The sequence below is a fragment of the Cibotium barometz genome, chromosome 33, assembly GCF_041138505.1.
Source record: "Cibotium barometz isolate CiBa-2024 chromosome 33, ASM4113850v1, whole genome shotgun sequence".
In the NCBI taxonomy this organism is placed as follows: Eukaryota; Viridiplantae; Streptophyta; class Polypodiopsida; order Cyatheales; family Cibotiaceae; genus Cibotium; species Cibotium barometz.
The window spans coordinates 5,989,210-6,061,298 of NC_141078.1; the positions used below are offsets into that span (position 1 = coordinate 5,989,210).

The 72,089-nt window shown below is 44.4% G+C and overlaps 1 protein-coding gene across 1 annotated transcript; it reads right to left on the bottom strand.

Annotated features, from left to right (window-relative positions):
• Window positions 1-5,478: 5,478 nt before the first annotated feature.
• Window positions 5,479-34,430, bottom strand: LOC147619225 (ATP-dependent RNA helicase HAS1-like). The gene is made up of 13 exons (XM_086772866.1): window positions 33,535-34,430; window positions 31,253-31,438; window positions 22,824-23,009; window positions 22,361-22,444; window positions 21,919-21,960; window positions 21,761-21,832; window positions 21,571-21,669; window positions 20,769-20,969; window positions 20,604-20,642; window positions 19,352-19,456; window positions 19,195-19,263; window positions 18,909-19,034; window positions 5,479-6,107 (listed from the first exon to the last, which is right to left on the bottom strand). Exons 1-13 carry the CDS (start codon window positions 34,339-34,341, stop codon window positions 5,898-5,900), a joined length of 2,226 nt encoding a protein of 741 aa, XP_086628992.1. The 5' UTR covers window positions 34,342-34,430; the 3' UTR covers window positions 5,479-5,897.
• Window positions 34,431-72,089: the final 37,659 nt, after the last annotated feature.

A 72,089-nucleotide genomic window follows, 5' to 3' on the forward strand; every position in this document is an offset into this window, starting at 1 on the left:
CGTATATCTAGGCAGGGAGTGGCTGTAGGGCTTGGGCCCTAGTCTACTAGCTCGGAACTACCTACATAATACGCTACGTTTTGAGCATGGAGGTAGAGTCATTACCCTGCAAGGCGACCTTATTGTCCTCGCCACACCACTTATTTCCTCCATGGAGCTGTGCACAGCAATCCGCAGAGGCCAGATAGCAGAGGTATATGCTTGTTAACCTCTTTTAAATTCTGTTTCTGTAGATGAAACTGTAGATGATGTTTGCGTAGACAAACAAGGAAAACAAAATAGCCTTGGACGAGACCCACTGTTTGAAAACCCTGTTTGGCATGCATACAATTCAAACAAGAAAAATCCAAGGCGAAAGAGACATTAAAGAAAAAGTACGTAGATACTTTAATGAATTTATTAGAGGAATTTCATGATGTTTTTCCTGATGATTTACCAGATGGCTTACCACCATCTAGAGAAGTAGACCATGGCATCGAAGTTATGCCAGGATCAAAACCTATAAGCAAACCTGCTTATAGATTAAGCCACTCCAAGGTGGAAAAACAATTGACGAAATATTTGAACAAAGGCTTCATTCGGCCTAGTCCAAGTCCGTGGGCATCGCCTATTCTTCTGGTAAAGAAGAAAGACGGATCTATGCGGATGTGCATAGACTATAGGGCTCTTAATCAGATAACGATTAAGAACAAGTATCCGATGCCACGCATGGATGAGTTGTTTGATCAACTCTATGGATCGAGATACTTTACAAAAGTAGATCTAAGATCATGTTAGAATTAAAGCAGAAGATGTTGCGAAGACAGCATTTAGGACCCGTTTCGGGAATTTTGAGTTTTTGGTTATGCCATTTGGGCTAACGGCAATGCTCCAGCGACGTTTATGATGCTGATGGATAGCATTTTACGTCCATATCTGGGAAAATTCGTAGTAGTTTTCCTAAATGATATTCTTGTGTACAGTAAGACAGAAAGAACACATAAAGCATTTGCATCTAGTGTTCGAGTTGTTACGAGAGCACAAACTATTTGCAAAGAAGAGCAAATGTGAATTTTTTGAAACAGAAATTCACTACCTTGGCCATATATATCCGCCGATGGTACGCCGATGGAGCCAGAAAAAGTAGAGGCTATTCTTAAATGGCCAGCGCCGAAGAATCTCAAGGAACTGCAGATTTTTCTTGGCATTATGTGAAGGACTATGCGAAGATCGCAGTCCCGTTGCTACGGTCAAAACTAAAAACATTAGTTGGGGGGAAGCCCAATAGAAGAGCTTTGATAAGCTCAAGGTGACCGTAGGCAGCTGCACCTGTTTTGACTATTGTCGATCCAAATGAGCCATTTGTCTTGGAAATAGACGCTAGTGATGAGGCCATTGGGGCCGTACTTATGCAAAGGGGACGCCTAATTGCATTTGAGAGTAAAAAGTTAGATCGTGCGTAGCGTAACTACTCGGCTTACGAGCAAGAGTTACTAGCGATAGTTCATGCATTGAAAAAGTGGAGACACTATTTATATGGTGCTTCTTTTGAGATCCGGACAGACCATGAAAGTTTGAAATGGCTTTCAAGTCAAAATGAACTGAAGGGTAGAAAAGCTCGGTGGGCGGAGATTCTACAAGAGTTTGGCCTTCAGATACGTTACCAGAAAGGTAAGTATAACGTGGTGGCAGATGCACTTAGTCGTATGCCATAGATTAATGAACTTAGTTTCACAGTCTTCAAGAATGATTTCTTGGAGTCACTACGTGGTTTATGTGAGCAGCACGATCTATCTTTTACAGAGGTCTGGCGTGCTGTACGCGTACAGCGCGTACGCACTTCTTCACAGACGCGACCACCTCCCTCGTTGGCACAGATTGCTAGTCCGGAGAGACTGGTCGAAGGTGCAACGGGAAGGGAAGCGAGAGTTAGTCCGAAGAGACTAGCCGTGTCTTCCGGGTATAGTTTGGAGCCGGAGAGCTCTGACGTAGGCCCTTCATCACCTTTGACTGCCACGGCTTCAAAGGGGGGTGATAAACTTTGTCGGGGGGAGAAATATGCTAATTACTCCATTGACGAGATGGGTACTTACTCTACAAGGGTAGAGTATGTGTACCAACTATTGGTGACTTTCGGGCCCAAATTCTTAAAGAAAGTCATGATAGTCCAAGTGCAGGTCATCCCGGGATTCAGAAGACCTATGTACTAGTAAAAAGATAGTTTTATTGGCCTAGTTTGTTTAAGGACGTCCAGGCTTATGTGCTGAAATGCAATAAGTGCCAGGTCAATAAACACGAACGACTTAAGGTTGGAGGACTACTCCATCCGTCGCTGGAGATTTCTCAAGGGAAATGGGAAAGCATTTCCATGGATTTCATTACCGGTTTACCCAAGACGAGTCGAGGGAATGACTCGGTGTGGGTGGTAGTGGACAGGTTAACTAAAATGGCAAAGTTTATCGCCACGAAGAAAACTATTAAAACACCAGAGTTGGCAAAACTCTTTATTGAACATCTCTACAAGCTATATGGCCTGTCCGCAGATATAGTGTCGGATAGAGACAGAAAGTTCAACATTCATTTTTGGAGAGAAGTCTTCAAAAAGTTGGATCCTACTCTGAGTATGGAGTACGGCAGATCATCCGGAGTCTGATGGTCAAACTGAAAGAGTTAACCAAATTCTAGAGGATATGTTGCGTTCTTATGTTAGCAAGAAGCAATCTAATTGAAGAGTACTTGCCCTTATTAGAGTTTGCCTATAACAGCTCCAAACACTCAACGACTGGATTTACGCCATTCATGTTAATGTATGGATTCCAGCCGAGATCTCCGATGGCTGTAGGCCTAGAGAAAAGGAGAAGATTCAATCTGTCAAGGATTTCCTTGAAGACATGAATGATATGCTCAGAGCCGCACGTGAGAGCATTCGTAGCGCTCAAGATCGCGCTAAAACTTATGTAGATAAAGGACGTAGAAAGGTGACCTTTGCAAAAGGTGACTTTGTATTCCTTAAGGTTCCTGCGCAGGCAGAAACCATGAAAACGAAAAAAGTGTGATAAACTTTCTCCGAGATATTGTGGTCCTTTTAAAATCCTTAAGAAGATTGGGAACGTAGCATATAAACTTGAGTTACCGGAGAGTTCTCAAGTCCATTTTGTCTTCCATGTCAGTAAACTGAAGAAATCAATTCACGGGTTTGAGAACGCAGTTTCTTCAAAGATTTTGGTGGACTTGATAGAGCCACCAAAGATACCACATGAACCTGAAAAGATTCTAGAGTATCGTGACAGACAAACCCGACATAAAGTGTACCAGGAGGTACTTGTTAAATGGACAGACAGGGATGAGGAGGCAGCTACTTGGGAACGCCGTAGTGCAATTTCCAAGAGGTTTCCCCAGTTTGTTTTCGAGGACGAAAACTCTTCTTAAGGGGGGCGTAATGTCACGTAGGCTGTAACGCCTATGACCGACGGCGGCAGACCGGATGGCCAGACAGGGCTTTAACGTCAACGCCTTGGCGAGAGCGTCGAGGACGTGGCCATCCGGGGTTCAGTGGTGGGGAGAGGACGCCCATGCGAAGTCATGGACGGCCAGGCTAGTGTGGACGACAGGCCACACACTATATAGCTTGGGGGATGAGGGGCAATCCTCATTCTTCCTCTATGGCTGGGTGGTGAACCAAAGGCGGTCCCCTCCTGTGGTAACGCCCGTAGTGGTGTTACGGTAATCTAACATGAGCCAACTCACCTAAATCAAGATCAAACGCTACAATTATTACTAACTTTTAAGCGCTTTTATACGACATAAACACTAAAAGAATTCAACCTTAAAGTGTTTGTATGTGCAATACTTAAACATCAATATTTATCTTTAGATAACCTTATAAACTCAATGAAAAATCAATGATCAAAGGAATATCCCCTTAACTTCTTCGAAAAGGTAAAACCTCATTTGAATATGTTCGTACTAAACACATGACACATAACTTTCGATATTGAAGTCTATTACTAACTTACAACAAACACAAATTGTGTTTGGTCAATATGTTAACCACATAATATCGTAAAAGACCCTCGACCATAAATTTCCGAAGGAATATGATCGACAATATAGAATCTTATAATACGAATTCACAAACCAACTTATTTGATGTGAACTCAACATAATACAAACATACATGTGACATGCATAAAAATATTTAAACTTTAGGACCAACTTTATGTCCCTTTGCAAACCCAATTTCATTGGTTTCTAAACCATGCAAAAGCTCGTCAAGTCCTCAATTGAACTCTCAAATAGTTCGAAATTTCTTGACACAATACATAAAGTGTGTGTGTGTGTACGCATGCGCGCACGTGTGCGTGTGTCATTTCTTATCATATGCCTATGATGAGAAATCTAAATTGCCAAATGGACCGTTGGAGTTAGATACTACTCTTTTCGAAAGGCTCCTAGATAGTCTTATTAATTAAATGATTACCTCACAAAAGAGTTGTATATAGTACATGCACCCTTAGTGAATCACAATGCATATGCTACAAAATTGATACATGAGCTTCATATACTATGCTAATAGGGGAGAAGTAAAAATCTGAATATGTCGTATGTCGTCCCGCAAGTAACGCACTCATCCACACAGAGGAGTGCATCTACAAGACTTGAGAGTTTCATGGCCATAGGAGCACAATAATTTAACATCAATCTACCATGTAGGGCAACCATAAGACAGTAAAAATACACTCATCATGGGAGCCCTGACACAAACAGCTCCTTCTAGTCCATGCCTCTTAACTAGTACCCAGTTCTCAGTTTTCGAGTGACCTTGATGTACACTACGTGCAATGTGCTCCCTTTTCAGCTCATCAAACAGCTCAAAGAGAATTTATCACAATGGCGAGGTAAAATTTGTTGCCAAATTTTTTTTGTCTTAGCAAAAGCTAATGGTACTTGTAATGACTCTTCCTCACGTACATATGCCTAGAGATAAGCACAAGATCTGTCCAACATGACATAATACCGCACATTTTTTTTAAATGAAGGGTTAACTTCTTTCTGAACAATGCATGTGTCACGGACAAAAACCCTCTTTTACTGGTAGTCTTTCGCCAATGCATCCACTACCTCACCATTTTTTGATATCCCTTCTACACAATTTTTTCTAACCTCTCACAGAAACTCATCTCCACTAAAAACGCCCTTTTTTTTCATTTTTGCAAATAAATTCATGACATGTACTCACAACCTACTTCACTATTAAGGTCTTAAGACCTACAATTATTCAATTTCTAAAGAAAGTCTTAAAATTATCCACTGCTTTTGGCCCATTCTTGCATTCTTGTGGGTGATGCCATATTCATTGTGCCAATCAACTCTACAAAGCTGGGATTGTTTTTACTCCCCATGTAAAAGTCCTTACAACTCTTCCCAAACGAATGACTCAAAGATGAACGGAGGCCACAATGCCAGCCATGCTCAACATACGCTAGAGGAAAACATGTCAATAGAACCAAGGCACCTGGAGAACTTAATTTCCCTTTTCTTATCCTACAGGGCAGAACACACGATGCAATACACATCTGTGCCTTGATCCCACCTCATTGATATATGGAGAACATGAAAAACCATGTTCCTTGTTGTCCATGAACATGATTATACAAAAAATGTGCTCTACATGCTAGGTTAAACTTTACCACACACATATTGGTTCAATTACAGTAAATCTTGGAGAAACAGGCATTGACCTCATTATGATTTATGACCTTATCCAGGACCATATGAAGAGATCCCTGTGGAATAAACAGGTTCATGTTTGGCCATCCCACCCTATGCTCAAGTGCATTCACCCCTCTCATGGGAAAGCAGTCAAGCTACATCAAAAAAAAAAAAATCGAAACATTACAAATAAGCTAGGATACATGTCATATGTGAACAAGCTGCCTTCTGTCTCCTTCTTGTCGTTTACCATACGGATTGTTCGAGCTGAAACCATGACCACTGCTCCTACCCTCCAAGCGGCCTTTTCCTGCTTTCGCCCCTTTCATACCCTTTTTCCTGAACTTGGAAGCATTACTGTCAATCTGGAGATTAACCTTGGGAGGACAGCTGAATCCAAATGAGAGTGCTAAAGCCTGTAGATAACAACATATCATAATTCCCTCTCTCTCTCTCTCTCTCTCTCTCTCTCTCATGCTGGCATAGTAGTTTGCGTATTATGCTCCTACTCAAGAGATACTGAGTTCAAGCCCCATACCCTGCACGTCAGTTCTGTCATATGGATCATATGTGATCCATTACTTGGCTACGACGCTAAAAGACTCTCTCTCTCTCATACCAACCAGGGAGCAGACACTGGTGATACCAGAGCCATCCTGCCTCCCAGGTGTCACATTGAAGAGCACTCCAGTTCAACAGGCCAAACATCTGGATTCTGAGGCCTACCACACAAAGGCGATGACTTTTCACACGGTAGCTCTAGATGCAAGAGATTCTCCACAGTACAGACACACAGGGATATTAACCCATGGACACTGGATGTAGAGAGCATGTATGAGGTCACAGATGCAGCACCTACCCATTGACTCTCCTCTCCCAGATAGGATACTGTTACTACTTCACATGCCTCAGCCTTCATATGGCTACTCCAACTTTGTCATTCATATGGTCGTTTATCGGACTATTGTAGACGTTAACCTCTCTCTCTCTCTCTCTCTCTCTCTCTCTCTCTCTCTCTCAAAGCATGGCAGGCAGGGAAGGACCTTTCACGCCCACGGGCGCTTATCCTCCAGTTTGACAACGAAGTGAAGAGGATTGATTTCTTCAAGAAGAGGGTCATTCTCGGAGGTTTGGAGGGCAGCCCCATCTACCTAGATGAGGACCTCACACAGGCCCACGTGTAGCACCGGAAACAGCTCATGCCAGAAGTACGGGCAGCCCAAGCAGAAGGGAAGAAAGCACTCTACAGAGATGGCCATGTCATCATTGATGGCAAGGTGATCGCATAAGGATACGCGGCCTGTGAGACACGAATACAGCATGCAGTCTGGAACTGCAATGGAGCACTATGGTCGGACCCAGGCAGGATGGATGATGTGATCAGGAACAGGGACATTATTTTCTTTACAGAGACACCAGAGCCCTCAGAGAGGTCTGCCACGTGTAACAGGATTTCAGTGGGAATCAGCTTTCAGAGGGAGCACACGGGGAGCAGGTAAAGCTAGAGGATCGGGAGGAATGGCCATCCTATTCAGAACAGAGCTTCAGTCGAGGATCAGCATTATCAGCAGAGACCCGCTGATTTATGTGGGTGAGATTTCAGCTGACAAGAGGCCAGGACTATGTACATTGCTGTGTGTTACTTTCCACCAGACACCTCACATTATGCCACGAATACAGAGGAGATAGAGGAGGAGGAGAGGGAGGAGACCGGAGGAGCTACATCACCATACAGTACGCTCTCAGATAAGATTACGCAGTACCTCAGACTGGGAGAGGTCTTATTAGTAGGAGACTTCAATGCTAGGACGAGGAGCAGACAGTGCACTGCATATGATTTTGAGGGAGATCAAATACAGCTACCTACTCTAGACGACGAGGACTCTGGATCACAGAGGGTATCTGCAGATACTAAGCCAGTCAAATACTATGGACGGGAGCTTCTGGAGCTAGGATCACGCCACCATCTCCTCATCTATAACAGGATGGAGAGATGGCCACAGTCAGGAGGACTTAATGCTTTCCACATGGAGGTGAAAGGAGCACAGTGGATTACATCCTAGGCTCCCGGGAGACAGCTCAGCTCATACATGATTTCGCAGTACCCCCCATACCCATCGGAGCTGACCACACATACTTATCTTTCACCATGATAGCCACCCCCCCTCCCCCTCCCGGAGCACCCACATCCACCCATCACACCACTGTCCACTTCACTGATGACTGTGATCACATATATCAGGATACCCTTTACCATGGTCTACTCGACATGGATCCCGAGATACTCACATCACAGTTGACTGATCTACTCCACTCCTCTGCCATTGCCAGCTTCCCTCATACCACCCATACCCCCTGTAAAGCTAAACTAGGGATGATGCCCCAGAATGGTTGGTACGACAACGAGTGTCGTGAGATTCGCCTCAAACGACAGAAAGAACTAGGGGAGATCTCTGAGTGTGAAGCTCAGAAATTAAACCGAGCTCTGACTCGTCGAAAGAAGAGGAAACACGAAATCGAACAATACTGGGAGTTGTACCAACTATTCACTCGAAAGAGGCTTGGAGGCGGTTTCGTGAGCCACGACCACCCACACCCATTACTGATCCAACCACCTGGCATGATTATACAAAGTCCCTCTACCATGTACTAGATCAGCCCCCGTTACCCTCTCCACCCGATCCTCGACCCACCACCTCTACTTTTTTCATTTTCAAGTATGGTAGAGAAAGCTCTTAAGAGGCTACATCATGGGAGATCCACAAATCATACAAGGATATGAGGTGAGCACTTCTCTTATGCCTCTACCACCATAGCTCCTTTCCTTGCGCATCTCTTCAACAGGGCACTTGTAGAGGGCTTCCCACACACATGGAGCATGAATATATCATTACCCCCATTCACAAATCAGGTGACCCGATGGACCCCGGGAACTACAGGACTCTCATGGTTGGCCATATTATGGCCAAGATATATGGATCAGTACTTGAGACAGAGCTCAGCTCTCTAGCCGAGAGGGAGGGTCTTCGTGCTCCAGGACATGCTGGGTTCCGCAATAACTTCTGCACACTGGATCATATCTTCACCTTGAGGAGCCTGATTGAGCATGCCTAGTCACAAGAGCAAAGACTCTATTGTTGCTTTGTGGATTTCCCCAAAGCATTCGACACAGTGCCATGGGACCGGCTCCTACAAAGAATGCAAACTCCTGGGGTGCCTTCAGATATGATCTGGGGGATCATTGCTTTATATGAGAGGGTGACGGGACGAAGTAGATGCCCAGGTGGTCTGTCAGAGGACATACATAGTACTATGGGGGTGAAGCAGGGCTGCCCCCTCTCCCCGACACTCTTTGGCCTATACATAGATGAGGTCACGGACTTCATAGACAGAGGAGGGAGTGGTGCATCACTCTCAAGGGTTTTGGTCACTTTACTACTCTGTGGATGACATCATTCTGATATCTGACTCGCAGGAGGGACTGCAACGCCACATGGATGCCTTAGATGATTTTTGTACACAGACAGGCTTTTCAGTGAACCTTGGGAAAACCAAGGTCGTGATCTTTCACACTTCCAGACGAGTTATGAAAGATACAATGATCACATATAGAGGCAGTCGGGTGGAGGTGATAGAATTATATGTTTACTTGGGTATTACCTTCACTAGTAATGGGAGCCATTTCTCCATGAGACAAACATCACAGGACAGGCTCACCCAAGGTTATGTTGCCCTTGCATTGATGGAGCGACAGTGTCATCAGGCTCACTTCCAAGAGCCTTTCCCCCCCCCCCCCCCCCGAGAAAAGATCCTTTCATTAGTTATATAAAAACGCCCGTAGGGCTACAAAAGATCCTCTCCTGCTCACAAGAAAAACAGAGCAGTGAACAAAGCAAGGCAGCCCGGGAGACTCTCCCTAGGTGCTGCAAAATACAAGCATCAGTACAAAGAACTGAGGGGCTAAATCATACAATAGGAGGGGGGAAAAGCCAAACAGGTGGCCTGTAATGCCAACGGGGGGATCCCGCGTGTAGGGTATAGAAGGGGCCGCTGCGCCAGGTGGTGTGAAAGGCCTGGCGCCGCAAGATCGCCTCATCCGAGTCGCCCCGGATGCGGTCATACTGTCCTCGCAGGGTGTGGATCAACTCTTGCCAAATCCCCCGTACAGTCTCTGCTGGTGGCTCCAGTCTCCCCTCAAAGGCCCTGAAACACCGGGCCCTCCAGGTGAACCAGATGGTGAGGCTGCTGAGGAGCTCCCATCGTAAACAGCTGGCGGACAAGAAATCCGGTGACGGAACAAGGCGAGGCTGGCCCCTAATGAATCTGATGGCCTGACTGTCCTGCTCCATCTCATAGCCCATAGCAAGCCCTGACGAAGTCGACCAAGCAGCGGCACCCCACGTAAACATACCCTCTGGAGAGAGGGGGGCCAGAATACTCAGCATCCGCAGCCAAATCTGCTGCGCCTGAGGGCAATCCCAAAGGCAATGTCTCTGTGTCTCCATAGGGTGGCCGCATCGGACGCAGGCCGCCGGAAGACCGCTGAAAACAAGCCAGGTGCCAACTGCTGAGTCCCTGTGGGCGACCAGCCACCCACTGGAAAGTCGAGATCCTGCGGGCCTGTCGACTAGCCCAGAGCCGGGCCCAAAAATCCTCCAGGAACTCCTATGAGAGTCCCTGTAGCCGCCAATGGCCCGCTGGAGCTGGAGAGACCATCCTCCTCGCCGTCAAAATATGCCGCCCCAGCCGAAGGTATACTGGAAAAAGGTGATCTCTGTGGCCTCAAGGGATGCATAAGGATCATGCCACTCGTACTCCCCACGGTCCCAATGTAGCCGGGCCAAGGGGCGCGCTGCATATGCCCATATGCGCCAATCCGGGAGCACATCTGCAGGGTCTGGGTCAATATGCCACTTCCGGGAAGCGGCGGCCACTACCCGTATCCTCTGAAAGGTGCACTCTGCAACCAAAGGCGACTCCACCTCCACTCTCTGAAGTCTGACCTCATCCTGAATCTCGTAGTAGAGGCATCTGCCATCCTCAGTGCAAGCTCTGACAACAATCAGGATCTCCAACTGTGTAAAGGCTCCCATCCACCGTGGGGCCACTAGCTCGATAGGCGTGAACCACTCCTCTGTGAGTGCCTCCTGAATATCATCCCTCATAATCAACCTCCCTCTGAAGTGACTCAGCCTCTCCACCTGGATCTCCTCTGGGAGACTGCAGAAGGCCTGCCAGTCTCCAAAACTACGTGCTGGGCCTGCCGCGCCAAAGGTCCCCAGGCTAGACGAGGCCGAGAACTCAGCATATGACCCTGCTCTGTGCGAACCGTTGGGCTCTAGATGAGCGGCTGTCTGGCCCGCTCCTCAACACAAGAAGGAGGTCGCTGAGAGATCCCCGGTCTCAGCAGCTCCCAAGCTCTCAGGATGCTCAAAGCAAATCTGTCCTCCCATCCTCTACTGAGGCCTGTCCTCCTCATCTCTATGAAGATCCATCCAATCTCTGGTACCCAAGTACCCCCTGCTGGGGGAGCCCGAGCCTGCAGCCGCTGCAAGAGAAGCTCTTTCCAAGGCTCAGCGCCGCCTGGAAGCAACCCCCGAACAATAAGCTTCCCCAATAAGGCTCTACTCTGATCGACTGGATCCATAATGCCCAAGCCTCCCTGAGCCAGCGGAAGTGTAATAACTGCCCATGCAACCTTTGCCCGGGTTGGCTGACCGTCCCGCCCAGACCAAAGAAAGTTCCTGATCAGCCTCTGTACCTGGCTCGAGAAGATCCAGCAAGACGTAATGTACCACATGGTCGCTAACAGCACCTGATTTGCCACCACCCTCCCAACCAAGGATAGTCGAGCTATACTCCAAGACAAAAGCTTCTTTTGAATACTCAGAAGAAGCGGGGCAATCTGCTGCTCAGGTGCCAAATCTAGTCCAATCTGGCATCCCAAATACCGCACTGCTGTGCCAGGAGGAATCCATCTAAAACTGGGGTCCGGGCTCCATGCCGGAGTGGGAGCGTTGCTGATCCAAAAGGCCACTGTCTTGCGCCAATTGATCAATGCTCCCGAAGCTGCACTAAAAACCTGGAGCGACTGCTCTGTCCGAAGAAGATTGGCCTCTTGGCCATGCAAAAATAAGCCCGTGTCATCAGCAAACTCAGCATCAAGCATGTCCTCCCCCTGGACTGGGAGCTGGAGTCCTCTCAAACCAACCTCCTCTGCCGTCAAATACATGCTCATAGCCTCCGCAAAGAAGAGAAAAAGAAAAGGGGCGAGGGGACACCCCTGACGGACTGATCTGGTCAGCTCAAAACTCGGCCCCCGTCCTCTTGCAATCAACACCTGGCTACGAGCTGTGGAATACAGAGCCGCCACCCCTCTAATCCAACCTGGCTCAAAGCCCAGGCGAAGCATAGTGCCCTCTAAGAAACCCCAATCGACTCTATCGTATGCCTTCTCAAAATCGAAAAGCATCACGACCAAGTCCTCACCAAGAAATCTAGCTCGAGCCGTCACGTCCCAGAAGGTGAAAATGTTGTCAAGGATACTGCGCTCCTTGACGAATCCTGTCTGGGTAGCATGAATCAACTCCCCCAGGAAGGGCTGGATCCTCAAACTCAAGGCCTTTGCTAAGACCTTGTAGACAGTATTGAGGATCGTAATAGGTCTCCAATGCCGAATATCATCTGATACTCCCTCCCCCTTGGGGATAAGAAAGATCAAGCCCTCTGAAAAGCTTTGTGGCATCACCCCAGTGTCCAAAACATACTGAAAGCCCCTGCGGAGGCCTGGCCCCAAAAGGTCCCAATAGCACATAAAAAAGGCAGGCGTCAGTCCGTCCTCCCCTGGGCAACAAAGTCGCGGCAGGACCCTCAAGGCCTCAGCAAGCTCAACCTCTGAAAGAGGCGCACCAAGAACTGTACGCATACGATCTGTGACCCTCCTCTGCACATGGGCCCACACAGTCTGTCTGCAAGCATCCCGATCCTCAGTGGCTGGCTCCGCTGAAAGCAGGTCTCTATAGAATCCAGTGGCAATGGCTCTGATCTCCCCAGGCTCAGTAGCTACCGATCCATCCGGCCTCCCAAGCTGACGGACTCCTGCTCGAGCATGGCGGGGTCCAATAATCTCAAAAAACTCCCCAGTCACTCTATCACCAAGCTGCGTCCACTGAGAGGCCTGGCGACGATAGTAAAACTCATGTCTCTGCCCCTCTGCCTCTCTAACTTCCTGGCGTGCCTGGCTCAGCTGGGACGCCACTCACTCACATGCAGGCTGCTGCTCCTAAAGGCGCTGAAGCGAAGCAAGGCTGCGTCTCAGCCGATGCTCCCGCTCGCGAATCTCCCCCAGCCGTGTCAAAGCTGCAGCGTGCAGAAAAGAGCTAAGCTCAATGAGTCCCTAGGCACACTGGCCTGCTGCATCCTGGTCAGAGCACTGACTATCATGCCAGATCCTCTAAAGGCCCTCAGCGAGACTAGGATCTGTAAGTACCCTCTCTGGGATCCTCAACTGCAAGCTGGGCTCCCGTGTCCTCTCCTCAAATGTCAAAATAACTGGCGCATGATCTGAAAATGAGGTGCCAGCGAGAATGCCGACGGAGCCCCCTCGCTCCCCTAACCAGTCACCCACATAAAAGCAAGCAATCCGTGATAGATTAGTCCCTCCCTGTCGGCGATCCGACCGAGAGAAACTAAGACTGTCCTGAGAGCGGGAGAAGGCCCCATGCTGCCATGCATCAGTGATCCTCAGTGACATGCAAAATCGCTCCCAAGCTGCAAGCTCCGTGCCGTGCACTGTAACATGACTGCCTCCCACCCTATCGGCCGGGTCCTCAAGCATGTTGAAGTCTCCCCCGACACACCAATGTGCGGCCTCTGGCAATGCATCCGTAACTTGGGTCCAGAACTCCGCTCTGGCACTAGCATGGTTGGGCGCATAGACGTTGAGCACGCCCAATAGCTCATCATGCATCCTCAGAATGACATACTGTGCTCTACCAGGCACAATGATCCCTCGATCCACAATGGTCTGCAGCCATACATCTGCAATGACCATGCATACTCCTCCCTGTCCACCCAAAGGACCAAACCATGCAGACCAAAAGGTGTCCCATCTACCAGGCATCACCGAACCATATCTCCGGATCCTGCTCTCACCCAAGTGGTGCTCCTGCATCATCAAACTGTCAATACTGCCACCAACCAGGCATCTCTGAAGCTCCTGCCTCAAGCAACCACGATAGCGTATAAAATGTGCTCCGCCAAGGCCCTGTACATTCCATGAGATGATCCTCGTGGATGACCTGCTGAGGTGGATGCTGTCTCAACCGTACGGCCGGCCTTCGCAAGCGGCTTGGATGGAGAGTAGTCCCCATCCGAGCGGCTGCGAATCTGCCCACCCGGTGTACTGCAAGAATCACGGATCAGGCGCCAGTGGTGGCTGTGACCCATGGCGACTGCCTCCCGCTCAGACAGAGCAACCTCGTGTATACATACATATCCAGGGTCACGTGCTAAGTCTGCCACTATGCGAACGACCAAATGACGAATCCCTAAGGCGTCCACACTCCCGAGATCCGAGAAAAAATGAGCCAACTCCCATAGTCGGCCTATCACATCTGTCACCTCCAGATCGCTCACATGGTGAGAAAACTCAACTGCCTGAGTCTTCAAGGTGCTAAGAGCGAGCTCCAGAGTCCACTCCCGGTCACATGGGCCACAGAGAGGGAACGAGAAGGCCACCGCTGAATCAAGTGCCTCCTCCCCGCGGGCCGGAGGTATCACTACATGAACTCGGATGGGTGCTGGCTCATGGGGGCTCTCTGCTCCAAAAAGCCGTGTGAAGGAGTAATCAAAAGCCTCCGAGCGATGTCTAGTGCCGAGGCGACTCAACCGACTGCGGATAGATGATATCCGTGAAGCCCGAATCGGCATGGTAAGTCTCCTCTGCGGTGCTCGATCAAGATCGGTGCTCATAGCTCTCCTGACTGCAGGTGAACGCCAGGGGACTGCCAGGGCCTCCCGGGGAGTTGAGGCGGACCGCGGGGGGGGGGGGGGGAGGAGGGGGCGAGGGAGGTGGAGAAGGAGCCGCTGCCGAAACCGGAGCGGGGACGGGAGGCGGCGAAGGTGAAAGCGAGGCAGTAGGGGGGGATGGGGGTGGGGGGGGTGGGGGGGGTGAAGGAGGGGGTGCTGGCATCTCCTGGTCCTCAGTCGTCGCAGGGGTCTCCTCCTGGAGGGAAGCAAAGCAGTTCCTCACGGGAACCCAGTGATGCTGAGACTGTGACTGCTGCTACAACGGTCTCTGGTCGTGCTGCTGTGGCTGTCTCCCTCGACGGCGCTCCTGTCCAGGCTGCCACTCCGAGGTCTCTGTGGCCTGAGCAGGTGTCCCGCAGGCTGCCTGCCGAGCCGCATCTGTGGGCAGGCCATCAGGGGCCTGCTGCTGCAGTGAAGGTCGGGGTCTCCTGCGAGGGTCAAAGCCATGCTGCCAAGGTCTGAAGAAAGCCCAAGCACCCCTGATGTCAAGGGGACTCATGGCTAGGACCTTGGCCACGCTCTGGGCTGTCTCGAACTCGATCTGGTAATGTCCACGGCCCAGTAGCTGAACGTCTAGGATCTTGCCCACATCTGCAAGAAGGCGGGCCTGGAGAAGATCCCGGATCCCCCCTCTGCTGGGGCGAGTGCCGACTATACGGCAGATGGTGGAATGTGCCTGAAGGCGTTCCACCTCTGCGGCGAGGCTCGCTTCCTCTTCCGGCGAAAGAGAAAGCCTGATGGGGGTGTCCTCAAGGGCGGGCGAGGGGGCTGCGGATGAGTCCTTCTGAGGTGGGGCGGGAGGAACCTCCATCAGAGTCTGAAGCTGTGTCGAAGGCGGAGCGGATACGGAGAACCTGCAAGAACCAAGCTGCACACGAAGGAGGGGGAAGGCGAAAGGTAAAATAATAATAATAACCCCTGGGGGCGGAGAAAACCAGAAAGAAGGGGAGGGGGGGGAGAGGCGGCGAAGACAGAACCCTAGGGGGGGGCGGAAGCAGCACGAAAAAAAAGGGGGGTGAGGGGGAAGCGAGAGCTGGCTGGGGGGGGGGGGGGGCGAGGCGCTGAAGAGGAGGGGGGTGGGCGCGAAGGCGAAGAGCTACGGGAGGGGGGGGCGCGAAGGCGAAGTGCAAGGGAGGGGGGCGCTTCAGCGCAAGAAAACCAGGCGGATGGGGGGGCGGCGCAAACCCGAGGGCAGGCGGATGGGGGGGCGGCGCGAGGGCGGGCAGGGTGAGGGGTGTGCAGACAGAAGCGCGAGCAGGGGGGGAGAGCGGGAGCTTCAGCGAGCAGAAAAGATAATCCGCTTCCAAGAGCCTTGCACCAAGGGATGGCTATTTGACACCTTAGTCACCCCAACGATGATGTATCCAGCACCGGTTCGGGCCCCTAACCACTCCACATATGATTGGCGTCAGATGGAGAGACGCAAATCCTCATGATCTCCAGGATGATTTGCAACAAACCATCACTACCACATGAGATCGTCAGAGCAGAGCTTGCAATGCCCCCCATTGATGGTAGAGGCTCTATTTCAGACCATAGCCTACATCAGACGCATTAGAGCCATGGGTCCAGAGAGACTACCCCGCTTAGCCATGGAGTCCTCACAGAGTATTGCCACAGAGGGCCATCACACATCATGGTACGTTGCATTAGATGAGTGGTTCTTAGCACATGGGCTCGACATGGATAGATTACCGCCCTTCCAGTATGATGATGAGGAATGGAGTTCTAAGTCAGGATTTGATCTAGATGCACACTAGGGAGACTTGGTCAGGTCCCCTTCCCACCAAGATGCAGTACTACAGGGATCATTTCCTTAGATTCACAAAGGATGGATTTGTCAGACGACCAGGCTACATGGATGTACACACGTCTCATGCTACGAGGGTGACTATTGGTAAGATCACAGTTTTCTCTCACACTCTCGAGATTGAGGCAAGGAGAGCAACATAGACCCCTAGAGAGGGCAAAGTATGCAGATTATGCCACAACATGGTAGAGTCAGAGTATTACATATGCAGCTGCCTTGTATATTATGAGATCAGAGGGAGATACCACTGCTTGTTCAGAGAGGGTTTTGGCCCACTTAGCCGGGTGATGGAGTATCCTGATCAAAGATGCCTAGGCCTTTTCCTCCTTGAGCTAGAGGGAGGCTTCTACAGGTGCAGAGCCAAAGATCCCAACCACAGATCCCCAACTTCTTCACGCCTATCAGCGAGCCACATCCCCCTCCCCTGTATCATCTACCTCTTGAGGAGGGCTCACACTACAGAGAGCCTCGAAGATCAGAGCTGCCAAGAGACCGTGACTACCCGGACGCAAACCACCACTACTCCATCAGGCCCAGTTTGCCCAGATCCAGACACGATACCACAAAGCTATAAAGGAGTGTCACCATTTGGTCCCTTCACTAGTCTTGACCAGTGTTTAAAACACTAGGCGAAACCAAGGTGCAAGCGGGGAATTTTCCACAGAAGAAAGCTAAAGCATTTGCTAGTAAAGTTTGGCCGGAAAGATGGCTATGCAACATGAGCAATATGGGATTTTTATCATTAAAGTGGCTTATCATGTTTATAAGTTGGTGTGTTCACACATCATTAAAGACAGGCTGGACATAATTAATATTTTGGGCATGGACAGGTGAACAAAAGGAGGCACCTAGCTTAAACTTGGGCTACAAGCCACCAGGGAAAAACATAAACTTGATATTTTCGCCAAAACTTGGGCATCAAGCCAAGAAAAGCATAAAATTGATATTTTTGGCCAAGTTCACTTATTTTGGGCAAAAAGGGAAAAGCACTTCAATAATAGAGCTACTTGACTTTATTAAAGCAAGGATTTGGGCTATTCTGAGCAAGGCGCATCCCTTTGGAGATTTCTCTCTTACTGGCCGACTGCAATCTTCTCTCTCCTCCCATGTACAGGAGTTGGTCGTCTACTGTGCTATGTTGTCTCAGCTGATCTGGCCGACAGCAGTATGGAGTTTTCTCTCTCTTTCTCTCAGCCGGTTGCTGCAGAGACTGGACTGGCCGTACAGCAACCCGTACAGTGGTGCTGCAGCCGTACAGAGGTTGTTCATCAAGTTCGAAAAAACCTGAGTTTAGTGTAGTTTGCACTTGCACATTTTGAAAAATACCTTCAAATTTAAAACTTGAAGGTATAAATACCTCCAGATTTTGAGTAGTTATAGAACAAAAACCTTCAGATTTCAAGATTTTTCTTTAAAAATAATTTCACTATTTTTAGATAAAAAGTTTTCCACTTTTTGGAAAAATACTTTTTTCGAACACTGTTGTATAGCACTTCCTCTTCTCTCTATGCTCATTATACAGATGGTACAAAAGACGCACAGAAGGCGGTACAGGTTCACACGTGTGAAAAATCAAGGGTTGTTTTCTATGGAGCTGTTTTTGGGACAGCTTCGAGGCTTTCTTCTGGGGCTGATTCATGGATTGTTTATGGCTGATTTATGGGACTGTTTTTGAGACAGTTTTGGTGTTGTAGCTGAATCTAACCTTTGCTCAAATATTCAAGCAGTTGCCTCTCCAGTTCCTCTTGTTCTACTTTGCCAAATGTTAAATATTAGTAGTGATTAATGTGGGAATAAAGAAGTGCTAGGTGATTTAGTAAACTAGCACTGAATGTAAGCCTTAAATAAAGTGGTTCAATTGTGATTACACTACCCACATTTTCTCTTCCAGCCCAAACCTAACTCGCATGATTGAAGGTTTATTACTTCACAAGGATTTCTATTCACGTCTTCACCTCCTGAACACGACCCAATCCCTTGCATGATTCATTTCTTCCAAGTGCCTTTTAAAGAATCCCTTAATCGGGACTTCTCACAAGCTTGACCAAGTCCCCTCTTGCCTAGTGGCTGCCATGTGGCCAATTAAGCTACAAAGGTTTTAACACTTTTAGGCCTTCACCTTAAAACATACATATTAATCCTAGGGCCTCTTCCACTAAATCAACCCTTATCATCTCTTCATGGTTATCTAATCTTGTCATGTAACCTTAAGAATGCACACTCTTTGTACAAGAGGAACGATAACCGGGTAATTATGTCATGCATATCAAGCATTTGGCTGCAGAAGCCCATGCACACATGCCTGCACCACTTAAAATATAAACAAGTGGACTGATCTACTTGACATGTTCATGCAAGGGCATTTCAGGAAAGATACCTGAAGATCAAGACGATGAACATTGAAGATATCTTTCATAGCATGAGAATTATATGCCAAAAGGTATGATCGGTAAGCATCCCGGGCTGACTGATGCAAGTAATAATTCTTTTCTACCAACTTTTCCTGCAACACAAGTGCCTTGTTTACATTAAAGGTTAATCTATTACTAATCAAAAGCTGAAAATAAATGCAGGTATATCAACCAAGAAAATAACCAAAGCAACCAAAAAAAAACAAAAAAAAACCAAAAAAAAAGTAGTGACAGAAGCTGAAAAGGGCGCACCAATTGCGACTGCACGTTTGCAATTTTGTTCTCTGGGAACTCGTACTCATTTAGTGGCACCTTTGCATTCTGAATATGCAAGCCAGAGTCAACACAGGTCTTCTACGAGAGTGATGCTCAATGGAAGAAAATGATGCCCTGGCCAAAATATGCATACCTTCAAGTACGCTAAGAAGCCCAGCTCTTCTGGAATAAGAAACAACAATGCGCTTCCTCTTGCACCTTCACCTCTTGCTGTCCGTCCAACTCTGTGGATATACTCCTGTAGCAAAACATATGGTGTACTACATCAAACCACTGACACGACCAACTGCTAACAGTGAAACAAGTGTAAGAAACACTGTGAACCTGCCACATCTTTTTCTTGTGGTGGTGGCATAGAAGTTTTTCCATGTAATGGTATTCAATGGTGTGGGCTATTCTGTGTGTGCTGTCGATGTGAGTGCTTTGGGGGATGTGAGCTTGGCTAGGCTTGCTTATTTGACAATGTGTGTCACGTGTGGGTGCGCGGGGGGAGTGGGGGTGGGGGTGGGGGGGGGGGGGGGGCAGCATGTATGCTGTGGTTAGTGGGAGGGACATGCATGGGTGGGTGGGTGGGAGACACACACAGAAAGAAATAAACTTTTATTGACATCTTCAAAAGACCACTAGGGTCTATGAGACAAGATGTGTTACAAAGTATCCAAGTGATCCTGGTAAAACAGAAAAATATAACACTCGAAAAAGACTACTAGCTACAAATACAAGTAGCATCCTCAGGAATACAATAGCACGATGACCCAAGGTCCAAGGAACATCAAGCTAGGGTGGCTGGTGGAGAGGTCTCATTATCATCCTCAGGAACTTGTGTAAAGGGCATCAATGTCCACATGTCCTGTGTGGGCATCTCTGTATCACCGTAGCATCTCCTGGACTTGGAGCTGACGGGCGGAGCGCCTATGCAGCCCAGTAGATCTTGGGCGCCTAGCTCGTGCACAGAGAGAGAGAGAGAGAGAGAGAGAGAGAGAGAGAGAGAGATTGAAGTTCTTATGGGATAACTTGGGAGTGTTTGTGCCAGGGTTTGCATGGAGCATGTTCTCTCTCTCTCTCTCTCTCTCTCTCTCTCTCTCTCTCTCTGTGTGTGTGTGTGTGTGTGTGTGTGTGCACGCGCGCACGCACGCATTCATGCATATGTGTGTTTTAAAAGTTTGAGATCTTTTGTATGGATGAACGGGAGTGTGCATGGTGCCAGCGTGCAGGTATATTTAGTTAATAAGAGAGAGAGACTTTACCAGCCCCTAACAAAAGGACTTCACTAGTTTTTTGCATTTTTTAAATATTCTTGACCAGGTTTTAAAGTAATACTAGGGCCTAACCATGGCAGGTCAAAAAAAGGAAACCAAACAAAGATGGCACATTCCTTTTCTTACCTTTGGATCATCTGGAGGGTCATACTGAATAATCCAATCCTGATAAGCACCAGGAAAGAAACCTCATCACTCAAAATCCCCAAAAAAAAGTACAATACAGAACTTCTAATTCCACCAACAGGAACCCAATGCAATTAGTACGTTGGAAAGTTCAAATACACATACCACGGCAGGAATATCAAGCCCCCTGGCAGCAACATCAGTGCAGAGTAGAATGCCTTTTTCTGCATTACAGAACTGAAAATATGTGGCGGAACGTTTCTGTTGCTTCTGCTTTCCATGTATATCCAAGCTCGGAATGTCTATATAATTGAGAAGCTCACTGTGGAACTTGACAGAGTTGCAAGATGAGAAGAACACCATGATCTATTCATAACCATCAGGTGATCAGAATGCATGCCCAAAATAGTTTCTGAACACAACAACTGCCCTGATATTAGGCTTTAGGCTGGTTACAGGCATCTCTTCGCCCCAGGTTTGGGCTGGGGGGGGGATCGACTTGACCGCCCATCAAAAATGGGAGGGCATTCTTGCCCATCCATCATTCAACACCTGCCCGTGAGATGGGCAGGAAGGGGATGGGGGGGGTGCCGGGCAGGGGCAGGGGCAGGGGCGATATCTGTAACTGAACAATCCACAACCATAAGGTGATCAGTTTGCAGCCCAAAGTAATTTATCAAGACAAGTATTGCCTGACACTAAGGGCAAATATGGAGATCCCATTGGTGGGGACCAATCTTGGCCGCCTATTAGTGATGGACAGGAATTCTTGCCAACCATCATTCAACCCCTGCCCGTGAGACGGGCAGGGGGATATCTGTAACCAGCCTAAAAGATGCAACCATGCACGACATGGATGAGGACATAGACCTGCATGTACGTGCACAAAGAAACCTAATAAAGTGGCAAAATGTACATAGTTCAAAAGTAATCATTTTTTAAAGGCGAGCTAGCTGGTACCCTTTACCTTTTTCTTTAGATTCTTTTTTAGGAATGTGAATAAAAGAAGGAAACGTTTCGCACTCGGGACAACACAATAGCCCTGCTCCAAACCTTCCACAGTTGCCTGAAGTAAAAGGCCCACTCATCAGTCTTCAAGCTTACACAGATATTGTGATTAGACTGTTGACCCCAAGGAGTATCAAGAAACAAAATACCTTGGCCCTTCCATCATCCACGCCAATATACAAAGGGGCCTTTTTGAAAGATACTCGGGCTAGATCCTCCACCTACATACAATCCTTATCAAGACATGCCCAAAGAGGAAAGCATCTAGAACTTCAAGGGAAAAAACATGGCCACAGAAATGCCTCACCTTAGTGGTTTGAGTAGCTGAGAAAAGAACAGTTTGCCGTTCCTACAAGAAACCAGAAACTGTGTTAAGCTTAGCACTCTCTTTAATTTAACAACTAATGGTGTGTTACAGACCTTCGTGTGTTACATATCATGCATTTAAGGGATTCCCCTAAGGACGGGTGCATAATCAGGAAATCTACATGAATTCAGCCAGTCCTGAGGACGCCAATGTGTCGAGGAAATGCTACAGGGATATCCAAGGCATTGATTGATACATAAGCCCCTAACGACTTTTCAACTTTACATATTAAGGAATGCCTTGGATGCCCCTTTTGTATTTCCTCTTGACCTCATGCACTGGCCTAAGCCCTCTACATTCTCAAAATAGCAGGAAAATACAGCACATGTAGCACAGAGACCAATCATTTTTTCCATGTAGCATGTGACAAAACTCTCCTTGCCTTGGGTAGGAACTTGATTATCTGTTTCATCTCTTCCTCAAATCCAATTTCCAAAATACGATCAGCCTCATCGATAACCAAGCACTGCCAACAAAAGAGGGACTGCATAAGAACCTACTACTAAAACTTGCAATGCTACATCCAATCTCTATACTTGCATACTGCAACCACAACACATCACATTACTGTGTCATCATCATCATTTGTATATGTTAGAGAACACAAACCACACAATTGTCCCTTCCTTCTAGGTCAAGTGTTAAACCCACAGTACAAATGAGAGTTGGCATGCTTCCTCTCAAAAAGTAAAAATTACACATCCAGCCCCTAAGTCATGTGTTGTGAAGGTTTCTAAATGCATTGGAATGTAAACTAGCATGTATTTTTCTTTCCGCTAGATTTTATAAACAGCCTTGCCTTAAACATCACATCACAGCAAGTGCAAATACAAGCCCCGGCTCACCTGTAAATTCTTATAAAGAAAACCTTTGGTATTCTGGAGATGATCCAAAAGCCTGCCAGGAGTGGCAACCAAAAGATTTACACCTTTGGCAAGTCGCTCTACTTCAGTCCGCCTATTAGCACCTCCCATAACGATTCCATGAGTCTGTTTATGGTGCTTCATGAGATCTCTTGCCACTCCATAAATCTGTTGCAGTCCATCACAAGAAAAGAAAAATAAGATCTGAGTCAATATGCAAAAAAATCTACTCACAAACGACACAGATTCATTACAATGAACAAAAGCCTTCCAGTTTTAAGAACATGTCTACTTCTACTATGAGCTATCAACAACAATGTCAAAGAAAAGTGAAATCCAAGGGATCACAGCACCCGCTACTTTTTGTATCACAAGACCGGACAATATTCATACCCTAAAACCAATGTGACATCGAAGTCTGTTCACCCCATGCAAACTTGTGCTCATGCATCCTTTAAACAATGGACAGATGATACACTGCTGTCTTTAAAAAACAGGATTTTTTAATGGGAGAAAATAAAGAGAGAAACACATCTATTTGAAGTCTCTATCTAGGTTAGCAAAGCACACACAAAGAGAGAAAGAAAAGAAAGAAAGAAAGATATATTAAGCATCTACTAAAGACCCAATGGGCCTATGAGACCAAAGTGATACAATAATGTCCATGGCATATCTCATCATGGAATTGAAAATAAAATAGAAACAAAACATAGCTATCTCACTGGGGTGATACAAAACTGTCCATGGAAACTCATCATGGAATACCAAGAACATGGAACATGAGAGGAGCATCAGTCCCCAAAAGATGGTATAGCACTCTCCAAAATATCAAGCATGGGGCTAATGAGTATGCCAGAGAGGTCTCCCTCAGCTACGTCATGTGGAAAGGTAGCTTGATGGTGGTGGAGTATGTCCTCGATCTATAAGGGGATTGTGGTTGACGTCCGCGGGGGGGGGGGGGGGGGCACTGAAATGTGGAGGCCCTGTCCGAGGTGACTCCTCTTGGGTGAGGTGGGTCCGGAGCAGCCCGAGGTGGTCCACAAGATCCACTGTATGGGTATCCTCCACCTCCTGGATCCAAAAGAAACTGTTGATGGTTGGTTGGCGAGAGAGGGGTCGGGGTGGCTGGGCCAAAGCTCTCTCAAGAAAGCGTCCCTATGTTTGCGGAGCTCAAGCAGAAACAGCCCTAGGCAACGCTGGTCCGGGAAGTCAATAATCTTGGAGAGTGGACCAAATCCCTACAAAACAAACAGTGAAACCTCCCGCGGATCTCATAGTATACTGGGCAGCGGCATATGTAATGCTCCTCTGTCTCAAGCTATGCGTGGCAAAATCGGCAGATCCTCTCCTCTCTGGGTCTTTGTATGAGTTCTCGGCTCTAAAGACACGCTCAGCTCTACCTGTCTCAACTCTGAGGCAGTGGGATGAAACCTGTATCTGGCCAATCGCAATCCGCATGGCATGGGACATGTGAACACTCAAGTAGCCCGGCTGTTGGATGAATCCATCCTTAGTGAGCAAGAGGAAGTGCATCTTCGTTGGGAGCTCCGAAGGTGTGATTCATGTGCAATGGGTGTAGAGGCTGAGAAGATTTAACCGGATAACCCAGAAAGGGGAGTCCAAAATGTACTGAAGAGGTTGTAGACGGTCCATGCGGAGCCCATATACTAAGAACCAAGTGGAAACTCAAGCATACCATACTCCAGAGTGGCCCTCGAGTGCTAGCTGTCTCGAGAACTCCAGGGCAAGCCTCAAGTACCTGTGGCAATCCATGTGATTGATGCGATGGAGGTATGTGACTGTCTGGAAGAGTGCATCCACTACCATCGGGGCTACAGCACACTCTACCTGGGTCCTCGATAATCTCGTGTGGGAGAACATCATGACCTGGGGCCTCTCAACTTGCTGCCAATCCTCATCGAATAAAGCTGGCCCCCAGAAGACTGCTCCATACATCAAGGCTAGTGTGACTAGGGTGTCAAAAAGCCAACCCTTGGTCCTTGGCTCTTGGAAATGTGCCTGGAAGCACTACCGCTCAAGTAAGCAAGGCTGCATATCCTCGTGTCACTTTGGCAAGTGCTACAGGAAGCATGGTGAAGCATAACCACTAAAAGTGACACCAAGGTAGACATAGGATGAGACAATCTCCACAGGATCCCCTCTGTATGTGAAGCTAAATATGGATGTGAAGAGGCGAGAAGTATTGGAGACCATTACCTTGGTTTTACCAAGGTTAACAAAGAGGTCCCGCTAAGTGCAGACTATCTCTGAAACCCCTCAGCTGAATCTGAGAGAAGGACCATTTGTCACGAACTCTGCGATTTTCGGGGTCCATCCTTTGTGGTCCACTCGGAGGGATACTCCATCACACCAGACTCTCAAATGGTATCCAACAACCACTTCGGTAACCAAACAGAACACAAAGCCACTTGTTGCTGTGCTGTGGCAAATCTCCAACCTCGGGATCAACCTCTGCTACTGTCTGAGCCTGGCTAACTGGAAAAATAGCCCAAGACTCATCCTCATACTCATCTGGCTCTCCAAGAAGCGGTGGCTCCTCAACAATGGACTGTGGAAGCTCGAACATGCTCATCAAAGACAACATCTATGCTGACAACAACATCATTCCACTCTGGGTCATATAACCTGTAGCCTTTGGAAAGCATGTTATATCCCACAAAAACAAGCTTCTGAGACTTGGAGTCAAGCTTCCCCCTCTGCTTCTTCGGAATGTGGACATAGGCATCACTCCCAAAAACACGAAAATGGCACATCTGGCTTCTTGCCAAAATAAGCCTCAAATGGAGTCATCTTAGGCACTACAATCCTCGGAGATCGGTTGAGGATATGGACAGTTGTAGCCAAAGCCTCTCCCCAAAGTGGACGAGGAAGGTCGTGATGCTCCAACATCATCCTCGCCATCTCCACCACAGTCCGGTTCTTTCACTCAACCACTCCATTCTCTGAAGGAGATCCTGTATTGGCCAACTCCCGCTTGATGCCATTCTCTGCACAAAACCACACAAAAGCGTTGGAACAGAACTCCCCTCCTTTGTCAGCCCGAACAGTCTTCACCTGCAATCCAGACTCCTTTTCCACCAAAGCATACCAATCCTTGAATCGAGCAAAGGCTTGGTCCTTATGTGGCAAAAAGTACATCCATGTGAATCTGCTACAATCATCAGCATGAAATACAAGGCTCCTCCCAAAGATGGGGTCTACATAGGCCCACACAAGTCAGTGTGAACCAACTCCGATGGTTTCGAAGCCCGCCCGGTAGCCCGCTTCAAAAAACACTCCCTATGTTGCTTCCCACGAATGCAAGAACTGCAATGTCCCACTTGCTGCCAACATCGGGCAAGCCATCTGGTCCTGGAAAGCCCGCCGCCGCAACGCAACCACATTCAAGTGGCCAAAACAAAAATGCCACAAATCACCGAGCTGAGTACCTTTAAGAGAAGAGAGTGCTGAGAGTTTGTAAATCCCATTCTCCACTCCACCTTCCCAAACAACCTAGCTTGTTGCTTTGTCCCAAATAGCAACTGAATGTTCATCAAACTCCACCCGCATGCCAGTCTTGCAAACCTCATGCACTAACAAAAGATGAAAGCCAAGAGATGGGACAAAAAGAATTGGAGAGGAATGCTTCCCTCTCTGCCATCGGGAACGATCTTCAACCTACCCTCATTGTAAATCGGGATAGTGGACTTGTCACCAATAAAGATGTGACCCATTTGCCTCCGAAGGTCATGTAACAACTCTCGGGAAGGAGTCATGTACCTGGAAGCACCACTGTCCAGAATCTACTCGAGTATTCCCAGTGGTGAGACCAACCGCCTCCCTGCTCGAAGAAGATGAAGCTCCAGTGTCCATAATCTCCAAGTGCACAAAAGCTAGAGTCTTTGCGGTACAACTGAGGAATCTGCACCTTTCTCGTTGCTCCATTGAGGACATTTCCTCCAATAGTGTAACACGCGGAAGCTCTGATAGTCTTCTTTCAGCCCTAACCACCACACTTAGAACATGCTAATGCAAAAACGCAGACAGAAGGGAGTGTAGAGAGAGAGAGAGAGAGAGAGAGAGAGAGAGAGCTGGAAATTCAGTATATTAATATGGTACAAAAAGGTACTCTAGATCTACAGCCATAGGCTGCCTTCTTGAAAAGGTGGAATACACCAAAACAGTCCTATACTAATGACCCACTCCCTGGTGGAGTGAATGACCAACATAATGAGCATCTATGCCTTTATATAGGCTCTTGGACAATAGAAGAGCTGGCCGACTGCAACCGCCAGATTTCTCCATAAATGTTGACGCGCCTGCAGCCGCCTCTCATCTGGTTCAGCCGACAGTCCTTCTTGCAGCCGACAGTACCCTCCTTGCAGCCGACACGTCATCCCTGTCCCCTTCTCCTCCTAGTCCACACTAGCCAAAACAGCACTTTATGCTCCAACTTCTGGTTCTTATCATCTTTTTCTGGCTGCCCCTTCTGGACTAGCGTCAGGATATGTCCATGGGCAAATGTCCATGGGCAAACATGCACATGACATCACCCTCTGCTAAACTTGATGACGGGATTCCAACCTGTTCTTGGATGACTGTCATCCATCCATCTCTGGCAACCCCTTTCACTGAAAACCCGGCCCGGTCTCCAAAACCACTCTGACTCTGAATAAAATCTATGCATCTGTTCCATCCAGTCTCCAATCCGTTCCTGTCCTGACTCTGAACACTGTCTTGGTCTTCATTCCTAAGAAATAAGTCTCGCACTCTCACATCACCCCTTGGAGGATAATCCTCCAAGACAGCCTTCCGTACGGAACGGGCCCACTATGAATTTGTGGTCATGCCATTTGGCTTGACGAACGCCCCAGCTACATTTAACCACATGATGATACGTGTTTTCCAAGATTTGATTGGAAAGTGTGTGTTCATATTTATGAACGATATACTGGTATTTTCAGCTACGGTTGAGCAGCATGACATTGATGTGGAGAAAGTCCTTAAGTTGCTCGAAAGCAACAAGCTCTACATCAATGAAAAGAAGTCAGCATTTTATTTGTTCCAGGTGCATTACTTGGGATACATAATTAGTGCAGAAGGCATTCGACTTGATCCGGCTAAAGTGGCCGAGATTGTAAATTGGGAAGTACCTCAAACAGCATATGACATCAGATCCTTTGTGGGTATATGCCAGGCATACTCCACCCACATAGACAAGTTTTTTGACCTCTTGGCGGATCTCACCGATCTGCTAAAGGGTGTGAAGACATGAAGGCAACGAATTCGAATGACTCCACGAGCGTTGGAGGCATTCCAGAACCTCAAGGTGGCTTTGACAGAAGCGCCTTGTTTAGCACTTGCCTCGTGGAACGAGCCATTTCATGTGATCACCGATGCGAGTAACATCGCAATTGGAGGTATGTTACATTGTTGATGAAGCAAAAGTTATGGTTCCAAAACAGATCCTTCTGCATCGTTTCAAGCATGGCTCAAGCCGAAGACAAAGACATTTCCTCACGAAGTTTCAGGACCGAGGGACCCACGAAACGGTATGGCTTGACAGAGAGTTTTTCGAGAACTATCCAGCGATATTGACGGATTATTTGGAGGCTATGCAACTTCCGTCAAGTTAAGCAGAAGGGGATGTCACATGCATCCCACACTTGGATGCCACGTAGACATATCTGTACAGAAGGTGCAGGACCTAGGATGGTAAATTGGTCCCATGTGAGCCCAGTCCGGGACGAGTCGGCATCCCAGTCGTCCGAGGTCAGGTGTACATTGTCATGCACGTGAGTCCAAGGTCAGGTGTGCACTGTCCTGCACATGAAACAGTGCCAGTCCGCGCTGAGTCTCCCTCTAGGATGATGTCAGTGATTCTGTGTATCTGGCATGGTACTAGATGCCAGATCATTGTGTAGATAAGTTAGGGTTTGCTTATGGAAAGGGGCCAGCCCATAGGGCTACCCCAAGTCCTTGTGTGGGCATGGGGACAGGGTAAACCACCCCCCATGAGGACCAAGAAGGCCCTGGCTGTACCCACCAGCCATGGGAGGGCCATAGGAGTGCTTTAGGACAATCACAGGGCTCTTGCAAGGGGAACCAATTGGTTATCCAGCCCTAGGGGACTGTAGGGCAAGTATGGGAGCAGCCTTTATGGGACTGTAGGGCAAGTATGGGGCAGCCTATACAGGCTGCCCAGCCTTCAAAACCATGGGCAATCAGTGCCCAGCCCTTTGTGCTCATGCGCCTAGTGCCAGCCAGCCAAGGGAGAGCATGCGCACCAGTTTAGGGATTTTATCCAGCATTTCATGCTGATTATTCAATCGTGGGCAGAATAAGAGAGAGCCGACTAGGATTATAGCTGGCCGATTGCCTTTTATGAAGGGCATAAATAGATGAGCCCACAATCCATTGTGTTATCTCATAAATTCACCAAGAGCCAAGGCAAACAAGGAGAAACATGCACATGACAAATAGTGACCCTTCTAGCCACAATGGTTACAGGTCCGCTCGGCCTTCGAAGCATCACGATCTGAGTGGGACTTCTTCTCAGAAGACTACGACTCTGAAGACTTCCCTTTGACCTTGTTGTTGTTGTTGTTGTGGCCTTTCGACCGCTAGCCAGTTAAAGCCTCAAAACCTCCGCCCTATGGAAAGTTCAGAAACCACTCCTCTTGGTCCAAGATCGTCGGCACAAGCTCCTCCCAAGTAATGGTGTTGAGCCTCCTGATGGTAATCAAAGAAGAATAGAAAGGTGAGTACTGAGAGGACAGCTAAGACAACAGGGTGATGGCCATGTCCTCTGATGATATCTCCTTCCCAACCTGAAGAACTTCTTGCTGAAGAGCTTGGAGTTTATTGATGCGCTCCCGCATCATCAAAGACTTTGCAAGATTCATCACTCGAATCTGCACTTCCAAGAAAACTCTCTTCATGGGTGATACCCAATTGTACAGAGGCCAACTGCTACCAAATCCCTTGAGCCAACGTCATGGTCATGCCTTCGATATGACTGATCATTTGGGGTGTGCAGTTGAGAAATATGAAAGAGCACACACGAGCATTGACACGATCCCACAACTATGCCTGGGCCCCCCGCTCTTTGACTGATAGTGAAGAGTCCTTCTCCGGATTTGGCCTTGAAACTCCAACCATGACAAAGTCAGCCAAATCATAAGATTCCAAAACAGACTCCATCATCACCTTCCAAATGCCGTAGTTGTTCCCATCCAACTGTCGGTCCACCAAGAACGTCGGGAGGGTGGGGATCTTCACAGGTTTCTCCACCATCTTGAGCAAATTTGCCATCTCGGGGGTTCACGTGGTCTTGTGAAGGGAGGTTGGGGTGGGAAAAAAAAAATTGAAGAAGAGACTGCACTTTCTTGCAAGGTGGCTGTCCAGCAATGACGCACACCTTCTACCCGCTTCTCCACATCCCGTACAGCCCGAACACTATCCAATCAGCACCAAGTACAGCAGCCCCGCAAGCTCTCACCATCTCCAAAGCTTCAAGCCACCTTGGGCTCTGATACCATGTCGGAATGTGCAACGGAAATGAGAAAAAAATCTAAGTAGAAAAACACCGAGTTACAAGAGAGGAGAAGTGTAAACTTTGCTATATACACAAGATAGTCGACACAAAATGTGTGGGGGGGGCAAGTGCCCTATATATATGGCCAAGGGCATGTAGTCAGCCCGTAGAAACAGGGCCGACAGCCAGGTCTATCCTAGTCGGCCAGCACATGGCCTCCATGACCACAACCACCTGGTCGGCCAACCCCTAAGCGGGCCCCTCCTGGCCAGTCACCTCTTATAAGTCGGCCAGGGAAAAAACAGCCAGAAAAAATGGGAAAAATATGGACGTGATCACGGAGTCCTCCCAAGGGCGAGCATACCCACATCAGAGGCCCTCACTCAGTATGGTATAGACAGGAGATGAATGCTAACAAAAGTAGTGGCATGAAAACATCATCGAAAGAGGTCATTCTTCAGCAGCGTACGAGGGGAAGTTTGTTAACTTCCAAGAAAAATTACTTTCCCTAAATTTGTGTTTGAGTCATGGGTTCTCGGCTTGGGAAGTCCCCAAAAACTAATTTTGAAATACTATTGAGGCCTTCCTTTTTTTGGAAAGAATTGATATATATCTATATAATTATATGGGTAGTTACAGCCTTGTCATGTCAACTTATGCAAATACATCATATACATGTACATCTATTGTATGTCAAAAGCTTGCCGTACATCACAGGCAGTCCAAAAAATACAAGGAAACTAAAAGAAAAGGACAGCATATACATCTACGCAGGCAGTCCAGAAAATACAAGGAAACTAAAAGAAAAGGACAGCATAGCTGCATCGTTCCACAACTAAAGCAGGCATCAATAGAATGACCAAGGAGACCATGCCTGCATAGCCAGCTCTCGTGTGGGAGAAATGATGACAACGCCTGTGCCATTACGTGGCATGAAGTGTGCATGATAAAGGAGCTCTACTGCAGGTATCAGAAATGCAAGCGTCTTTCCTGAACCAGTTCTGGCAGCTCCAAGCACATCTTTTCCAGTGAGAAGAGGTGGAATTGACCTAGCTTGAATCTGTAAAATAGGTCAACAAAGAATGAGAAAGCAGCATTCTTCAGCATAAGTACATGAAAGAGAAAAACAAGGAAAACATGAACATTGCCTGGATTTCATTGCATGTGAGTTATTTGTGGGACTCGTAGACGCATGAATCTAATGAATTTATTGAATATACAGGTGTAATTCCGTGGGTTTGCAAGTAGTAAGCCCCTTTTTATTTTTATTAAAAGCAACAAGAACAGCCCTCGGTGAGCTCCAAAGAGGGTCACACATGGCTGATATCTAGTGTTTTTTGCATAGGAAGAAAGCTGCAGCACAAGCTTCATCCGCAAAAAGAAAAGCGAGTCCAACATTGTTATTGAAATGTGTTTTTCTTCAACAAAATCTGAGGCTATACACAGCAATGTTACCAAGCTTCCACAAAGCATTATACCTATTTGATAAGAATTGCCAGCTGTCCCCACTCAGTTGGTCTGGCAGTAAGCCGCTCATGCTTGTACCCCAGGAGCAAAATTTCAAATCCCACCACCCGCAAAGGACGCTATCTAGTGAGAAAAAATTCCATAAGTGGCTAGCGACCATCACACCATGGCTTGTGAAGTACGGTGGCCGAGCAAGGAAGGAAAGACTCCTTGGCTACAATTAAGGTGGCTGCCACCTCCTCGTGGCTGAAACCAAACCATGTGCAGCATGGATGGGGCCAAGTGCAAGCCTCAAGTGACTTTCAAGGAGTAGATAGACCTCACACATGTTCTCTAAGGACAAATGGTAAGCAATGAAAAGACATGGATTCCACTATAAAAGCCATTTCCTTCAACAAAACCCAAAAAAAAAAAGAGCACCCAAACCATAGTCACAAGGAAACTGCGTTTCAAGGCCTATCGGATCGGAAACTCCGTTTCCAATGTCACCCGTTTCTCGTTTCCTTTGTGCCGTTTCTTGATGAAACTCTTAAGGTTGCATACAAAATATAACTATGTTGTTTCAAAGAAGCCATTTCTTATCCGTTTCCATTTCCAAGATTAAGTCGTTTCCGTTTTCGATAGCCTTATCGTTCTCGTTCCGTTTCCCGTTTCATGTGACTATGACCCAAACAAGGGGAGTAAAAATAGAATCACATCATCCACCTATATCAAATTGTACCTATATTTTTACATAGTATGTTGTTAAAATTAAGTAAATGATTGAGATCCAGAGGCCAAGCTTATTACAGCATAGCTAGCTGCATGTTGATGTTATACTCACGTAGTTGAAAGTGATTTGGCCTTGGGAGCCAGTTCCTAGTAATATGTTTTAGAGCTTTCAAATCTTTGTGAGTAGCTGTTTTTGAAAATATGGTTAAGGAATTGAGGAAGCTGCAAATACCGATCAAAGTACTTGAGGCATTGGATGCCTTGAGATCCTTACAAGTAGCAGATTAGGGCAGTATGAAGGCGGCCCACCATTAGGGCACTCCAGCTCATGAGGCGCACCTCAAACTTCGGCAGTAGAAGCCCTTTTAAAAGTGGCCAGGTCAGCTCACCCGCAATCCTACAGAGTGAATACCACAACTAACAAGAGGAGACATCTTCCTCTCTTAATGAGAGGGCTCCGAGATAAAATATTGAGAGATAGGGGGACACCAGTCACTAGCCACACAGGATCGAGACTTGTCACTTCCTTCTTCCAGGTTGCACACTAAGATGTTCTATACATAAAGCCACAGCTCTGCAACCACCCAACAAGTCAGGATTGTGGCAGCTATTCATGTGGTCAAGCTTGACATCTCAGACCTAAAGCCACGCACCCCGATACCGACATTCAGAGACAATCAAAACATTCAGTGGAGCTCTTCAGGCATTGACAACCCGTGCTGACGAATGGGGAGATATGCCAGAAAATCTATGTCTAGAACATGGTCCATGACAAATACTCCCGATGATAATGATATAGACAATATACTAGGATGCACTCCCTCATGCAAAGTGTTAATTTCGTGATACATTTGTTTTATGCAATCAAAATAAGTTTTTAAATATTTTAAAGTATATGGCAAACTGCTGATTTTTTTTCATTTACAAAATAGATGGTAACAAAACTGAGCCAAGCATTTGAAAGGTCATTTCACTCACCTCAGTCATGTGAGTAAATCCAGTCTCTTTGATTGCATTCTGTGTGGGCTCAGAAACAGGCAAAATCTCAAATGCAGTGCTGCTCATGATTCCTGAAACTTGGGCAACATGTGCCCTTATTTCGAACTTAGTCTTATCAGGCTCACCATTAGTCCTAGCCTCGGCAGATTGCAGACTCTCCTGCTGTCCCAGAGAGTCGGGCAATGCTTCTTCATCCGAGCTCTCTCTCTGCTTTTGCTTCTGCTTCTTCTTCTTCTTCTTCACTGAGTCTCCTATCTCCGTGTTGCCATGGCCATTCTCATCCAAAGAAACCCCATTTTCCAAACTTTTCCTCTTCTTAGACTTCTTCGATTCTGAGAAAGTTGCAGTGTTCCCCTTTTCGCTTTCTGCTTGCTCCGTCAAAGCCATGGCTCCATCTTCATCCACCTCTTCATCGCTGTACTGAGGCTGGGCCGCTTCTTCTGCAAGGGTCTCTGTGTTGTCATGGCCATTCTCGTCCAAAGAAACCCCATTTTCCAAACTTTTCCTCTTCTTAGACTTCTTCTTCGATTCTGAGAATGTTGCAGTGTTCCCCTTTTCGCCTTCAGCTTGCTCCGTCAAAGCCATGGCTCCATCTTCATCCACCTCTTCATCGCCGTACTGAGGCTGGGCCGCTTCTTCTGCAAGGGTCTCTGTGTTTCCAGGGCTCTGAGAGACATCGCTGCGCCTTCTCCTCCTGCGCTTGTTCTTCTTAGAAGCAGAAACTGAGAGGGGAGAGGGCTGAGGGGTTTTCTGCCGGTCGGCATGTTTGCTTTTCAAACCCGCCATTTTGCCGCAGCGCCGAGACTGTGCAACTCTACCTTCAGGCTTGACCTACAAATTCTCAGGGTTTACACAAAATCATATATATTCACCCAATGATTTTTGGTTTTTATGATTTAGGTGTTTTATTATATTACTTTTTACGGGCTGGTAAACCTTAAAACAGGTGAACACACGTGGCAAAGAGAGTCCCCTTGTGTGTTGGTGTGTGTTTAGAGAGAGAGCAAGAGAGGCACTGAGTTACAGTTTTTGAGGGTGTCATCCAACTCTGCTCTTCCTTATGCCTTGTACAAGAGAGAGAGAGAGAGAGAGAGAGAGAGAGAGAGAGAAACTAAGTCTTATGCTCTGCTTTCCCCTTCTTTCTACATGCATAAGAGGAGGGGAGAGACTGAGTTATAGAGGGTGTCATCCAACTCTGCTCTTCCTTATGCCTTGTACAAGAGAGAGAGAGAGAAACTAAGTCTTATGGTCTTCTTTCCCTTCTTTCTACATGCATAAGAGGAGGGGAGAGAGAGAGAGAGGGGGAGGGGGAGGGGGAGAGAGAGAAAGACAAATTGTATTAAGTTTATAAGACCAAAAAAAGTTGCATGTAATCCATGAGTAAGTTACATATCAACAACATGAAAAAAGATAACTACTCAAAGAAAACTAGGACCGACGTATTATGTTAACCCTACGTGTACAATGCATTCGAAATTAAAAAACTCATGCATCATGTGTCATTCGTCCTTATGGCATCATATAGGGAGGTAATGGACATTGCACAATCCTTTGTGACTCCATGTGTTTGAGAAACCACAATAGTATCTCAATGGTGGTCTCTTGTGTCCCATCGTGGTGGTGGATCCCTCTATCTCCCCTAATGTCACATGGGTTGAAGAGTATAGGTCATAGTCACCTAAGTCAGCCTAAAGAAATCTATGATGGATGTATATCTGGTGTCCCGCATTTCGGTGTGGTACCTCATTAGTTTGTCCCTATGGTGACTAAGCTCTATTAAGTATAAATCCAACCATCATTGATCTCTCTAGTGCATCACCCATGATAAGGGCTAGAAACTCTCTCTAAAAAGACAATGGAAGCGTCCACGTATCTCGTAATAGACTGACCAGCAGAAGCTGAGCATCAAAACATGTAATGCTCTTCTCACTCTAACATCTAGTGCTCTTCTCACTCTATCCCCATAGTGCACAATAATCTACAGCACAAGCTAAGCATCGAAACATGTAATGTTCTTCTCACTTTATCTCCACAGTGCTACACAACCTATAGCACACATTGAGCATCGAAACATGTAATGCTCTTCTCACTATATCTCCATAGTGCTACATAATCTATAGATATGCGTATCCCATTAGATGTCCCAATGGCAATCCTCATGGCATGGGACATATGTCTATAAAGATAGATGGGCCTCTCAATGAATCTAACCTCAATGATCCTCAATGGTCTACATAAAGTGCTCACTATAGAACTAAAGTTTTGTGGGGAGCTCAACCTGTGAATCCATGTTTGGTCTATGAGAAGCCAAGGCAGATCTAGGCGGATGATGCAATTGATCTCCTATCGTGGGGGAGGTCAAGGAAACGGGAGTCCAAACTATGGTCAAAAGGAGGGAAATGACCATGTGACTCAAGCCAATTAGTATTGTGCTACCAAGAGCTACATAAAGAGGGATGGTGAGGAAGTGGAAATGGTCCCGGAAATTGCATTAACATGATGAACATTAATGAGTTCAAGGGGTGCATGTGGAATGTGAAAGGGATTAAAGACAAGAAGAAAATTGCTATATTTTGGGATTTAGTGAAGTCTTGGGGTTTGTCTGTTTTGGCTGTGCAGGAACACAACCTTTTAGGGAGAACCTCTAGGTTAAATAGTTTTAGGGATTGGGAAATTTTATATGGTGGTATTAGTTCACGTTATAGTGGAGTCGTGACTTTAGCTAAAAGGTATCTTAACCCTAGTATCATAGCTAATCATCATGAGGGAAGAATATTGATTGTAGAGATTGTAGTAGACAGTGAAAGAATATGGGTTATTAATGTGTATGGGGCTCATAATCATAAGGTTAGGATTAGTATGTGGGATTGGATTGTAGGGTTGAATGTTTAGGTTCCTTACATTATATTAGGGGATTTTAATATGGTAGAAAGAGTCGTTGATAGATGTGGTGGAGTATTGTTCTTTTAGGGAAGGAAAAAGGGAAATGGGAAGAGCTTAGAAGGGGCTTGGGGCTTAAGGATAGCTGGTATCTTGGGGACTAGAGAGACAAACCGGGCCACACTTATTTTAGCCTTCAATATATATCCTCCTCATCAAGAATTGATAGTTTTCTTTAGTCAGCAGGGCTAATGGGTACCTCATACTTTGAGGGTGGTAGTGGATTGTACTTATCTGACCATCTTCCTTTGAAGTGGAGTTGGTCTGGACTGATATGGATTCATTTTATTTTCCAACAAGGAAATTGAGAGTGAATAATTTACTCCAAAAAGACCCTCTTTTTGTGGAATATATTGAAGAAGCCATTAATCAATTAAAAAGGAGAAAGGGGGCTGAGGGTTCATGGAAGCAGTTTGCTAATGAGATGCAAGGAATCATTGGAGCTGTGGGTAAACTGAGGGCTGAGGAAAGGAGAGGTGAGAGAAGAAAATGGTCTGCTTTGCTTGAAGATATGCTGCTGTGAAGAGGCAGACTATAGGCTGGATTTTGATGACACTAAGTTGTATTTTAAGTGTCAAGCCAACATCAAAGCTGAGGAGGATAAATGCTATAGAGAACACGAGTATTGGGCTAGAAGGGATCTATTCAGCAACAACAGAAAAAAACTTGACAATAGGTTTTTTAAACTCTCCAAGAATAAAGGTGATAGAGAGATTGTGGGAAACATCTTGGATGAGGATGGTAATCCTGTACATGAAACCAAATCACTTACTCTGAAATGGGTTAAGTTTTTGGGATCAACCCTGAGTCTGAAAGAGGACTACTCCTTAAGGAGATTTCAAGCTGAAAACAGATTGCTTGGCCTTCTTAGTCAGAAGGTGGACCCTAACAAAGACAAGTGGCTAGAAAGAGATATTGAAGTGGATGAGTGTTGGTGTGCTTTGCTAAAGCTGGGAAGGGAGAAAGCTCCTGGTTGGGATTGTCTCTCAACTGATTTCTTCATAGCCTTTTGGCCTTCATTAAAAGAGGTGGTGGCTGACATTTACAAGAAAGCATTTAAATTGGGCCTTTGGGACATGGTCTTTGAAGAAGGACTTGTGAAACTCATCCCTAAATAGACTGCTTGTAGTAGGTTTGGGCATTGGAGGCCTATTACTTTATTCACTGTGATGTATAAAAGTCTAGCTAAGGTGATTGCCCTCAGAATTACTCCTGTGTTGCAAGAGGTTATCTCCAAAAAATAACATGGCTTTATCAAAGGCAAGTCTATTTATGATAATATCTTTGCTACTCTACTGGGTAGAGATGTGGCTATTAAAACTCAGCAGAAATGCATTATGATGCAATTGGACCTAGAGAAAGCTTATGATAGGATACAGTGGTCATTCATTGCTAGGGTGATGGAAAAAATGGGGTTTGGAGCTAAAATGGCTACATGCATTTATACCCTCTCCTTGGGTGGATATTCTAAAGTGCTTCTTAATGGAAGAGTTGTAGTAGAGAGATTTGAAATCAACAAGTAAGTCAGACAAGGTTGCCCATTAGCCCCCCTACTTTTTGCTATTGCTTCTCACCCTCTAATTTTGTCATTAGAGCTAGCATGCAGTGAAGGGAAGATTACAGGTTTAAAACTCAAGCACAGTGAGCAACTAGTAATTCAATGTTTTGCTGATGACTCTGTTATTCTTGAAGGCTGAGAACAACAATGTGAGATGGGCCCTAGAACTTGTACATGAGCATGCCAATGCATCATGTTCTAAATGTAATATTCTGAAGTCTAGGATCATAAGCTTGACTGAGGACAATGACTTTGATCTTCAGAGGTGGGGATGTGAGGTGGTACAAAAGGGTCATATTGTTAGATTGCTTGGGGTTCCTTTTGGGGTTGGACTTACTGGTGGGCCATTAATAGATTTATGGAGAAATTGAAAAAGTGGGAAGGTTTTAAAGTTCCCTTCCATAACATAATTGATATTTGCAACTCAGTGTTGAATGCTTATATCATGTTTCTAAGTCCTGTATTAAATTTTGGGAAGTGTCATTGGAAGGAAATCATAGGACCTATCAGAGATTTTCTATGGAGAAATGGCATTGGTAAGAAAAGAGTTCCTGTTTGGTTGGCTTGGGAGAAGGTGTCAGTGCCTAAAAGGGAAGGGGGTATTGGTGTTGCCATATATATAGGTAGTGATGTGTGTGAACACACTTAGGACCGTCGTCGGGGCACTTTTCCCTCTTTAGGAGGTTTTTTCCCCCGGCTTGTATATATGCCCATTATTCCAGGGCTAACTAATCTTTTGTACATTGACACAATGCCAGCATGACCCATCTATACATGATGCATGTTTGGCAGTTTCTGTTGACTCTAATGTGTGGTATTTTGACAGTGGTGCTACAAAGCACATTACCTCGCATCGTGATATGTTCACTTGTCTTGAGGCTGTCTCTAATGGGAATACTATCACATGTGCCAATAATGCTTCTTACCCAGTGAAGGGCGTTGGTAAAATTATGCTTACTGCTGCAAATGGCAGCGCTTTCACACTTTCAGATGCTTTGTATGTGCCAGGGATAAAGAAGAATCTATTGTCTGTCTCTGCACTTGCTAGACTTGGACTTGTAGTCAAATTTGTGGATGACAGATGTACTGTTCATGATTTGACTTCTGGTGATACGATTATTGCATCTGGCACCTTGTTTCGTGGGCTGTATAGGCTCAATTCTTATGACAAGTGTGTGGAAGATTCAGCAAATGCAGTTTCTGATGAAAAGGCAGTTTCAGATGCAAAACTATGGCATGCTCGTTTTGGTCATCTGAACTTTGCTAGTTTGCCGCGTTTGCAGAAATTTGATATGGTTGCTTCATTGCCCCCTCTTGAGGCACCATTGAAACATGTTTGTGCAGGCTGTATTTTGGGCAAAATGTAGCGTTCTGCGTTTCCAAAGGATGGTTCTGTGCAGGCCACTCGCAAATTGCAACTTGTACATAGTGATGTATGTGGGCCTATGCAAACTCCGTCATTTGGTAAACACTTATACTTCGTGACTTTCATTGATGATTACTCAAGGCATGCATGGTTATATCCACTGAAGGCAAAGTCCAGGGGAGTACTTGTCTAAAGAGTTTGATGCATTTCTAGCTAGTCGTGGGATAAAACACCAATGTACAGTGCCGTATACCCCTCAGCAAAATGGTGTTGCTGAGAGGAAAAACATGTCACTTATGGAGATGGCACGATGTATGGTCAAGAGCCAAGCTTTGCCACATGCTTTTGGCTTGAGGCTGTCATGTGTGCTGCATATGTACTCAATAGGTGTCCCACTAAGGCCTTGCAGTCTATTACTCCATACGAAGCTTGGCATGGCAGGAAGCCTTCTATTGGTCACTTGCGTGTCTTTGGTTGCTTGGCCTATGCTTTTAGTGCCTGTGCAACAACGCAGAAAATTGGATGATAAGGCTGTCAAATGCATTTTTGTTAGTTACAGTGCTGAGAGCAAGGGTTACAGATTGTATCATCCGCAGTCAAAGCGTATCTTGATTAGTCGAGATGTTGTTTTTGTGGAAGATGCTGTGCAGCCTTTGTTATCATGTACCAAAGAGACAGGTGTGAGCTCACGGGATGTATTTGATACATTGTTGCCTCTGTTTACAGGTGGGAATTCAAATGTAAGTCCTATAATGAGGCAAATATTTAGCCTATGCAGATTTCAAACGACATCATAGATCAGCCTATTTCTGATGCAGATTTACAGGATGTAATTTCTGAGGATAGGGCTGAAAATGAGCAAGCTAGAAATATGCCTAAATGGTTGGTGCAAACCTTGCGTGATAGTAAAATTGATGCACCTATATCTATTCGTACTCGTTCAGGTTTTCAGCATGCCTCTTATGCATCAGATTGTTATGCTTTGGCTGTGTCTAGTATGTGTGAAGAGGAAGAACCTCTTTCATTTGATGAGGCACAAAAATCAGAAAATTGGTTGGCTGCAGTGCAAAGTGAATATGATGCTATAATAAAGAATGGTACATGGTCTTTATGTGATTTGCCTATTGGTAAAAAGGCCATTGGATGTAAGTGGGTTTTTAAGTTGAAACGAAAGCCAGATGGCAGTGTTGATCGCTATAAGGCTAGACTTGTTGCAAAGGGTTATGCTCAAGAAAAGGGCATTGATTTTGATGTGACCTTTGCTCCCACTTGTCGTATGACTACCATTCGTAGCATTTGTGCATTGGCAGCACATAATGGTTGGAATGTACATCAGTTGGACATAAAGACTGTTCTTGAATGGAGATTTGCATGAGGAGGTGTATGTATCGCAGCCTTGTGGTTTTGTTCAAAGAGGGCAGGAAAACAAAGTGTGCAGATTGAAAAAGGCTTTATATGGTTTAAAGCAAGCTCCACAAGCTTGGTATGAAAAGATACATGCATATTTAGCTGCACATGGTTTTCAGAATAGTCCAACAGAAAGCACTTTGTATGTTAAATGTGTGGATGATGTACATCTAATCATTGCTCTCTTTGTCGATGACATGCTGCTCACAGGACCAAATGAAAGTCATATTGCTGATTTTAAGGCTGATTTGAATGCCTCTTTTGAGATGTCAGATTTGGGGCATTTGCATCATTATTTGGGGATACAATTTAAGCAGTGTGATGGAGGTATTGCTTTGTGTCAGACAAAGTATATTGAGACATTGTTGCGGAGATTTGGCCTTGAAGACTGCAAGCCTATTGCTACTCCAATGGAGACAGGTTTGAAGTTGAGTCTTCATAATGCTGGAGATCACTTTGATGTCACACTCTATCAGACAGCTGTTGGTTGCCTCATCTATGTATGCATTACGAGGCCGGACATTCAGTTTGCAGTCTCACAGGTGAGCAGGTTTATGCATAGCCCAGGGTCTCAGCATTGGAAGGCAGTTAAACGCATCTTTCACTACTTGAGTGGCACCATACATCTTGGGTTGTTTTATCCCAAGGGGGGTCGTTGCCGCCAAATTTGCATGCTTTTTCGGACTCAGATTGGGTTGGTTGCTATGACACAAGAGTGTCCACAAGTGGTTTTTGTTTCATGCTCGGTAGCTCATGCATATCTTGGTTGAGCAAGAAGCAACCTACTGTGGCCACTTCGAGTTGTGAAGCTAAGTACAGGGCAGCTTTCACACAGCTACGGTTGAGTGTGTGTGGCTCAGACGGCTTATGGGCTGACTTGGGTGTTGGACAGGAGTCTGCCACCTCTATCTTCACTGACAGTCAGAGCGCATTGGCAGTTGCGAGAAACCCAGTTTTTCATGCTCGCACAAAGCACATTGAGGTGCATTATCACTATGTCGGGGAGAGACTCTCAGCAGGAGAGATCAGCTTGGCCTATGTGCCAACACAGGATAACCTCGCCGATCTTTTCACAAAGGCGCTTCCTCGTGGAGAAGTTCGAAGCTTTCCGCAAAGCTTTGGGCTTGCTCCCCTTTGTGGATTGATCTACTTCGGGCATGGCACTCCCCTATACATGAGTGCCAGCTCTCGTTCATACCATCACTCCCAGGGGGGGATTTGTTGCCATATATATAGGCAGTGATGTGTGTGAACACACTTAGGACCGTCGGGGCACTTTTTCCCTCTTTAGGAGGTTTTTTTCCCCGGCTTGTATATACGCCCATTATTCTAGGACTAACTAATCTTTTGTACATTGACACAATCTAATACACTTTGTGTTGTGTGCATTCTTGCTTCTTCTTCTCCAAGCTTTGTGTGCTTTCCTGCAACCCTAATTCCAACAATTGGTATCATTCACTTGCCCACTCATTGTGATGCCAGAAGGACCTTGATGCAAGCAGCCTAGGGTGCTATCTCAAAATTCTACTTGGGCCTTATTGATAAGGGAATTGATGGAAATGGCTGATGTGTTGGCCAAGGGCAGCAGATGGGGGAACTTAAACTGGAAAGACAAATTGTTTTCACATGCTCCTCTGAAAGTCACATGCTCAAATTTTTGCCTTCATGGCTTGGGATGGTGGGTGGAGGGCAACTGGGAACTCTATGTTGTCCTTGGGGTTATGGTGGACTCATAAGTTTAATCCCACCTTAGCTACACTTGATACTAAAGTGGCAAAGATTCTTAATAACAAAGGTATTAGATATCTAGTTGACTGTTGGGACAAGGACGTGGCTGGGTGGAAAGAGGTGAACCTCTTATCTGAGGAGTTTCAATTAACCAAGAGAGAGAGAGACTTGATGACTCAGGTGATGGAGATCTTGCATAGTGAATTATGCTCCACAACCATTGATACTTCAGTTTGGATATCAAGGACTAGTCTTGGATTAATGGTGTCAAATTAAAGGAGGCCAAAACTAGGGATATTTATGCACTAATGAGAAAAGGGGATGCCAATGTTATGTATTGCAACAAAATATGGAATGTAAAGTGGAGTGCTTCTAGTTGGAAAAAGAGATGGCACTTGATCTGGAACTGCCACGTCCCTAGGAAATTTCAAGTTTTTTTGTGGAAGGTTAGCATGTGGGTTATAAGCTGCAAAAAAGAAACATGGCTAGTGGCATTTGCCCTAGATGCAGGTCTTCAATAGAAAGTGGCAAGCATGTGTTTTGAGAATGCCTAGCCTTAAGGAGCACCTGGTGCAAAATGAATAAGTGGATAGAGAGGGGTCTAAATATGCAAACTTTTGGGAGGACTGGTTACTTGGGAAGTGGGCAGTTAATGATGAGCATAGTGGGTTGGTGTTTAACATTGTCAGAATTTGCATCCTATGGGAAATCTGGACTAGCAAAAATGAAATTGTGGTTTTTAGGGCTACATGTACATGATTGTAGGACGCTGAGCTGATGTATAAATGTATATGCATGTGCTAGTTTGTATGTAATGTAAATAAAATTAGATCTTTGGATTTGGATTTGTTGATTCAGAATTTGTAGAGGAATATGCCTTGATTATTTCCCTGATTTTGGATTGGCTTCATGCATACTAGGGTTCTCTCCCTGATGTTGGTTTGTTGACTACAGGTGAGGTGTTGGATTGAGAAGAAAAGGCCTCCAATATTTGGTCCTAAAACTTAGAGATGGTACTCCAAGGAAAAACAGATGGATCACACCTTTGTGGCCTTTATTGAGAACCCGATTGGCACTAGACCTACTGTCAAGGTGTGGTCAAAGCATGGGTGAATGTTAGAAAAACAGTCTCGGGGCTGCACTACTGAGGCCATGATAGAGGCTTGCTTATTACTGGGGTATCAGATCTCATGGGATCAATCTAGTTTCTTGTGTGAGGATGAAAGATGGGAATTTCTTTGTAAAATCTTGAATGAGGTTAAAAAGGAGTAGATAGTTGAGTCTTTGGGGGAGATGTATGCCTGATTTTGAATAGTTAATATAAATAAATATTATTGGTCCCCAAAAAAAAATGAGTGTAGGCAAGGAGATAAGGGGTTGGAAAATGTGAAAGGGAAAAAATAATGCCATGTGAATAGGTAAAAGAGCACTCTAGTGTGAATGGGTAATGGGCTAATCAAGTTGCGGAATGTGAATAAACCCAAAATGTGAAAAGGGAGAAGTGTGTAACCCAAAATGTGAAAAGGGAGAAGTGTGTAACCCTTAAGATTTTAAGCTTTAAAAAGAACTTATCCTCACTTAATTCTCACGCTGGCGAAAGCTTGGTCTGCTTCGCAAAAAAAAAAATTCATCTTCTTTCTCTCACGTTGGCAGCTCTAACTAAGCCAAGGCGATGAGTGTAGCACGCTGATGCTTCTGTTGAGTTGAGCCCCCTAAGGTGATGAAGCAATATTTCTTGTTTTGTTCTTCTTCTCTTAAAAAAAACCAAATTAAAAATTATTTTTGTGTTGTCTGATCCTTGCAAGCAAGGTGATGAAAGCTTTAATTGTGTTGTGCCTCTACACCTGCAGCTTAATGCTCTGTGCTTAATGAAGAGCCAATGCTCGCGCTACCATCATGGGGCTGCACATAGTCTGAATTGTGCCTCACTTCGCTGCCATCTCGGGGCTACACAGTTTGAATTGCACCTCCAAAAGAAAGTGACGAACTTTGCTCTGCTGAAACACTTCCCAGTCGCTTGTTGAATTGTCAAAGATGTGCTATGCAGGTTTGCAGTCGTGCTAGCTCGTTGATCCTCCATAAACCTACGCTGAATGTTGCACTGCAAAGGAGGTTTTGTAGGAAAATGTCATTACGTTGTCAAGCCTGTAATTCGAACACTTTGGCTACCTCTCAGCGGTTTCGCAACAAAGCAATGCTGCTAAATCTGAGCAAAACAACAATCTTGCTAGATCTGAGCAAAGCAATCACTGCTAAAGGCACTACTAAATGTGCTTGATGTGCTTGATGTGCAAGGTGTGGGCTGAGATTTCCTCAAAATGATGAAGCCTCTAAAAGCAACCTTAGCCATTTAGCAGTCTTGTTGTGTCGTTGACAGCTCGCCATAGTATACACGAGATTGTGAGGGTAAGAGTTGCAGATTTACAACAAAGCCACTTTATCATCTTTGTAATCACTGCTAAAGGCACTACTAAATGTGCTTGATGTGCAAGGTGTGGGCTGAGATTTCCTCAAAATGATGAAGCCTCTAAAAGCAACCTTAGCCATTTAGCAGTCTTGTTGCGTCGTTGAGACAGCTCGCCATAGTATACACGAGATTGTGAGGGTAAGAGTTGCAGATTTACAACAAAGCCACTTTATCATCTTTGTAGACCTCTTTTGTTGTGTGAAGAGGAAGAAGAATTTTAAGCCTCTTACCTTGTGTGTTCTTTTCTAGGATTTGTGTGAGTGTGTGTGTGTGCGCTTGCAAGAGCTCAAGCTCTCTTCTCCCCTGCATCTTTTCATGGTATTAGAGCCTGGTTCATGCTAAGGGCTGCAAGCAAGAGAAGCACAGGAAGCGGTACAAGGGTAAGAGCTTCATTTACTGTTCCGCCTTTGTGTTGGCTACTACACCCTTGTCGGGAACTCTTCGGGAGACACTGACAAACGAACTCTGATTGAGGAGCTTTCTTCACGGGAGGAAAGCAACAGGAAAACTATGATGTCTATTGGATAAAGTTTTTCGGGCCGAAAACGCGTTTCGGGCACGTCTAGACCTCCGTTTTTTAGTTCGCAAGCATTCACAATCAAGCACTGCGAGTAAGTTTCGATTCTCTGCATAACTCTATTTTTGGAAGTGCAGGAAGGGCGATTGGTTGTGTAGACACTGTGTGTACTGCAAAGAGGTCTCAAAGTTGCCATTGGGTGTATGTATGCAAATTGAGGTCACTGGTTGTGACAGTTTGGGTGCAATATAATACCGTTTTGCAGAGAATACAACAATTTGTGTAGGTCAAGTAAAAGTGCTGTTGTTGGTAAATTTGTGTTGCAGAAAAGATGTCGAAGGATGGAATAAACCAGATTTTTGCAGAGAAGCTTGACAAAAACAACTTGCTTGCTTGGAGGTTTAGATTTACCAATTTTTTGATGGAAAAAGGTTATTGGGACTACATTGAGGTGAACATGAAGAGGCACCATAGATATCAGAGATTAATCCAACTGCTGCAGATGTAAAAGAATTCAAGGATTGGAATCAAGGAGCAAGGAAAGTCATGTATTAGCTTTCTATTAGTATACAGGACACCATGATTGGGCATATACATGATGCCAAGTCACCTAAGGAGGCATGGAACACCTTGGTGAAGCTGTATGAAACTAACACCAAGGCACGAAAGATTCTGTTAACGAATGAGCTTCATACTGTGGAGAAGAAGAATATGTCTGTGAATGATTATGCCTTGAAGATAAAGGGCATTGTGGAATCCCTTGCATCTATTGGTGTTTTTGTTGATGATGATGATAAGGTGGAAGTGTGTTTACGTGGTGGTCTCGGGCCACAATACAAGGCATTCAAGACGTCTATTCAGACTTGGGAGAACATTCCCAACTTCGCAGATTTGATGTCAATGTTGATCATTGAAGAGAAGAACTTGGGTGAAGATCAACAGTTTTCACAAAACAAAAACAGTTCAGAGCAGCAAGCCTTCTACACAAGTTCAGGTAGAGGACAAGGTAGAGGTTGTGGACATGGCCAAGGTGGTGGCAGAACAGGCAATCTGAATTATGGTCAGCAGCGCAGCAGCAACAATAGTTCCAAGATTCACAACAGCAACATACAGGTGGAAGAGGCTAGTTTAGAGCAGGGGGAGTCAAAGAGGTCATGGTAATTGGAAAAAGCAGCATAATGATACACGAGGTTGTTTTTGATATGGTAAGCCTGGGCATTTACAGACAGATTGCTATAAGAAGTAGAGTGACATGTGACATGGAAAAGTGCAGCAAAACAACTATGCATCCTCGAGGATAATGAGAGGTTTTTTGTTATGCAACATGTGGTTGATAGTGTGTCTGGAAATGATGTAGAAACATATAAAGATGATGTATGGTATGTTGATTCAGGTGCTTTGAACCACATGACAAGTCATGGGGTGAGTGGTTTAAGGAAATGAAGAGTCTTGAAAGACGAGGCTTTGTTGAAATAGGGAATGACATTGCTCATCCGGTTGGAGATATGCCATTGTCTATGCAGGATGGTAAAGTGAAGTACCTTGTAGATGTACTTCATGTTTCGAAAATTACAAAGAATCAGGTTTTTGTTGGCCAGATGATTGACCAAGGTTTGCAGGTTTGGTTTAACCCTTATGGCTGTTATGTAGAAGACTTCAAAAATAAGTGCAGGCTGGTTGTTGCAAAAGGTAACAGAGCGGGCAAAATGTTTACATTGAATGTGAATATGCCTAAAGTGAGTGCTACAATGTTTGCAAATGGTTCAGGAGTTGTTGCAGATACATACATTTGGCATAAGAGAATTAGGCATGTAAATGTGCAAAGAATGAAGTCTATGCAGACTAAACAAATTGTGACAGGGCTGCCTAAGTTTAAGTTGAAGGTATGCAGAAAGTTTGTGAAGCATTTCAATTTGGAAAGCAAACAAAACATGTATTTCCACATGACATAAATGTGAACAGGAATGTACTAGATGTTGTGCATTCAGATGTATGGGTTCCTGCGAAGACTATGTCTATGGGTGGCTGCAGGTAGTACTACGTAACATTCATTGATGATGACCACACGAGGAAAGTGTGGGTGTACTTCATGAACGAGAAGAGTGAAGTGTTCACTCATTTTTAGAGTTATGGCTAAAAAACAGACATGAAAGTGTGTGAAGTGCTTAAGGTCAGATGGAGGGGGAGAATACTTCTCCAATGAGTTCTCTGAATTCTTGTGAAATGTTGGAATTAGGGTTGCAGGAATGCACACACAACTTCAAGAAGATGAGGAAGCTTGAGCACAACACAGTAGTGTATTATGAGTGCCAAAAATGAAAGATAACAAGCCCTAGAAGATAATGGGCGTATATACAATGCACGGGGGAAAAAACCTCCTAGTGAGGGAAAAAGTGCCCCGGCGGTCCTAAGTGTGTTCACACACATCACTACTATAATATGGTAACAAATCCCCCCTGGAGTGATGCGGTGAACAAGAGCTAGCACTCATGTATAGGGAAGTGTCTAGCTATGTGGACGAATCCACAAAAGGGAGTAAGCCCAAAGCTTTGCGAAAAGCTTCGAACTTCTCACGAGGCAGAGCCTTTGTGAAAAGGTCTGCAAGGTTATCCTGTGTTGGCACATAAGCCAAACTGATCTCTCCTGCAGAGAGTCTCTCCCTGACATAATGGTAGTGCACCTCAATGTGCTTCGTACGAGCATGGAACACTGGGTTCCGCGCAACTGCCAATGCGCTCTGACTGTCAGTGAAGATGGTGGTGGCAGATGGCTGCCCAACACCCAAATCAGCCATAAGGCGTCTGAGCCACACACACTCAACCGTAGCTGTGAAAGCTGCCCTGTACTCAGCTTCACAACTAGAAGTGGCCACAGTAGGCTGCTTCTTGCTCAACCATGATATGCATGAGCTTCCAAGCATGAAGCAAAAACCACTCGTGGACACGCGTGTGTCATAACAACCAGCCCAGTCAGAATCTGAAAAAACATGTAAATCTGGCGGCAATGATCCCCCCTTGGGATAAAACAACCCAAGATGCCGAGTACCACTCAAATAGCGAAAGATACGCTTCACTGCCTGCCAATGCTTAATGCCTGGGCTATGCATAAATCTGCTCACCTGTGAGACTGCAAACTAAATGTCTGGCCTCGTAATGCATACATAAATGAGGCAACCAACAGCTGTCTGATAGAGTGTGACATCAAAGTGATCTCCAGCATCATGAAGACTCAACTTCAAACCTGTCTCCATTGGAGTAGCAATAGGCTTGCAGTCTTCAAGGCCAAATCTCCGCAACAATGTTTCAATATACTTTGTCTGACACAAAGCAATACCTCCATCACACTGCTTAAATTGTATCCCCAAATAATGATGCAAATGCCCCAAATCTGACATCTCAAAAGAGGCATTCAAATCAGCCTTAAAATCAGCAATATGACTCTCATTTGGTCCTGTGAGCAGCATGTCATCGACATAGAGAGCAATGATTAGATGTACACCATCCACACGTTTAACATACAAAGTGCTTTCTGTTGGACTATTCTGAAACCCATGTGCAGTCAAATATGCATGTATTTTTTCATACCAAGCTCGTGGAGCTTGCTTTAAACCATATAAAGCCTTTTTTAACCTGCACACTTTGTTTTCCTGCCCTCTTTGAACAAAACCACGAGGCTGCGATACATACACCTCCTCATGCAAATCTCCATTTAAGAACGCAGTCTTTATGTCCAGCTGATGTACATTCCAACCATTATGAGCTGCTAATGCACAGATGCTACGAACAGTGGTCATACGACATGTGGGAGCAAAAGTCTCATCAAAATCAATGCCCTTCTCTTGAGCATAACCTTTTGCAACAAGCCTAGCCTTATGGCGATCCACTGTGCCATCAGGCTTACGCTTCAATTTGTATACCCACTTAGTGCCAATGGCCTTCTTGCCAGGGGGCAAGTCACATAAAGACCATGTACCATTCTTCATAATAGCATCATATTCTGCTTGCATAGCAGCCATCCAATTTTCTGAACTTTGTGCCTCATCAAATGAAACAGGCTCACTTTCATCGCACATACTAGAAACAGCCAATGCATAACAATCTGACGCATAAGAGGCACCATGAGAGCCAGAACGAGTGCGACTAGACAAAGGGGCATCCAACTTGCTGTCACGCAAAGTCTGCACCAGCCATCTAGGCATGTTCCTAGAGCCCTCAATCTCTTGTCTCTCATCCTCAAGTGCATCATGCACATCTGCATCAGATATAGGCTGATCTGTGCCATCATTTAAAACCTGCATAGGCTGAAAAACTGCCTCATGAGGTATTGCACTTGACTGTGCACCACTGAAAAGAGGCAACAATGTATCATAGACATCACGTGAGCTGATATCTGTCTCCTTAGTACATGAAACCAAGGGCTGAACTGCATCTTCCACAAATACAACATCACGGCTAACCAATATGCGCTTTGTCTGTGGATGATACAAACGATAGCCTTTGCTCTCAGCACTATATCCAACAAAAATACATTTGACAGCTTTGTCATCCAATTTTCTGCGATGTTGCACAGGCACTAATGCATATGCCAGGCAACCAAAAACACGTAAATGGCCAACAGATGGCTTGCGGCCATGCCAAGCCTCATATGGAGTGACAACCTGTAATGCTTTGGTGGGACACCTGTTTAGTACATAAGTGGCACACATGACAGCCTCAAGCCAAAAACCATGTGGTAGACTTTGACTCTTAACCATACATCTTGCCATTTCCATGAGAGACCTGTTTTTTCTCTCAGCCACACCATTTTGCTGTGGTGTATACGGCACTGTACATTGGTGTTTTATCCCACGCTCAGCCAGAAATACATTAAATTCTGAAGACATATACTCCCCCCCTCGATCTGAACGGAGGGTGCCCATCTTACTTTCTGACACATTTTCAGCCATAACCAAAAACTGTTTGAAGCACAAAAACACTTCGGACTTTGCCTTCAAAGGATATACCCATGCATGCCTGGTAAAATCATCAATGAAAGTCACGAAGTAAAGGTAGTTTCCAAATGATGGAGTTTGCATGGGACCACAAACATCACTGTGAACAAGCTGCAATCTGCGTTCAGCTCTCACTGATCCATCTTTGGGAAAGGAAGCACGCTGCATTTTACCCAATATGCAGCCCTCACAAACATGCTTGACAGGTGCCTCAAGCTTAGGCAAAGAAGACACCATTTCAGATTTCTGCAGGCGCAGCAAACTTGCAAAATTCAGATGACCAAAACGTGCATGCCACAGTTTTGCATTTGAAATAGCCTGCGTATCCATAATAGCACATGCTGAATCCTCTACACATTTGTCATCCATATTGAGCTTATACAGCCCTCGACATAGTGAACCAGATGCTACAATGATGTCACCACAAGAGAGATCATGAACAGTACATCTGTCATCCACAAATTTTACAACCAAACCTGTTTTGGCAAATGCGGAGACTGACAGCAGATTCTTTTTGATCCCTGGCACATACAATGCATCAAAAAGTGTAAAGGTGTTGCCATTTGCAACATTCAGCACAATCTGTCCAACTCCTTCAACGGGATAAGAGGAGTTATTGGCACAAGTGACAGTGTTCCCTGTGGGAGCAGACTCAAGGAAAGTGAATAAACTGCGCTGCGAGGTGATATGCTTAGTGGCACCACTGTCAAAGTACCATACATCTGAATCTACTGCAGACATACATGTGTCATGCAAAGATGGGTCATAACTGCACTGCGCATTGAATGCCCATTCTGTATCTAGCACAACATTAGCAGATTCATTGTTAGAAGGAGAGGCATTTGCAACAGCCATACCAGCCTCTTTCTTCTTAGCCTCTTTCGCAGCCAGCTTAGGACACGCTTTGATGACATGATCATTTCCCTTACAGTACTTGCAAAATGTCTTCTGTTTGTCACCCTTCTTCTCATCTTTGTCTTCCTTCTTTGGTTGCGCAGCATTTGCAGATTTCTGCTTACTAGAAGAAAAGCCAGCTTTACCTTTCCCGCTTCTCTGACTAGCAACGAAAGCTTGATCTGCGACACGCATAATATTCCTGTTTTGCCTTGACTGGTCTTCTTGCAGCAAAACAGAAACTAACTCCTCAAATGATAAGGCATTGGGATTGCCTTTCATCATCAAGCGAAGAGTGGAAGCAAAACCCTGATAAGAATCTGGTAGACCATTCAAAACAGTCTGCACAAGTGAACTGTCTGACAGGATTTCATCTGCAGAAATGAGCTGCTCTTTGAAATCCTTGATCTTTGTCAAAAAGCTATCCATAGAATCACCTTCGTTCATATGCTCACTCTCCAACTGTTTTCGGAGATAAGCAACACGAGCCTCATTTCTTGCCTGATACAATGTGGCAAGTACATCCCAAGCATCCTTAGAAGTCCTGCAGGAGCGAATATGTGGGATAATGGTACGTTTGACAGACAGCGCAATCAAGGCATGAGCCTGCGCATCTCTACCATCCCAACGAATCTGCTCTGCTGAAAGTGGTGGTTCTCGAACAGCTGCTACAGCACTTGTGCCTGCACCATCATCAACAGTACCTGTTTCTGATGTGTTTGCAGCATTCCCAGCCACAATAGGACGTGCATCAATACCCTGCACAATGTTCCATAACCCCTTTGCTACCAATACATGTCGCATCATATATGCCCACAATGGATAGTTGGTGCCATCCAACTTATCCTCAGCAGCCAACATGCGGAATACATCATTGTTGTCAGCCATGGCCAATGACTGTACTACTAGATGTAAATGCTGTCTGTAAGAGGTAAACCTGTATAAAATCGACCTGTGCTATGTAGCACAGCCCAAAACAGACGAATGGGCACCTGTCCTGCAGATTTTAATATTGACAGAAAATCTGCACAGTAGGACGATTTTGCCTGCGCTGTACTTGGAATGCAAAAACGTAGGGCGAAATGACTTCAGATCAAAATTCTGAAACGACCAAGCCCTACGCGCACTCCCACGGCATATACTAACCTGCAGATGCTCGTGAAACCTCGTCGCAATCGGAGGAGATGAAGCGGCAGGTGCCGGTGATGCTGCCCGGGAGGAGGAAGCCTGCTCTGATACCAATTGTTGGAATTAGGGTTGCAGGAATGCACACACAACTTCAAGAAGATGAGGAAGCTTGAGCACAACACAGTAGTGTATTATGAGTGCCAAAAATGAAAGATAACAAGCCCTAGAAGATAATGGGCGTATATACAATGCACGGGGGAAAAAACCTCCTAGTGAGGGAAAAAGTGCCCCGGCGGTCCTAAGTGTGTTCACACACATCACTACTATAATATGGTAACATGAAAGAATGGCATTCAGAGACAATTTACATGTAGATACACTCCGCACTACATAGCTATTGGGCTGAGGCTATATCTACAAAACAATTTATATCATGAACATGACTCCTACTCTGCAGCCATACATGATGTAACGCAAGAGGAGAGGTTTACTAGCAAGAAACTTGATTCGTCTCACTTGAAAGTTTTTGGATGTATTGTATATGTGCATGTGCTAGATGAGTTATATACCAATCTGGATCTAAAAGCAAAAAAATGTGTGTTTATTGGGTATTCCCTTGAGCAAAAGGGATATAGATGTTTTAATCCTGCTACATGTGAATTGAGGGTAAGCATGAATATTGTATTTGATGAGATGAGTAGCTGGTATGCTACTAAAAAAGATGTTATTAATCCTGCTACATGTGAATTGAGGGTAAGCATGAATATTGTATTTGATGAGATGAGTAGCTGGTATGCTACTGAAAAAGATGTTGTTGGGGCTAATGTAAGTGGAAATGTGGTGGCACAAAATGCAAGTCAGCAATCACAGTCATTGAGTGGACCAGGAGAGTCCTCATCTAGCGGTTTTGTTGATAGACCATGGAGTGGCAGGCTGTGTCATACTACCAATCCTAAAAAATGTAGTTGGTACATCACATAAAGGCAAAGAGAAAGTGGTTGAGCCCCTTGGTATGCCTGATATTTCTGTAGGGCATTCTCTTGTTTGATGGAGATTCTAGTGGGTCGGAGATGAGCCTTGATGAGGAGCTTGGGATTCTAGCAATGAGGACACATGGTGTGAAGAAGGCTATGGAAGCCATGAATGCAAAGTTACGAAGATCTAGAAGAGTCAAAAACCCTATGTAGAGGTTGACTTATGATGGTTATGTTTCACATCACTATGCTTATATGGCAAAAGCTGTGTAGGTTGTAGAACCCACATGTTTTGATGAGGCTATTAGAAATGTGTTTGGAATAAATCTATGGATGAGGAGATGGATGCATTGTATGGAAATGAGACTTGGGATTTGGTGCCATTGCCTGAAGGCAAGAAAGCTATTGGCCATAAGTGGGTGTATAAGGTGAAACATAATAGTGATAGTAGCATAAGCACCTGTACAAGGCTAGATTGGTAACCAAAGGATATGCACAGACACATGGGATTGATTATGAGGAGACATTTGCCCCAGTTGCAAAGATGGCTACTGTGAGAGTTGTGATTGTGGTGGGTGGCTGCAGCTAAAGGCTAGTTTTTAGATCAAATGAATGTAAAAAATGCATTCTTGCATGGTGACGTGCAAGAAGAGGCGTATATGGATCAGCCACCACGTTTTGAGGATGTAGGTCACCCAGAGTATGTGTGTAAGCTTCGTAAGGCCTTGTATGGGCTGAAGCAAGCTCCACGAGCATGGCATAACCAACTTGTTGAGTATCTTGTCACTACTATTGGTTTTCATATGGCAGATGCAGATCACTCTTTATATGTGCGCAAGAGTGATAAGGGTATTGTTATCATCACCATATATGTAGATGATCTTATTGTTGGGCGTGACAACTTGGATGAGATTGAGCATGTGAAAAGTTTTCTCAAAAGGAGGTTTAAGATGAAGGATTTAGGAGATCTGCGCTACTTTTTGGGAATTGAGGTCATTCACACACTTGAGGATTGTTGACTGTCACAGAGACAATATGCATTGGACATGTTGTCCAAGTATGGAATGGTTGATTGTAAGCCAATCTCGGTGCCATTAGATTAAATTGGCAAGCTTAGTGCGGATGCAGGTTATGTGTTGGAGGATCCCACTATGTACAGGAAGATTGTGGGGAGTTTGATCTACGTCACGATCAGCATGCTAGATTTGAGCTACACTGTTGGCTTAGAGAGCCAATTTATGCAGGTTTCGCACAAACCACATCTTGATAGTGTGTGACGCACACTTCGATACTTGAGGGCCACTATTGATTATACATTGTTTTATGTAGCTGGTGTACCATTGGAGCTATATGGGTACACAGATGTGCATATTGGGCAGGTAGCATCTACTAGTGGGTTTATGTTTTCATTGGGGAGTGGTGTCGTGACATGGAGCAGTAAGAAGCAGCCCATAGTTGCCTTGTCGAGCATAGAGGTAGAGTACAGAGGAGCTGTGGTGGCAGCGTGTGAGGTAGCTTGGTTACACAAGCTACTTGTTGATTTGGGGTTACATGTAGAGAGAAAGATTGTCATATATTGTGACAATCTTAGTAGTATACAGTTGGCCAGGAACCCAGTTTTCCATGCGCGGACAAAACATTGAGGTGCATTACCACTTCATCAGGGAGAGAGTTGTGGCAGCAAAACAAGCGACATTGACTTGGCCTACGTCAGCACACAGGATCAGGTCGCTAACATCTCACAAAGGCCTTGGGAGCTGAGAAGCTCCGTAGATTTTGAGATATGCTTGGAGTTCATGAGCTAGAGTTGAGCTTGAGGGGGAGTGTTTTGATGTCAAGCTCAATATGAGCTGACACTCACGAGGTGTCTGCATGACCATTCAACATTTATATCACCGGCGGGTTTGGTAGCTTCCACTGACATATCTTCGCCAGAGATTTGACAGATGGACTACACTGACTAGTCCACATCTACCCACTCCTCTTAGCGTGTTCACATTATGGACAGTTGTATATACTCTATTGTGTGTGTTAGTCACTTTATCATCTTTGTAGACCTCTTTTGTTGTGTGAAGAAGAAGAAGAATTTTCAGCCTCTTACCTTATGTGTTCTCTTCTAGGGCTTGTGTGAGTGTGTGTGTGCTTTGCAAAAGCTCAAGCTCTCTTCTCCTTTGCATCTTTTCGGACAGCAATGATATTGGTTCTATTGTAGGTGTCCATTTGAAAGGCCCTTGTTGCACTCTCACACAGTGGGCCGACTGTCCTGGTGTGACACCTTTGAATATGTAGAGACTTAGACCCCCTAAGCTTGATGGCTTTAAGAGAATATGTTTCTTTACTCTTTGTAAATAGTATCCCCTAAGCTTGATGGCCAGTATTGTTCTATGTTTAAAGGCCTTCTTCAAACCTCTCAACCCTTAATCAAACTTGAATTTGTCTCTCCTTGCACACATATTCAACAATGTGTTTGTATTTCTCACAATGATGCATAATCTTGCTCTATTTTGTTGCCCTTACCTTGTTATGCTTGAAATCCCTGTAGCCTATTTTCTTTGATTATAAAGGCCTTGTGGTGTATGGGGCACACTGGCTCACACCAATGGACTGGGTTCAATTTCGAGCAAGGCCGTACTCTATATTTGCATCAAATGCACATAAATTTGCAGTGTTTTTTCGCATTAAGCATACCACTTTTGTGAGTTTTTTTGCTTAGATTTCCATAAAATTAACACTAAACTTTGAAGATTAGTACCAATCCACTTGACTAGATTGTAAACTATCTAATCTGAGAATAATCTTCACAAACCACTATAATTTAATCTTTCTTTGCAAAAATTTCTTGGCACTTCAACCATTTCTTGGTATTTTAACTATTTTGTTGCAAGAATTCAACAAGAATTGTAACATATAGCAAAGAAATGCAAAGAATGTGTAGGCTTTTGACAACATCACTCACAACTGTGAATCTTTGCACCAATCTTGCTCTCTGGACTCGAATCTTCAATTCTGCACTAATCTTGAAAGAGATCTTCACTGTCCTTCAACTCTGCACTTGAATCTGCATAGTAAACTTTATTTTTCACACTTTCTTGAAACTGCACCAAAATTCTGCAAAACAATCTTCTTCTTGTAGAGTATTCCTTCAAGAACTAAAAAAATTAGCAATCTAGGGTTTCAATCTTGAAGAAATAAGGGCTTTAGGAAATAATCTTTGAAAAAGTATGCTCCCTAAGCAAGATAATGCAAGAAATCACTCAAAACTGAATACTGTAATTTCTATAAACCCTAATTTCAGGAATCAAAACCCTGATTTTTTGGTGATTTACATAAAATTAGAGCCCAAGAGGCTTAGACTTCATTGCTTTGATCCTTGATTAGCTTAGCAATTATGATTGGGAGTGGAATTCACTCCGAAACATGAGCATTGAGCTCCATTCGGTTGAATTAAAATGAAGTTATCAATTTTTGTTTATGTCATATTTTTTCATAAAATTGATCATGCATTGTTAATTGGTACAATAAAAGCATGCAAAATCATCCAAAACCAATCAAAGAACACTTAATTAGTTGTATATCACAACTCTTAATTATGATTAAGAATACTAAGCACACTCTATCAAGTCCAAAAAATCATAAAAACAATAAAAAACAAAGCGAAACCAGCTCTTAGTGGGTAGGCAACATAAACGTGAATATGGACACGTGAGCCGTGCGCCTGGAAGTAGGTATACCTGATATAGTATAGACTAATTATTATAATCATAAAAACCTGTACAGACACATCTACCCATGTCCTTAGAAGATATTCTTGTCATACAATTTGTACCAGCTACAATTTCCAAGGAAAATTCTTATCTTTCGTAATTATTAGCAAATTATGTACACTTATTACCCAATAAGTGTACATTAACCCTATCATAAGCTATGTTTCTAGATTTTTGTACCCTGTATAAGCCTATTTCACACCAGGGAAATACGTGAGCTACGTTTATTAAAAAAAAAGAAACGAGCTTATAGATGTGAACCTACAGCCTATGAGACATGAGCTGAGTTCATAGATCATGTTTTTAGATTTATGTACCTTATATAAGCCTTTTTCACACTAGGAAAGTACATTAGTTGAGTTCATAGGCCATGTTTCTAGATTTATGTACCCTACATATGCCTATTTCACACCAAGAAAGTACGTGAGAGTCGAGTTCATATCCTTAGTAACTATTAGGAATTAAGTATACTATTACCCAATAAGTGTACACACTAAGCCTGTAGGCCATGTTTCTAGATTTTTGTACCCTATATAAGCCTATTTCACACTAGGGAAGTACGTGAGCCGAGTTTATACAAAAAAAGACACGAGCCTACATATGTGAACCTAAACATGTGAGCCGTGAGGTGTGAGCTGAGTTCATAGGCCATGTTTCTAGATTCATGTACCCTATATAAGCCTATTTCACATCAGAAAAGTATGTGAGTTGAGTTCATACAAAAAAAGACGTGAATCTACAAACGCAAGCTATGAGACGTGAGTTGTAAGCCGTGAGACATGAGCTATGAGATGTGAACCTAGATATGTGAGCCATGAGCCATGAGCCTAGAGACATGCGCCTGGACACGTGAGCCTAACAGTAAGAAAAAGAAAAAGAAAAAGGAAAAAAGCTTGCCTGAAACCATTCTTAGACCTGATCTTGAAGCACCAAGGACCATTAATGTGAATCCATTAATGTGAATCCAATATGGAATAATTATTAGAACAATAATATAGTCAATTGTAGTGCATCAAATGAGATCTCCTCAAACCCACCAAGCCTTTGATCCCAGTAAATGACCAATAAAACATAGACATGAATGGATGAACATTGGAACACCTAGAAACTGAGCTCCCACAGTCCTCCAAGCTTCGAATTTTCCAACTCGATATGTAAAAATAGTGCCTTAAATTTTATGAAGAGTGTGTTAAACTGATTTATCGTTGAGTGTAGCTCCCTGGCATAGGAGCAGGGAACAAGAACCTCAAGGTTTGATCCCATAGAAAGTGGCCAAACTATGTCAGATGCCCTAATGTTTGGTGTCGATCATGAGCTGGGTTTATCCCAAGCGTAGTTATGACAAACAAGACATGTCTCTTTTGTTGTACCACCAGGGATAAATGTTTCATAATACACCCAATATCAAGCGCACATAGGTGCAAGAAGAAAGACTCCATCTCTCCTTAAGAGAGTAGGACTCCACTCCCGCTCTCCATAGGATCCAATATAGAAGTGCCTTTACCACATAACCAAATTTCCAGTTCTTTTCTATTTGGACAAGGAACTGGGAACACGGGGAGGGATAGCACAAAGGGATCCATAAGGGTATTCATAGAACGCATCCTCAGCCTACAGAGCTAGCAGCCTCAAAGCTAGGCCATCGGAGGACAAGTGCCATTGTGGAAACTGCGCAGCCCAATCCCATAGGGTAAGAAATTTTAAACCTTGGGAGAGGATTTTGCACAACCACTCCCTTATGTTTGACCACCACATGAATACGTAGAAGACATGCTTAGGATATCATTTGAAGTGGGAATGGGGTTTGCGACCAACATAGCACCTAAAAGCTCAGAGTTAGGCAAAACCAAGCCAATCCACATCTTAAGGATGATGACCAAATTTGATGAAATTGGAGAACCCATTTAGTACCTCGAGAAGTTCTATTAAATTTATGAGGCCATGGGATGGATTAAATATCCCACCAAGATTTGTTCATTTGGACTTTGTCTTGTGAAGGCAAAGTAGGCCAATGGTTTAGGTCACTAAACCCACTTGAAAAGGCCAGCTAGGAGGTCTTGAGATATATATTCACTATGGGATTTTCACGCAGTGGAGCTCTATCACATAGATCTATAACCTCAAGAGTAGAAGGAGGGAAAAACAATACAAGACTACATTGCTAGAACCAAGTATCTCTATATAAGATGCAACACTCATGAAAGACTGGATGACTTATCGCTCATTGATTGATCTTAAGAGTAAAAGGATTCATGACCATCTCTATAGGTCTAAACACTACATCTTTGATGAGTGTCGCCCCCCCCATGAGGAAATAGACCTGGTATAATCTCCAAGACAAGGATGTAGAAGTCATCCACTTGAATTAAGAGATAGGGGATGCATCATCCAAAGTCTCATGTTGTTAGCAGAGGCAAGGGTGCCTAACCAGCACAAGATAGAGTCATAGTCAAGAACATGAGCATAGATAAGTTGGTAGAAAATCTACTAAAATATTTAGGCTAGCAATGCTGCTAGGGCTAGACCCAAGGGAAACCTTCCCCAATTAGCACCTCAAGTAGGACACACACCTATTCCCATGTAGAGATATGGTTATGTAATTTTTCATAAGAATCATACAAGTACAGTGTGTTTATATGAGTCCCAAACAATAAAAAAATTGTGCTCATTGCTAGCGCCACCGAAACCATGAAAAATCTCATTGTTGGTACTAAGGAAACTTGACACCACAACCTATACTCTTGATGCCAAGGCAACCACTAGCCCTACCACGCCTATACCAAATGCTTCTCAATTGGTGCGTAATCTAGCAACCATTAGGGAATTTGGAAAAATCCATGCATTTTGGAAATAAATGAAATTGACATCTTTAAATTAATTCAGGTAATTTTGACGACCTTGGTAATTTCACTAAATTTGAAAGAGAAAGTGTTGCTACTTAAGACTAATAATAACACATATGGGGTGTTTACAAACACCATTTAAGCTATAATGTAGCCAAGAAATATCCATAAAATTTGAAAGAAAAGTATAAAAACTTATAAACAAAAAGTGACCAACATAGATCTAACTAGTACTCAAATAATCTAAACTCATTGGCCTTCATCACAGCCTCAGATGTTGCCAAACTAGCACACACATTTGTTGGAATCTTAATCTTTTGTAGCACTTTTTTTCCCTTAGCGACCCATGCAAAAACTATCATGTTTGATAGTTCCCAATGCATAGGATCCTTCTTGTTACACATCCAAAATTTGTTCCAACAATCTCTATAAACCTCAGCATTACTAACATTTCTCTTTTTGCATACAAGTGTCCAATATTGTATTAAAATCCTCTTGTAGTTTTCAGATGATCTATTGACATCTATGCTACTATAAGCTACACCTGACCATATAGGATATATTGGTTCTGATGGTCAAATAAGAACAAAGTCTCCCTTTCTAACATCAACCATGGGTTGAAATGCTTGCTTCAGCCTTTTACTTTGTGGTCTGCAAATAGTGATCATCAAGAATTCATCAATATTAATAGTTATATCATCCACATGTGTGCCTAGAGTTCTTGGCCAAAAGTTTTGATAGAAGCCTCCATCTTGGACACTTGGTCTCTGTAGTTCCTGAATCATGACCTCCCAATACTCAATCACTGGGCTGATGTGTGGTGAAAGCTGCATCAGATCCTTGAACATCAATCCATCTTTTCTAATATCGTATGTGTAATGTAATCCTTAATTCCTTTTACCATTGGGAGAATGATGTTTGCCGATTGAGGCGAGTGATTGTGATGCTGCCTAGTTCTAAGGGCCCAGGCTAGTGCGGTGAATTGCAACTCCCAAGCTCTCAGGATGCTCAAGGCAAATCTGTCCTCCCATCCTCTACTGAGTCCTGTCCTCCTCATCTCTATGAAGATCCATCGTATCTCTGGTGCCCAAGTGCCCCCTGCTGCTGGGGGAGCCCGAGCTTGCAGCCGCTGCAAAAGAAGCTCTTTCCAAGGCTCAGCGCCTCGAAGCAGCCCCCGAACAATAAGCTTCCCCAATAAGGCTCTACTCTGATCAACTGGATCTATAATGCCCAAGCCTCCCTGGGCCAACGGAAGTGTAATAACTGCCCAAGCAATCTTTGCCCGGGCTCGCTGACCATCCCGCCCACACCAAAGAAAGTTCCTGATCAGCCTCTGTACCTGGCTGATACAAGAGCTCCAGAAGATCCAGCAAGACGTAATGTACCACATGGTCGCTAAAAGCACCTGATTTGCCACCACCGCCCTCCCAGCCAAGGATAGCCGAGCGGTACTCCAATACAAAAGCTTCTTCCGAATGCTCAGAAGAAGTGGGGCAATCTGCTGCTCAAGTGACAAATCTAGTCCAATCTGGCATCCCAAATATCGCACTGCTGTGCCAGGAGGAATCCATCTAAAACCCGGGTCTGGGCTCCATGCCGGAGTGGGAGTGCTACTGATCCAAAAGGCCACTGTCTTGCGCCAATTGATCAATGCTCCCGAAGCTGCACTAAAAACCTGGAGCGACTGCTCTGCCCGCTAAAGATTGGCCTCCTGGCCATGCAAAAATAAACCCGTGTCATCAGCAAACTCAGCATCGAGCAGGTCCTCCCCTTGGACTAGTTTGATTTCTAGAAGACCACGCTCCCCCTGTGGGATAGAATTAGGTCTTACCTATGAATCGTATCCTTGAATCTCTACATGGTCAAGGTGTTGATGAATAGGAAATTTTCTCCAAGTTAAGACTTAGTGGACTATCTTAAGTGTTTCCCCTATTTTGGAAGGGGGGGAACCTTACATTATCCTAATTTCGTGTATCCATATACCTCTCATATGGTATGAACCTTCGAATTCCTTATTCTATACCCCCATGTAATATGGTACTTAACAAATTATCATGGAAAAACGTAAGGGAATTAATCCTTTACGCAATCTAACCTATGATAGCAATTTCATAATCTTAGTATCGTCTTGTAGAATACCTCTATTTATCATGCACATTACTTCACATAAATCTTGCACCAATCCTCTTCTATTTACTCATAGAAATACTTGTTGAATTTGATTATCTTTAACCCTGCTATCTCTATTTCTTGACCTAATTTTTGCTCTAGCTCATGATTCCTTGTAGCCAAGGGTGGGCTTGACGTTCCTCTTAAATTAGGGGACCTCTTCTTGATTAACATGGAAGGACTCATGTCCTTCTTGACACTTTCTATATAAAAACTTTATCATAGTCTCTGGTTATAATGATAGCTTCTAAATTAGAGGATGGTTTATATTCTTGATGAGGTTATTCAAAGGTAGATTAAGCTTCCAAATGAATCAATGGAGAAGAGTTACCTCATCCATCTTTGGAGCTAATCGAAGAATTTTAATAAAAGTTTGGTGGTATTCTTTTAGGGTCTTCCTTTCATGGCATCGCATAACTGATTCTAGCTCCAGTGGTTAGATTGACAACAATGCTTCTAACTTTCTAGCTCCAATGGTTAGATTGACAACAATGCTTCCAACTAATTTGGCATTTCTTATGATTTTTAGACACGAGCAAGGGTGAGCTTGCTTCTTTCATTGTATCCATTGAAAGTTCAAAACTATCAAATACTTATCATAGCACCACATTTGAAGGCAGTCATGATTAATACATCTGAGATCTTCATTTTTTTTTAAATTACACATCTGGTATCTTGGGATTAACACATCCAAAGATTATCAGGATTGACACATCTAAGATGATTAGTTTTCTAAAAATTACACATCTAGTATCTTGGGATTAACACATCTAAGAGCATGATCCTCTGGGAATTACACATCCGAAGTTAGACTCATGTTTGTCTGAGATGGGTTCTAGATCTTGGATGATCGTCCTAGCGTAAAGCATCCAATGGATGACATTCACACGTCAATTATTCAAACCTTAATGGAGTTATAATCTTAATAATTTATAATATGCGAACTAATGAGATATATCCTGAAAATTTCTCTAAACAAAGTTTCGGTCTATCCTTCTATTCAGTCTCTCACTAGTTTCTTCATTTAATCATCCTATGTTTTTCCTCACAAAAGGTTTTCTCCCTAATCTAATTTCTCAAATTTATTGTACAAATATCTTGCGTGTGCACCCCCAAGATATAAGCACAATTTCATAGGATGATTGTCTCAACATGTGAGGATATTCAAATCACTTCTATGGCCAGTAGAGATGATTGATTCGTCCTCATATGATAAACAATCACTTGTTTTAATCCCTTGATAGTTAACCTTTGAAAAACAAATCCTAGAAACTAAGATCGGCTCTGATACCACTTGTAAGGTTCCCCCCTTCCAAAATAGGGAAAACACTTAAGATAGTCCACTAAGTCTTATCTTGGAGAAAATTTCCTACTCATCGACACCTTGACCATGCAGCGATTCAAGGATACGATTCATAGGTAAGACCTAATTCTATCTCGCAGGGGGAGCGTGGTCTTCTACTAATCAAATCACCCATAGGGTAATTGATCATAATTTGGGCAACTACTAGTCTTGATTCCTAGTAGAGACAACGTTTTTTTCCTCATCCATGCAAGGCACAGCCGCCGCTGGCCTAGTCTTCTAAAATAGAATTGCCCAAGAACCTAATTATCTAGCGTAGGGCTTTCACTTAATCTGTTGGAAAGCTACCCGACTAATCGGGTCCACCCGTCCGTAGGATGGTGCCATCGGGGCATTCCATCCTCCCACTTTCCACCCTACTCACGCGTCAATTTGTTTTCTAATTAATCCTACCACACTGTTTAACATAAATAAACATGTTCCTTAATTAAAGCCCTTTTCACAAGGTTTGTTAAGACAGCCTTTTTACACAATATAATCATGCCAAAGACAAGATATATATAAAGTTTATACATGAATCAATTCCATACAGCCAAATCGGCTCTCTTATTCTTTTCCTTTATACCGCCGATGATTTAGAATTCAGCCTTCCAGCCTCTACATGCTGGGCAAAACCCTACGGGACCATACACCTCATCGTTCGGCCGCGATGGCGAGGACTCAAGCCAGCCTGTCGCCCTCTCAGGCTCCATCGCTTGATCCTCCCGCCCCTCAGAGGGATGTCTGCACACTAGGGTGGGCTAATTCACCGCACTAGCCTGGGCCCTCAGAACTAGGCAGCATCACAATCACTCGCCTCAATCCATTCTCCCAAGGGTATAAGGGATACCATGGGCCAACTCCGGGCCTTACTAACGTCTCCGCCGTCCGGCTACATAAGCACAAGAACGGGGCAACGTCAAGGCATGGAGAAGTTGTACCTGTACCTTAATTTAACCAAGATAACAATCCATTTACTCACTAAACCATAGGACTAGAATCCATGTTACCTTCTTAAGAAAACAATCCTTTTCACAAAGATTTTAGCATTTCAACTTGAGATTGCGATAAGACATTCTTTATTAAGGCATATGCTCTTGTTTAAAAGAATACAAACTTTAAATAGTAAATTAATCAAATAGACCACTATTAACAATTAATAGAGAAGCCGGGGCCATACCTCAACCCCTAAGAATGATATATAATTGAAAAATAATCATATTTGGAATTCAATCATTTAAATGGAAAAAGAGGAATTCTCGGTATATTTGAAATATTGAATATTTTTATCTAATTTAAAGAGGAATTTTAGATAGATTTATTTTATGATAAAAGAGGAATTCCCATTACATTTGGATTGCACTCATTAAATGAGAAAAAGAGAAATTTTAAGCTTATTTAAAAAATGGATAATTATATTTAATTAAAAGAAGAATTTTTATGATATTTAAGTAGGGAATGATTTGAATTAATGACAAAAGAAGAATTTTTACCATAATTCCACCTAGGGAATTAAGGTTGAGAAATTCAATGGTAGAAAGAATATCTTTAGATATTTTATGTGGTTAAATCACCAAATTGGTATTTAGCCAAAAATAGATTAAATGGAAGAAGAGTATTTTCATTAAAACCCAATATTCTCTAATAAAACCATTTCTTAATCTACCTCATGAAAAAGAAAGAATGAAATTCACAAAGTTGAAATTTCCTTACGATTAGAAGATCAATAGTTGTTTATCTAAGAAAATCCTTGCTAGAACTAAACCGAATGATTTTGGTTAGACTACGAGAGGGACAGACAGTAAACCTACTTGTCCATCTCTCGATCTGAATCAGCAAAAATTTCATGACCGATTCGAGTTCCTAGATACAAAGAATAGACCACTGTTGAATTAAACTAGTTTTCTTTTGACCGAAATCACCAAGAATCTAGTTGGACAATTAGTCAAATGATGGGTAGATTACCCTGATGAGAGATCAAGGATTCTCATTATGAAATTGGGAAATTAAGGAAAAAGGGGTTTTGTGGAACCAATCTCAAACTCAGAAGTTTGCTTGCATAGACCCTCTGTTTTTTCATTTAAAGGACTGTTTTACGCCAGAATGCTGGAGGAAGCATTTGGCATGTGTTTTACTACGAGGAGGTTCGTTTTGCAATAGCTGGTGGGGAGTCGTTGAGGGACATCGCTCGGGCAAAGCCTGCTGAGGTCTTGACTAGCCTCGATGCGGTTAAAATAGTGCGCTTCTAGTACGATGGGCGAGGACCGACGAAGTGGTCCCTGAGTAAAGTACTAGGACACCTAAGGAGGATCATAGAGGGTTCTGACTAGGTGATGCACGGGCTCGCGATTACTAGGACACCCATGCGTGCATCGAGGAAGATTCGGATGGACTAAAGAGAAAGATTTTTGTGAATCAAATTTTGACATTGGATCTCGTTGGTTGGCCAGCTCTGGTCTTCAACGGAGAGTCCAGATGACATATTTTGTAACACAAACTCAGAATTTTGGAGGATGATGATCAGTAATATTATGATTTCTATTGAAGGATTGTTTTAAAGACAGCCAAATCTGTTATAAATGGCAATTTCATATCGGGTGTGTATGTGGAATGCCTACCTTAATTTTTGCATGAAATGTGGGTAGGGGACTTGGGAACTCTTTTCCTCGGTACCCGGGCAAAACACAACCAAATCTTTATAAAGGAATCCCACCAATACAGTGGTCGGGTGGTTGGCTAACCCATGGGCCGGTAGGCTAGATCAGAGGATTCTTGTGATACCATTAAGATAGGGTTAGTTGCATTAGTTAGATTAAGTCCCGAGAAGACCCTTGTTCTAAGGGAGGGAATCAGTGGTTGTGCCTCGTTAGAGGAAAAAAGCGGCGATTCTATGGACCAAGTGTAAGTCTCTTCTTTGATCTGACCATGTGACTGTAGGTTCGGTCGGATCAGTTTGAATAGTTAAGACTTTGACCCATTAGACTAATTCTCCCATTCGAAGATTTTCCCATGGCGGAATCGCCCGTGCCTTCCGGGCAAGGGAAGTTTTTCCGGGCTTGGTTTCGGAGGAACCGCTAGGCTAGTCTCTTGTCCTCCAGACATCCACGGGCGAGGCCTCGAGTGTGGATCCCCGCCTCGCGCAAGAGGCTGACGCTCCTTCCACCGCCAGCGCCCTCAGAGGGGGCACTGCGAGGGGGCAGGGGTCTCACAAGTGCTATGGGGTCCCCAGCCAGCCCACAAACAACAAGGGACAAGTATGTCAAAGACAAATTTCTTGGGCCCTTATGCCCAATCATTCCAGGGCACCCTCATCCGGAAGGAGATTATCACACACACCACGGGAAGGTAACTCTCCAATCATCTGGAAAGATTGGGCCCTTACGCCCAATCATTCCAGGGCACCCTCATCCGGAAGGAGATTATCACACACCCCATGGGAAGGTAACTCTCCAATCCCATAGCGAGAGTGTCTCCGCATATTAGAATATGCGGAAGTAAAGGCCAAACTAGACAAAGTCGGCCTCGGGAGAATGGTGGAGATACTTCCCCACATAATCAACACAAACCTTTGCATGCGGAGTACTTGAAGACGTACGACAAGCAAACCAAGAGAGGAAAAAGCACAAAGGCTGATGGCACCACTAAACAGCTCCTCACATAGCACTTAATAAGAGACGCCTTGCAACTTCCAACTGCAATCAAAGCCCACAAACACAACATTGGTACGATGCTCATAAAGGATATGCTCAAGAAGGATTCCTATAATTCAAATGGAGCAGAATACGATAATATTCGAGATGAAGCTACAGAGAAGGCATGCAGAGCAATGTCCCTCATGATGCAAATAAAACATGTGTAGACAGATACAACCAAGTGGGCTTAAACAGGATTGCCAAGGCATATGAAGAAAAGGAGGAGGATTGGGCATTCTATCTGCATAAGGAGATGGAGAACTACTTGAAGGCCCATCAATCAAAGATCAGCAATCCATGCCTCCTCACACAGGTCCTCACATCAATGATGTAGCAAGGAAGCCTCTAAAAGAGCCTAAACCTAAAGAGAAAATGCAACTGGCAAGGTAGAGGAAGGTCAAGCAGTATTGATGGAGACCAAGGATCTCATAAAGCAGATCAAAAAAGACCGAAGAAAGAAAACAGATAAAAAGATGAGAGGAATACTCGTCGATGTTGAGGCCAAATCACAAAGACTGGAAGAGGCGATGGCAACAAAAATCCGCACGTACCAAGAGGCCCTTCAAGAACAAATACTCGGCCCTACCATGCAGGAACCCCAGCAACAAATCACCCCTCCAACAAGCCCAGCACAGCTCATTTTTAAAGACCTCTCTCCTCTCAAATATTCAAGCTAGCAGATACACCAACAGAGACAATTCAGGAACAAGCAATGAGACAACAAGCTGCAGAGGGACGAGAAGTAAAAGAAGCCACAATCCTAGTACAATAACTAGAGGCTCCCCCAGAGTCAAGTAAAAGAGAAAGAATGCCAAAGCCTTCAAGTCCAAGAAAAAGAAGGAAATTGGAAGATAAAGAGCAACTGCCTCAGCTAGCCTCCTTACAGGACATTGACTATCACCAATTCATGCAAGAAATAATGGAAGGCCTAGACGTGCTCCTCCACGATCCACATAAGGCACTGAAGCTGAAGCTGAATCAAGTGAAAACTAGGAACAAGAGCAAAAAGTTTGGCGATGCCACCTACTGACACACATGCTCCATGACAGGAACACCACTCTCTGGAAGCAACTGAAGGATGCAACTACACAAGTGTACTAGAGAAAGTGACAATTTACTCTCTTTTAATGTATAGAACCAATTGGGAAAGCCTTAGTTTTGGTAACTTCTCCTTTGAGAGTAAAAGACATAACAAGAATACCAAAGTGCTAGGTATTCTAAAAACTATCATCAATGGTGTAAACATGCCCTAGGGAGTGATTTTTTGGTCATGCCTGTTGGGACAATGAAGGAACAAGTAATTCTTGGCTGAGCCTGGGACATAGGGAGTGTCTCCACTAACTTTACACCCTTACACTCCACACACATTGTAACTACACTACAACACTTAGCATTGGAATGCCGTAAGGATGAAGGCTCGCAACCCAAGGCTACTTCCTCCCAACTAGGTCTTCAGCTTCCAACTCTACATCACCACGAAGATAACTATCACCATATAGGATCCTAGTAAGACTCTTGATTACTACTAGTGGTGGAACCTTGAGGCCAATGCCTTGTTTCTTATGGGGCAAGCCTTGTGTCATGAATAAAATAATAAAAGAAAGGCTAAGCCATCATAGTATAAGGAGATTCTTGGCAGTCCTTAGATACTCTTAGCGAAGGTTTCTTGACCATTTCTTTGGTCTTTGTGGATTGGTGCCTTATCCCCTATATTATATTTGCTAAACAAAAAAAAAAACACCTTCACACTTAGCACTCAATGGGTGGGTGCATTATCCCCTATATTATATTTACTAAACAAAAAAAAACACCTTCACACTTAGCGCTCAGTCCGCTAATATTTGTGTATCTTGAGACTGAACCATAACCATAGGCATAGGACTAAGGCTAGTTTAGGTATAGATAGGCTTATTACTAATCTCTAAGTAAAATTGGCCTTACCTTTCCACTTCGTAGCATAGCTTAAAGTTTACCCGGTCATAATTAAAAAAAGGAGAAAAAAATGCATGCATAACCATGTTTCATCTTACAAGGAACTCTTTACTGGTTGATTTGTTTTTCACGCAGGTCTCATAATACTTGGCCTTCAACTATCATCACCTTCCTATCGATAGTATCAACTCATCTTCACCAACATATTCTGAGGATGGAATCTGTATTAGGAAGGTGGACATGTTAACCCTCATTGGATACCTCTTTAGCATCGATGCCATCCATTGGCAATCGTCACTTCATTTGGCCTATTAGCGCATTAGAAATGCTAACATTATATATTTTACATGTGCAATCACCGCTTGTCTATTAAAGAGGTGCCATAGGATTAATTATTAAGATTTCATGCTTAGATTAAGTTTTTGCACAAGCCTAGGTGGCCTTGGATAGCTAGGGATCTATATTTGAAGTATGGCCGACTAAGGTGTGAATGCTCGGGGGCAAGATAAGGGTCAATTAATGATTCTCACCATTCATTCTCTTATACAGCTATTAGAGTGCTTCTCTTCTCCATTCTCTAAATTCTTTCCTAATCTCTTACCTAATCCAATTAGAACTATTATATGCTCATTTTGTATATGTGAGTGTATATGTGAAAGAGAGATTGAGTGAGAAGAGGGTTGAGCTTCCACTGGAGTGCAGCCGTGGTGGAGTGCATCTCTCAGGTGCTCCTGGCAGTAATGGTAGCCACAAGAATCCCAGCAAACCAACATTCAACAAGGTGAGTGACACACCCCATTTACATTTTATGTGTTAGGTCATGGTAAATTGTGCTAGCTTTTTGTGCTCCTAAATACAATTTGGTTATTCCTTATTTCTTTCACGTGGCGTAAGGGTCCTCTAGGTGTTGCTAACTCTTTTGAAAGAGTTCATATATTGCTTTGCTTGGAGCTATAAGACATGAAGGGGGCACCGCCGGTGCAGTACACCATCTCTATCATGGAAGGTTCAATGCCAATCAAGAAGCATCCTTATCAAATGAATCCAAAATACTCAACACTTATAAAGGATGAAATTGATAAACTCATTACTACGAATTTCATTTACGAAATTGAGCACATGAGTTGGGTATCATCAATTGTGATTATACACAGGAAAGCTTCACGTGTGCGTCGATCTAAAGAAGGTGAATGTGGCAATCCACTGAGATCACTACCCACCATTGCCGTATACCGAACATATTTTGGAAAGGTTAGTAGAAGCAGAGAACCCTACAGTTTCATGGATGGATTCTTAGGGTACAATTGACTATCGTTGCACTGGGTGGAGGACTAATATAAACCTGCTTTCACCACCACATGGGGAACCTTTGCGTCGTATAAGGTCATGCCATTTGGATTTACCACCAATGCTCCCATAACATTTTAGAGATTAATGAGCATAGTATTCAAGGATTACCTATGGAAACTATGAGATCCCTGCCCTCTCTGTGCACCGAACTCTAGAGTGCTGGCAGCACAGCGGAAGTAGCAACCTCACGCGCAGGGCAGAGCTTCCCACTCGGGGCCTCGCCCCATGAATGTTCGGACAAGAGACTAATCCGACGGCTCTTCCAATCCGAAAAAAACTTCCCTCGCCGAGAAAGCATAGGCGATTCCTCGAGGAAAATCTTCTAATGTAGTCAAGGGCCTTATCTATCCTTTGTATTCCGATCGAACCCGGCGGGTCACATGGCCAAATCAAAGGAGAAACTTGCACTTGGTTCATAGAGACCAACGCTTTTTCCCCCATCAAAAGAGGCACAGCCGTTGATTCTTTTCCATAGAATAAGAATTATCATGTGACTTACTTCAACTATCGTAATTGAATTTTATTATAGAAATCCATCGATCTAGTCCAATCCCATGGGTTAGAGCCAACCGCCCAACCACTGTATTGATAGGATCCATTATAAAAATTTGGTTATGTTTTGTCCCGCGTACTAGGGAAAAGAGTTCCCATGCCCCCTAGCCGGCGCTCATGCAAAAATTAAATAGACACACCACTTTCGCACCCAATATGAAATTGTCTTTTCTTAGACTCAACTATTTCCCAAAACAGCATTGCAAAATAAAACCACAGTGTTTCCATCACATAATCCTCAGTATTCCAGTTCGAGGATCCAATTCTAACTTTTTTCACTTTCCAATCATGTTTCCAATCATGAAATCCAATTTCCAATCATTCCTTCCTCAACGTCCCTATGGCATCATCAACAACCAGAACGCTTACCACGTGGTCAGTCCCTCTAGGCTCACCTAGTACTTCACTCAGGGCCTTTTCAATAGTTCCTAGCCCATAGTACCCAGGAATATAATCAAGATTTTTCTATAAAATCTATATTCCATTCATTCCTTCCTCAGCGTACCTATGACATCATTGGCACCAGAACGCTCACCACCTGCTCACTCAGGGGCCTTTTCAATAGTTCCTAGCTCATAGTACCTACTAGGAGTATAATCACATAAAATCCACATGGACTCTTCGTTGTGATGATCAGCTAGATCAACCAACAAGATCCATTTTTAAAGAGAAATGAACTCATTCGTTGAAGACCAGCAAGGCCAATCAACCAAATCCATGCCCGTGTTCAGAAAACAACTCCAACTCATTTTCATCCTCGACGTACGCGTGGGTATCTTGGGCGAGCACCGTATGGTCAGCACCCTCTAGGATCCTTTGCAGGTGACCTAACGCTTCACTCATAGGCCGCTTCCTTGGGCCCTCATCGAAAGCTCACCATTTTAACCGGTCAAGACCTCAGTTGACCTTGCCACACGAGAC

What these genes read in the sequence shown, in the direction of transcription:
- LOC147619225 (XM_086772866.1), bottom strand. Translation starts at nt 34,341, where the DNA reads ATGGCGGGTTTGAAAAGCAAACATGCCGACCGGCAGAAAACCCCTCAG. An exon ending in GATTTACTCACATGACTGAG is followed by an intron (nt 31,439 to 33,534) that starts GTGAGTGAAATG and finishes CCTATTTTACAG; the next exon opens with ATTCAAGCTAGGTCAATTCC. An exon ending in CAGCTACTCAAACCACTAAG is followed by an intron (nt 21,833 to 21,918) that starts GTGAGGCATTTC and finishes GATTGTATGTAG; the next exon opens with GTGGAGGATCTAGCCCGAGT.